At 41.3% G+C, this 66,708-nt stretch overlaps 11 protein-coding genes, 1 long non-coding RNA gene and 1 pseudogene across 23 annotated transcripts in view; 9 read left to right on the top strand and 4 right to left on the bottom strand.

Moving 5' to 3' along the window:
• Positions 1 to 659, top strand: part of LOC116214115 (LRR receptor-like serine/threonine-protein kinase FEI 2) — a 3,906-nt gene extending 3,247 nt beyond the window's left edge. Inside the window, exons 12-13 of the mRNA XM_031549416.1 lie at positions 7 to 140; positions 236 to 659. Of these exons, the coding sequence (XP_031405276.1) occupies positions 7 to 140; positions 236 to 460 (359 nt within the window). The 3' untranslated portion in view covers positions 461 to 659. The remainder of the gene's footprint in view (positions 1 to 6; positions 141 to 235) is intronic.
• Positions 660 to 2,051: 1,392 nt separating this feature from the next.
• LOC116215005 lies at positions 2,052 to 3,959 on the top strand. 3 transcript variants are annotated; one of them, XM_031550556.1, is made up of 5 exons: positions 2,053 to 2,429; positions 2,661 to 2,794; positions 2,887 to 3,034; positions 3,138 to 3,244; positions 3,518 to 3,914. In XM_031550556.1, exons 1-5 carry the CDS (start codon positions 2,135 to 2,137, stop codon positions 3,557 to 3,559), a joined length of 726 nt encoding a protein of 241 aa, XP_031406416.1. In that variant the 5' UTR covers positions 2,053 to 2,134; the 3' UTR covers positions 3,560 to 3,914. The 3 variants fall into 3 exon arrangements, with proteins under 3 accessions (XP_031406415.1, XP_031406416.1, XP_031406417.1); XM_031550557.1 differs by having other exon boundaries at positions 2,054 to 2,429; positions 3,138 to 3,195; positions 3,518 to 3,668; XM_031550555.1 differs by lacking the exon at positions 3,138 to 3,244 and having other exon boundaries at positions 2,052 to 2,429; positions 3,518 to 3,959.
• Positions 3,960 to 6,265: 2,306 nt separating this feature from the next.
• LOC116215003 lies at positions 6,266 to 13,613 on the top strand. Of its 7 annotated transcripts, XR_004158390.1 has the most exons (17): positions 6,309 to 6,972; positions 7,196 to 7,684; positions 7,830 to 7,958; positions 8,481 to 8,640; positions 8,902 to 8,980; positions 9,065 to 9,195; positions 9,323 to 9,479; positions 9,612 to 9,945; positions 10,059 to 10,168; positions 10,283 to 10,477; positions 10,739 to 10,875; positions 11,016 to 11,154; positions 11,284 to 11,617; positions 11,742 to 11,848; positions 11,966 to 12,156; positions 12,499 to 12,634; positions 13,223 to 13,613. XR_004158390.1 is itself a non-coding variant. In XM_031550549.1 (16 exons), exons 4-15 carry the CDS (start codon positions 8,577 to 8,579, stop codon positions 12,105 to 12,107), a joined length of 1,929 nt encoding a protein of 642 aa, XP_031406409.1. In that variant the 5' UTR covers positions 6,266 to 6,372; positions 7,196 to 7,684; positions 7,830 to 7,958; positions 8,481 to 8,576; the 3' UTR covers positions 12,108 to 12,156; positions 12,499 to 13,611. The 7 variants fall into 7 exon arrangements, 6 of the variants coding, with proteins under 6 accessions (XP_031406409.1, XP_031406413.1, XP_031406412.1 ...); XM_031550549.1 differs by having other exon boundaries at positions 6,266 to 6,372; positions 12,499 to 13,611; XM_031550550.1 differs by having other exon boundaries at positions 7,839 to 7,958; positions 12,499 to 13,611.
• A 2,735-nt stretch (positions 13,614 to 16,348) lies between these two features.
• Positions 16,349 to 20,446, top strand: LOC116215006. The gene is made up of 8 exons (XM_031550559.1): positions 16,349 to 16,462; positions 17,560 to 17,614; positions 17,873 to 18,172; positions 18,296 to 18,440; positions 19,101 to 19,435; positions 19,560 to 19,669; positions 19,779 to 19,952; positions 20,145 to 20,446. Exons 4-8 carry the CDS (start codon positions 18,416 to 18,418, stop codon positions 20,164 to 20,166), a joined length of 666 nt encoding a protein of 221 aa, XP_031406419.1. The 5' UTR covers positions 16,349 to 16,462; positions 17,560 to 17,614; positions 17,873 to 18,172; positions 18,296 to 18,415; the 3' UTR covers positions 20,167 to 20,446.
• A 612-nt stretch (positions 20,447 to 21,058) lies between these two features.
• Positions 21,059 to 23,058, top strand: LOC116215004. The gene is made up of 2 exons (XM_031550554.1): positions 21,059 to 21,965; positions 22,635 to 23,058. The coding sequence occupies exons 1-2, from the start codon at positions 21,225 to 21,227 to the stop codon at positions 22,788 to 22,790; spliced, it is 897 nt and encodes a 298-aa protein (XP_031406414.1). The 5' UTR covers positions 21,059 to 21,224; the 3' UTR covers positions 22,791 to 23,058.
• Positions 23,059 to 27,368: 4,310 nt separating this feature from the next.
• LOC116215225 (transcription factor bHLH79-like) lies at positions 27,369 to 30,501 on the top strand. The gene is made up of 6 exons (XM_031550860.1): positions 27,369 to 27,949; positions 28,792 to 28,995; positions 29,098 to 29,163; positions 29,296 to 29,364; positions 29,495 to 29,572; positions 30,073 to 30,501. The coding sequence occupies exons 1-6, from the start codon at positions 27,698 to 27,700 to the stop codon at positions 30,235 to 30,237; spliced, it is 834 nt and encodes a 277-aa protein (XP_031406720.1). The 5' UTR covers positions 27,369 to 27,697; the 3' UTR covers positions 30,238 to 30,501.
• LOC116215226 (germin-like protein subfamily T member 2) lies at positions 30,472 to 31,296 on the bottom strand. The gene has a single exon (XM_031550861.1). The coding sequence runs from the start codon at positions 31,265 to 31,267 to the stop codon at positions 30,611 to 30,613; it is 657 nt and encodes a 218-aa protein (XP_031406721.1). The 5' UTR covers positions 31,268 to 31,296; the 3' UTR covers positions 30,472 to 30,610.
• A 4,478-nt stretch (positions 31,297 to 35,774) lies between these two features.
• On the bottom strand, positions 35,775 to 36,603 carry LOC116213217 (germin-like protein subfamily T member 2). The gene has a single exon (XM_031548075.1). The coding sequence runs from the start codon at positions 36,573 to 36,575 to the stop codon at positions 35,919 to 35,921; it is 657 nt and encodes a 218-aa protein (XP_031403935.1). The 5' UTR covers positions 36,576 to 36,603; the 3' UTR covers positions 35,775 to 35,918.
• Positions 36,604 to 37,711: 1,108 nt separating this feature from the next.
• On the bottom strand, positions 37,712 to 40,335 carry LOC116215196 (probable myosin-binding protein 5). 2 transcript variants are annotated; one of them, XR_004158428.1, is made up of 4 exons: positions 39,165 to 40,335; positions 38,228 to 38,953; positions 38,004 to 38,154; positions 37,712 to 37,914 (listed from the first exon to the last, which is right to left on the bottom strand). XR_004158428.1 is itself a non-coding variant. In XM_031550809.1 (3 exons), the coding sequence occupies exons 1-3, from the start codon at positions 39,952 to 39,954 to the stop codon at positions 38,084 to 38,086; spliced, it is 1,587 nt and encodes a 528-aa protein (XP_031406669.1). In that variant the 5' UTR covers positions 39,955 to 40,335; the 3' UTR covers positions 37,712 to 38,083. The 2 variants fall into 2 exon arrangements, 1 of the variants encoding a protein (XP_031406669.1); XM_031550809.1 differs by having other exon boundaries at positions 37,712 to 38,154.
• Positions 40,336 to 40,492: 157 nt separating this feature from the next.
• On the bottom strand, positions 40,493 to 45,224 carry LOC116215197 (polynucleotide 5'-hydroxyl-kinase NOL9-like). 3 transcript variants are annotated; one of them, XR_004158429.1, is made up of 10 exons: positions 44,968 to 45,224; positions 44,162 to 44,259; positions 43,985 to 44,018; positions 43,294 to 43,460; positions 42,999 to 43,179; positions 41,953 to 42,133; positions 41,625 to 41,724; positions 41,404 to 41,446; positions 41,030 to 41,157; positions 40,493 to 40,804 (listed from the first exon to the last, which is right to left on the bottom strand). XR_004158429.1 is itself a non-coding variant. In XM_031550810.1 (9 exons), exons 1-9 carry the CDS (start codon positions 45,150 to 45,152, stop codon positions 40,751 to 40,753), a joined length of 1,128 nt encoding a protein of 375 aa, XP_031406670.1. In that variant the 5' UTR covers positions 45,153 to 45,223; the 3' UTR covers positions 40,493 to 40,750. The 3 variants fall into 3 exon arrangements, 1 of the variants encoding a protein (XP_031406670.1); XR_004158430.1 differs by having other exon boundaries at positions 41,404 to 41,442; XM_031550810.1 differs by lacking the exon at positions 41,404 to 41,446 and having other exon boundaries at positions 44,968 to 45,223.
• Positions 45,225 to 46,500: 1,276 nt separating this feature from the next.
• Positions 46,501 to 63,321, top strand: LOC116215404 (transportin MOS14-like). Its single transcript, XM_031551104.1, is given in 33 exon segments — positions 46,501 to 46,920; positions 47,802 to 47,879; positions 48,031 to 48,093; positions 48,729 to 48,776; positions 48,860 to 49,006; positions 50,220 to 50,351; positions 50,811 to 50,851; positions 51,304 to 51,395; positions 51,783 to 51,910; positions 52,303 to 52,378; positions 52,571 to 52,691; positions 52,796 to 52,895; positions 53,386 to 53,467; positions 54,109 to 54,138; positions 54,141 to 54,190; positions 54,409 to 54,528; positions 55,031 to 55,082; positions 55,213 to 55,368; positions 55,737 to 55,860; positions 55,945 to 56,026; positions 56,108 to 56,196; positions 56,339 to 56,413; positions 56,510 to 56,564; positions 56,970 to 57,089; positions 57,188 to 57,280; positions 57,367 to 57,512; positions 57,869 to 58,008; positions 58,011 to 58,045; positions 58,458 to 58,566; positions 58,569 to 58,685; positions 58,688 to 58,785; positions 62,681 to 62,778; positions 63,102 to 63,321. Coding segments are annotated over 33 exon segments (3,270 nt in total). The 5' UTR covers positions 46,501 to 46,767.
• Positions 63,213 to 65,472, top strand: LOC116212944 (annotated as a pseudogene).
• Positions 65,473 to 65,777: 305 nt separating this feature from the next.
• Positions 65,778 to 66,046, top strand: LOC116212943. The gene is made up of 2 exons (XR_004157970.1): positions 65,778 to 65,855; positions 65,955 to 66,046. It is a non-coding gene; the product is annotated as an uncharacterized LOC116212943 (long non-coding RNA).
• The last annotated feature ends 662 nt before the right edge of the window (positions 66,047 to 66,708 follow it).

Below are 66,708 nucleotides of genomic sequence, written 5' to 3'. Positions count from 1 at the left end.
ATGCAGAATATCTGCAAAGTGGGATAGCAACGGAGAAATCCGATGTGTACAGCTTTGGGGTCCTGTTACTGGAGATTGTTGCTGGAAAGAGGCCAACTGATCCGTGTTTTGTAAAGAAGGGCTTAAACGTTGTTGGTTGGGTATGTCTTGAGAATCTTTTTCCTCAATTTTATTAGAACGTTGCATGTAGTAAGGCTAGCAGTTCTTGAGGTCAAATTGCAATTTCCACTTGCAGATGAACACTCTGTTGCGAGAGAATCAATTGGATGACATGGTTGATGAGAGATGCACCGGCGCGGACCCAGAAACTGTGGAAGCGGTCCTCGATATAGCTGCCAGGTGCACCGACGCGAACCCAGAAGAACGGCCTTCAATGAACCAGGTGCTGCAGCTGCTCGAGCAAGAAGTCTTGTCTCCCTGCCCGAGCGACTTCTACGAGTCACATTCAGACTACAGTTGAAGTGACTCAAACTCAGGATTCTAATGACGTAATGGATCTTCCAACGTCTTTTCCATTCTACTGGAATGTAAGCGAACTGATTGTGCGATGATCTATGATTGTTCAGATCCCCTCCCCTTGGGGCATGTATATGAAATTTTTATACCCAAGTCCGGCGTGCTTTTCAGCTTTGCTATTATCAGAAGAAGGTTTCTGGTTACAACTTTGGTTTTTTTTTGCTGAGTTCTTTTTGGGTCTTTTGAAGTATTCCTGGAAGGCTTCAAGAACTCGGTGCGCCAGTACGCTTGAAAAAAGAAAAAAAACTATGAAAATGTTAAGAACTCTGCTCGATTTTACGTTGGAGACCTTGACCCTGGCTGAGGATTTCAGAATGAAGCATTTCCTCTCGAAAAGAATGAAAACCTCACCCATCCATCTTGACTGCAAGGGGATAATTACAGGACAATATCGTCGCGCATTGATTACACGGGGCTGCCATACGGGTCCGAGCAGGATCATGAATGGCGATGAGGGGTGAACCTGGTCTCTCCGACTATGAATACGGAGCAGGCCAGGTATATGTAGACCTGAAAACGATAACAGGCTTGGAGGGAAAGGAACGTTAGGATTTTCCCAAAAAGCAGTGATTGGTATTGCGGAGTTGATTCATCGATATATTGATATGCTTAGATCTAAAATACTTTCTATTCCTAAAGTTGAGTGTAAGATAGCCACTTCTTCCATAGCTCGAGCTTTAGGATTATAAGTTCTGTTAAGTTGATGTCAATTGTACTCGGATGAGTGGTTTCCCTTGTAAATGCTCGTTTCGATATTAATGAGATTCACCACTTATCCAAAAAATAAAAATAAAAATAACAGGCACTGAAGACCGGAGTTCCTGTCAGTTCGGGATCGACCGAAGCTGACTCATGCTACTTTCATCTAATCCAAGCATTGTACCCCCAGCCCATTGTAGCTGGGGGTACAATGGGCAAATTATTTAAGTCGAATAAAGAACAAATTATTTTTTACCGAGACAACACACCAAAGAAGAAGTTGGATGTCTCTCCTAATAGCAACTTGCAAGAGCCCATCGCCCAACTAATTGCTATGTATAAAAATACCAACTTTTTGTTTTTTTGAAAAGACCATCTTCAGTTTATTGGTCGAAAATAATATTCACACTAGCCGGCCGACTTGCCCATGTCCATGCGGTGGATCCAGTGAGTTTCTAGACTTGCACAACATGTAAACGTTAAACTACATAGAGCGTAATTTATCAACTATACCTATCGGATATTATATTATCTTATCGTTGAATAATGAATGGGTCTCTTTGGGCACATGAAAAGCTACCTGGGCAACGTCTTCAAATCATAACCCCTTTTTTTGTTTTGGCCTGGTCTTTGACATATTATTTTTTCTTGAATTTAGATTGGACAAACGACATAGGAAAATAATTTAGTCTGTTAATTAATTGATTGAAAATTAAATTAAATCAGAGATAATGGAATTTCTCATCCAATGACCACTGGCCCTTCGTCTCCTTCAAGGGTCTCTGTCACTCAGTCCACGGCCCCAAAAAAAAAAAAATGGCATCCTTTTCAACTCTTATCTGTCTCTGTATTCATCTCCTTGACAGTTTTCTTCCTTTCTGCGTGACTCTTGAGACTCTTCTTGGATTGAATCTTGGATATGGCAATGGCCGCCTCCATGGCTCTGTTGCCTCTGCACACGCAGCTGCCCTCCTCCCCTCCTGTGCTGTACAGCCACAGCAATGCCATCAGGAAAGGCGGGACCTTGTCGGACAGAGCTCTCCGATTGAGGTTGAGGTTAAACCCGATAACTGGAGGAGAGGGAAGAATAAGAAGAGGAGGACTGGTAGTTGTGGCTTCGGGCAATGCCGTTGGCGCTCCTTTCTGGGACAGCTTGAAACCCGAGAAGCCGGCTGCAGCACCGCTTCTTAGTGATGTTCTCTGGCCTGCTGCAGGTTTGATTATCGCTGCAGCTCTCGCTGCTTAAAAGCTTTTGGCTTTTCATCGCTTGCCAGTTGTGGAACTTGTAAATAAGTCCTTTTGGTTTCGCATTTTTAGCTTCCGTCGTGCTGCCGAATGGATCTTAAAGAGTCTTCATCGCGAGAATGTAGTGTGGCCTCTGGTCGAGGACTGTTGGAGGATATAGTTTGATTGATTTGGTTCTTTTCTTGCTGCACAAACTACAGGGGCGTTTGCTGCAATGGCCATGCTCGGGAAGATTGACCAGATATTGGCGCCGAAAGGACTTTCCATGACGATTGCCCCCCTCGGAGCTGTCTGCGCTGTCCTCTTCACTGCCCCTTCTTCCCCGGGCGCTCGGGTAATCTACACCGCCGAGTTCTATACTGAAGAGGTCGTTTTTCATTTCCCATGTTACTCCCGAACTTAATCTGCATCTTAACTCCATTGCAGAAGTATAACATATTCATGGCTCAAGTAGGGTGTGCCGCCATCGGAGTTCTCACTTTTACCATCTTCGGCTCGGGCTGGCTCGCTAGAGCCACTGCACTTGCTGCATCAATAGCTTTCATGATCTACACTCGCTCAACTCATCCACCTGGTAAACTCATTTTAATACAATTATTGATCATTGATACTACTGTCCATTTAGATTCCAATTTTATGGCCTTTAGTTTTAATATTTCTTGGTGAACCGAACACAGCTGCGAGTTTGCCGATTCTATTCATCGATGCAGCCAAGTTGCATCACTTGAATTACTGGTATGCTGTGTTCCCCGGCGCCACCAGTTGCATCCTCCTATGTTTGATTGTATGTTTCTGTGTCCTTCCAACTCCATACGCTCAATTAGATGCTGAGATATCTACTGAGAAAATAAAAACTTTGAAGATTCAAAACAATTGCCTGATGAATGCTGCCTTTAGATCAAGAATCCCTCTTTTCGAATGACAAATGAATCTCTCGCAGTCGATGCGCATGGAATGGTCTCTTTAAATTTTATGTCCTGGTCTAATGCTACAAATTGTCTCCTCATGTCGGTCTTTCAGATTAAGTTGTCTTACGATTTCACCTGTATCAATGCAGCAAGAGATTGTGTCTTACCTGAAGGAGAACGTCAAATTTTAACCCCGTCGACTCTTCGCTTGGACCAATCATCCCCTCAAGTCTTCAAATCCAGAGCAAGTCGTTCCCAAGAAACTCCTGCATTGCTCGATTCACCAATCGTGATCCACAAATCGTGATCCGTGTACATTTGATGGCAAATTTACATTGTACAGGTCACATAGCATGTCGAATGTCTAAACTGAGACCGACAAGATTAGTCGTTAATGAAGAAACCAAATACAAATCCATTTCTTGTGCCCTCCGTCATGTATCAATGCTTGTCAGCCATAATGATTCGGAAACGACAGAGATTCTGTATGGATGACAAAACTTGTTTGAATCCTCTTAGTTGGTCATCATTTTCTGTACGATGGTCTGTCTTGAAGGTCATCATGAAATATAACATCGGACTTTCTTGCAACTTTCAGAGCACTTTCATTCTCTAATTTCCCCCCAACATATCTGCAGAAACCATCTGTAGCAGAACGTGGAAACGGCTCATCTTCCGATTCATCAATCTTTTAAAACTTTAATTTTACGGATGAATTCTCATGTTGCCCCAATGATGTTTACCATATCGGGCATATGAAAGGAAAAGGAGATGGAATGGCACGCCCATGACTTGCTCAGCAAGAAACATATGGGCCAACAAGCCAAGGGAGTAGAGGGTCGTATTAAGAATCAAGTTCCTCGTCCTTTTAGCAATCTCTTCAGTGTCGAAGCCATTAAAACGAGGAACAATAAATTGCTGCTTGTTTTCTTTGCAATTGGAAACAATATGAGCATTCTGCATAGATATTAATTAAATGAGCATGTTCGTCTCGTCAAGAGAAAGGCAAGTGAAAGGAAAACTAACAATACTGAATGCTTGCATGTACATAAATTTTTTACTTCATGATATTAACTAATCTAGATAAAAGGTAAATAATCTCCTATGCAGGCAGGCAATTACCGATCATCATAATGCTTCCAATTTTTTTGTTTCATCTTCATGCCGTGATAGCATTGAGATAACAGCCTCATACAAGAGAGGAGCTGTTGCAGCCGCTTGTCATCACCGCCCAGGTCCTGAAACATCGCTCGACCATTGCTTTCGGATACTTTTTTAACTCTGTCAGTAAGACTGCAGCAGCATCTAAACTTATCTTGCAACAGGAAACCTTTCAACGGGAAGATCTCGAAACGTTTTGCTGCTTGCTTCATAAATAGCCAGCGTCCCGTCACTCTTTTCCACCAAAATCTCATCAAAGCCACATGCTAACAGCCTCTCAACCCCAACGTCGTTCGTCCAAGATTCATCCCCAGCAACACCATACATCACCCACAAATCCCAGCATTTAGACATTTCTAATAAACATCAGGAAGAGCGACTGCTAGTACCCTGAGGTTCATGGTATATCCATTCAGCCTATAATCCAGATCAGGCAAAGAAACTCGACGGAACACCTCATCCCGCAAATCAAACCACAAGACGAAATCATCTTCCTCACTATATGCAAGCCAATATAGGATTCCATTCAAAGCAACACAAACGCTTGGAAAAAAGTTGGCAAGGTAAAGCAGGCACTTCCCTCCATAAACCTTCACTCTGAGAGCGGAGTACCTTCGCCTGGAACTTGTTGTCATGGGATAATTCATATGCGATTCTCACCACCATTATGGTCATCTATAGCGCGATGGTACCCGACCCATAAGAAACACCCGACGGATTTCTCGTAGATCTTCGCATTGCGGCAGGGCCCTAGATTCTCGAGTGGCAGGGTTCCAAATGAATACAGGCGTTCGGAAGTTGCTCAGGAGGTCGCCAAGGTTGCCGGATAAGCAAGCGATGCCGTTGCAGGACCCGACAACCTCTAAGATCGGGAAATGCATCGCGTGAGGAGGGGGGTATCGACATGGGATACCAGCTCTAGGTTTTCGCCGGACAGCAGCGAGATGTCGGGCTCAACCGTTGTGGGGCACCAGTGCTTGACGAGGAGAGATCGGGCGCCAATGCGGTTCCCGCCATCGCCGCCGCGATTGACTGATCGGTTGAGGTGACGGGAGATGAAGCTGGGGGAACTCGATCAACGAGCGCCATGGCTTGCAGACTTACTTGAAGCGGAGGAGCGTCTTGACGGGGAGCCTCGACAGGATTTTGACCGTCAAATCCGAGGGAAGCTCAGAAGCAGTGTCAGGCATGGCGTTATCAATGGAGGACGGACCTGAGCAGAGCTGACTCTGACTGGGGTAGAACCAGAAGCAGCAGGGAAGTGCAAAAGAAGACGAAGATGGAGCGTGGTGCGTGCCGTGGTGGAGGGCCGACGAGTCGGGTCAAATGGTTCGGGTCAACGCATTCGTGCGTGAAGTGTTAATATGGGCCTGGAGTTTTGGGCCCAAAGTTAAGGCCATGAGAAGGTCCTTGTGCGGGATGCAGGTTGAGCTAGGGCGGGACGTGATTGCGAGCAGCGGAGTGAAGGTCGTATCGGTGGACGTGCCACCGTTCATGCAGATTCACGCCCTGGATTAATTAAACCTAAAAAATCATGACTGGACGAACATAAAAAGCCAACATTTTTGTCGGACCAAGACCCAAGATCGTCCCAAAACAAAAGAGTATAGGGACTCGAATTAAATATTCCACCACGGCCGAAGTTTCGGAGGCATAAATATCCCGTATTTCTTTTTAAAAATAAATATTATCACAAGTGGGCGTCTGTAACGCGAAAATTTACCTATAAAATAAAACCCTAGGACACACCTTTTCCAAAAAAACTTGTCTTTTCGATTCGACTCGACAATCGCCGCTACTGGAAAAGTATCGAAGGGACACAACCGTCGACCGATACGTTCTGGTAATCCCCTTCCTCCCCATCATCTGCCATCTATTTGTCGATTTGTCTTGACCAAATGCTTATGCATATCGAGCCTTCAGAAAGAGCTTGCTCGACCTATCTCTGCATCTCGATCCTTCTACGCGCTTGTCATGGAGGTTCTGGACATCACAGGGAGCGTCCATCCCACGCCGTCCCACCAACCATTTTAAGGCGATCACGCCACGTCGGGGGTCAAAATCCAGTCTCATTGTTGTCGAATTTATCTCCGTCGATGAGATATGGTATTACAAAGCTTGGATGAGCCTGAGCTCGTCCTATCTCATCAACGGAGTGAAGATCATACCGTAATGAGGCTCTATGACGCAGCGATACCGGCCGCCTCGAAATAGTTTGTGGAACGACGTGGGGATGAACGCTCATTGATGTCAACGACCTCCCAAACGAACTCGTAGAAGGCCCAAGATGCGGAGATAGGTTGAGCAAGCTCCTCCAGAAGGATCGATGTGCTCACGACCGAGCTCATGGTATTGAGTTGAGGCCAATCCCATGGTGACGGCGATCGGTGGTGTGAAGGGCTCATGGGTCTAAATTAGGGTTTGCAAAAATTGGGAAATCATGGTAAGGGCCTTTTAGTCATTGCACCTTTGAAAATTCGAATTCAGTTTAATCCTGTTCCTGATTCCCAATTCTTGATAAGCCCAACCAATAGATATACACCAGAGGGCTGAGATGGGCCCATTTCGTAAATCATCCAGCCCATGAAAACTGTAAACTACTCTAATGGGCCTTAAGACCATCGATCAATTGGGCTGTAAACTTATACTATCTTTGGCATTTGCAGTGTAGGATCTGTCGGGCAAAAGATGGCTCCCATGCATGGTTGTCAGAATCGCGATTCGAATCGTAGAATCGTATAATTCTACGATTAAAGGAGGATCACCGATTCTGATTCAGCTAGGTGAGTCGGGATTGTAGAATCAGAACCGAATCGCGTGTTGAATCGTAGAATCGCAGAATCGGGCCGATTCTGCGATTCTACGTTCAGGCTGGATTCGGCCCAAGCCCGGGCCCAATAAGCGGGCCGAAGCCTGGACTCGAAACCCCTCTCCCACCCGCCCTTCTTCCTCTTTTCCTGTCATGAAACCCTAATTTCTCCCCTGCTGAAGTCCTTCCAATTCGACCTTCGAACGTCTTCGACGAAATCTTCGATAGTTCGATCCACCTACTTGCTTCGATTGACGGTCCACCACCTTCTTCTTCCGAGAAGCTAACTTGTCCAAGCTTCGATTGCGGTTGCGGACCTTGCGGTTACTTCCTCTGCATTTTCCAGGTATGAAAAGTGTCGAGTACTTTTCCCTTTTACCCCAATTGCACAGCCCTTTCGCGGTTGAATGGATGTATCCTTCATGTTCTCTGCTATTTCCTTTCGATTGAGTTTGATGGGTTAATGTGTTTCTGATGCTTTTGCCATCGAGGTTTATCAGCATTTATGGGAATTCTCAGACTCGCGAGTCGCGTTACTGCAGCCAATCTTACCCGAAGTCTCATCTTATTCCTCTTTGCCGTTGTCTTTGCTGTCGTTGAGCTCGCTGCAAGAAATCTGGGTCAGTGCATCCTCGACTCGAACGACTCTGTTTTCCCTTCTAGAGTCCCCATATGTGTACACTGTCGATGCATCGTTCTGCCAGCCTAACTACTATTGCCATGCCGGCTTACAGTCTTGTTCGTTACTGTCTGCCCGTTCTTGTCATGTGTGGTTGTCCGATATGTGTGTTTGGATCGAACCACTTACTGTCAAGACATGATTTACAGTATCAATTTGGCCCATAATTTGATGGGAAGAAATCTAGCGGTTTTAACTAATCTCTTATGTCATTTATTTTTATGATATGAGTGCAAGGTTATTAATGGTTCCAACTGGAAATTCCAAGATTAAAATATTGAAATGCTGATCTTCATCCTGCGCTGATGTCTGAAAACTTATGTTATCGGTTTTCTCTCTGTTATTTTATGTTCCCTGTCTCTTCTTTGTAGGTTTGTGTTTTTATTTGAATGAACAAGAATTAATTTTTTTTGCTCAGAAAAGTATGTTACATATATATATATGTTATTTTTTTTAATTACAGGTAGAATCTTACGATTCACGATTCAAATTGCGATTCATGATTCTACGACCCTCGACCGATTCTAGGTAGAATCGCGATTCTGACAACCTTGCTCCCATGAGCTTCCGGTTTGGAGGAGGACCGCCGAAGATGGCTCCCATGAGCGCCATGTTTGGAGGAGGTACGTGACTACTTAGTTCGTTGATGTTTGCTGGCAATTACATATCATAATATGTTTATTTTCCTTATTATTATTATGCGTGTGTAATGTACACGAAAGGAAATGCTAATTAATTTAGTTTGATGAATATATTTCGAGAGCAAAATTATGTACATATAATAGCATTGTGTTTGGGGCAATCCACATGATGATGTTGATGGCCAGCTTAATTAATCTTTACGTCTATACGTCTTTTTGACTGTGTTTTATATTTCGCTATAGGCATTGGCTGGAAGCCTTTGAAAACTTGGTGCCAACTACATCCTTATGACGCTAAATCCCGACTCGAAGACATTACCAAGTGCAGTTTCTAACCGTTTTATAACTGTCGTTTGAATCTTTACAGTGATATTATTGTTATTAACTTCACCCTTTCTCTTATAAGAGACCTCATTGGGGCACTATCCCATAAGCATAGCCTAGGAGCATATCACCGGAATTTGTCGAAGGGGATATGGATGGATGACAAAAATCAACCGTTTATTTCGGATGATTTCATAAACCGAGAACCAAATGGTATTGGAAGAAGTAGTCATTGATTCATTAATTTCCTATCAATTTTGTATCTTGATGTATACATATATCCATTCATATGTAATCCATATATATGCACGTGCTGACATCTCCGTCCATTTGTTGATAGCTGAAGTTTCAAGATATATACGAAACAAGCAAAAACGAAACATAAGAGATCTACGGGACCTGCTGAGAGAGATACGTCGTCAACTCAAGGAGGTCCATCAGATTGACACCCAACGGCAGGACGGGTTTCTGGTTGAACTATCTCGCGCAAAGAGCAAGTACGTATATATATATACACACGTGCTTTTATTTATACTGGATGATGATCGCTGGTGGTTTAACTGTATGCAGTAGTTATACATGGATGAAATGAAAATTAAATATGTGTCCATCGTGTGCCGTTTATGCAGACCTTTTCTTTGGCGTATGATGGGATACGGTCATCACCCGTACTTTTGGTCTGAACGCGATGAGGTTGGTTTCATGCTTGCTTATCGGCGCAGCATTCAGGGACTGAGCTGGGATTCCCTTGACAAACATGAGCAGGCATGCGAGGAGGCCTTTGGACCGGATTGGACAGCCGGAATCAAGGAGGGTACAATCTTGGCGAACGCTGCTAGAACCACTGTTTATGGAAAAAAGGTCGTGCTGGAACCGGGCATGATAGCAAATAAATACCAACGCGCGAGTGGCGCCATCCCACTCTGGCTGAATGCATATGAACACTTCGGAGAGTACCACGAGGTCTCTATCTGTACAACTAATATTCTTCTCGATGTGATCACACTATATTAGATGCACGCATGATTGTACATGAATTTTGTTATGTCCACTCCTGATGTGGATCGATTATGCAGGAGCAGGGCTTGACGGAGTCACAAAAAGGGCGGTTGGTATCGGAAGGGCTAGATGACTTTATATTGAAGGCCTATCATTCCGCGGTGAACCTTCTGCCAGATTTATACAAGTGAGTCTTCATATATATATATATATATGTATGCAGTCGCCGTTGATTGTGATTGGGATCGTCTTTCGAACTTCTCTCTGTCGTTTTTTTTTTTTTAATGTCCGATCAATGCAGAGATGAGAAGAAAGATATGATTGAAACGCTAGGCTGGTCTGGGATCGCCTCAGGCCCTACCCCTTCGCTATCGATCTTAACTCCTCTGCCGCTACTCAACGGCTGCTCCATCTCCCCGGCGGCCCTGCCTTCACCTCCGCCTTTCCCGAGCCGGCCCCTGAAGCTCCTCGGATCAGAAAAAATCTCTTCATTCAGGTAAACGCCGAACTTCAATTTCTTTACCTTTGGTTCTCATTTTAGGGTTACCTTATTCACTGTGAAGCAAATTGTGCTTTAGCATCCTCAGATCACCCGCATCCCTCTGTTCATTTTGAAAACTTGGTGCCGACGGTTTTCTCATGCCACTAAATGCCGACTCAAATAAATTATCGGTTGCCGTTTCTAGCCGTTTTGTAGCTGTCCTTTTAATCTTTACAGTGATATTATTGTTATCAACCTCACCCTTTCTCTTATCAGATACCTCACGCGGACACTGTGCCGTGAGCATCGCCGAGGAGCATACCACCGGAATTTGTCGGAGGGGATATGGATGGATGACAGAAATCAACTGTTTATTACGAATGATTATATATACCCAGAAGGAATTGAAAGAGGTAGTCTTTGATTCATTAATTTCCTATCAATTTTGTATGTTGATGTATACATATATCCATTCTTATGTACTCTATATATATATATATATATATATATATGTACGTACGTACTGACATTTCCGTCCATTTGTTGATTGCAGAAGTTTCACTACGAGACAAGCAACGCGAAGACATAACAGCTCTAGGGGTACGGCTGGAAGAGATAGTTGGTCAGGCCGGTCGGATTGACACCCGACAGGAGCACGCGTTTCTGCATGATCTTTCTCGCGCACAGAGCAAGTACGTATATATACACACACGTGCTCTTTTTTACACTGATGATGATCGCTGGTGGTTTAACTGTATGCAGTAGTTATACATGCATGAAATGAAAATTAAATATGCGTCGATCGTGTGCCGTTTATGCAGCCCTCTTCTTTGGCTCTTGTTGGGATGCGGTCATCACCCGTACTTTTGGTCTGAAGCCGAAGAGTTTAATTTCATGCTTAATTATGGGGCCTTCGCTATGGATCTGGACGAGGATTCCCATAAGAAATGGAAGAAGGCATGCGAGGAGGCCTTTGGACCGAATTGGACTGCCGAAATCAAGAGGAATACAATCATGAAGGACGCTGTCAGAACCTATGTTGTTCAAAAAACGACCAAGCTGAAATTGGGCGAGATAGCAAACAAATACCGACCCGCGAGTGGCGCCATCCAACTTTGGCGTAATGCGTATAAACACTTCCGATATTACTCCCAGGTCTCTATCCGTACAACTAATATTCTTCTCGACATGATCAATACTAAGTCACACAATATTACATGCACGCATGATTGTACAGGAATTTTGTTATGTCCACTCCTGATGTGGATCGATTATGCAGAAACGGAGCTTGACGGAGGACAAAGGGCGGTTGGTATCGGAAGGGCTAAATGACTTTATATTGAAGGCCTATCATTCTGCGGTGAACCTTCTGACAGAGTTAGAGGAGTGAGAGTCTTCATATATATATATATGTATATGCAGTGGCCCTTGATTGTGATTGGGATCGTCTTTTGAACTTGTCTCATCCCTTTTTTTTTTTTTTTTAATGTCTGATCAATGCAGAGATGAGCGGAACATATTGCTTGAAAAGCTAGGCTGGGTTGGGATCACCTCCGGGGTTGGTGGAATGGTAGACGGGCCAGTACTTCCGGGGAGGCTCAGCAGTCCATTGGCGGAGGAGAGCCGGAAGAGGCGACGAGATTAGAAGTCAGTTCTTGGTCCCTTCCTCGGTGATGCTCTCTGGCCTGTGGCAGGTTCGGCTATCCCTGCAGCTTCAGTTCCTTACAGTTTTTCGCTTTGTATTGCTGCTGTCAGCATCAAACCAAGAACTGGAGAAGGCTGTCCCTAATGTGGTGACCCGGGAACCCAATACCAGAGGAGCTGCATGAGAATTTTTGTCTGTTCAGTTTCATTTTGATTTGCATTGTTGGTTTCGTGCTTTAAGTTCCTTAAACAGAAACCGAAAAAGTGCCTGCTTTCGATCCCATCGAATAGATTTTGAAGACTCCTCCTTATAAGAATGTAGCAGCTCATGAATGACTGTTGCAGGGTGTAAGTTGAATTTGAGTTGTTTCTTTTCTTGTTGTGCAAACTAGAGGGGCATTTGCTGCGATGGCCACGTTTGTGAAGACAGACGAGATGTTGGCACCAAAAGGACTTTCCATGACTATCTCACCCCTCGGATCTGTCTGTGCTGTCCTCCTCGCTACCCATTCCTCCCTGGTCACTCGGGTAATTAATGTTGTCCAGGTTGTTTAGAGATCATTTCTCATTTTCCTACTCGGCTGGAATTATCAATGGGAATTCTTGTCTGTTCAGTTTCATTTTGATTATCATTGTCGATTTTGCTCTTTAAGTTCCTTCACAGAAAATGACAAAGTGCCTGCCTTCTAAGCTTATATACATTATGGCGCAACTCCCAGAATACATTCTGCTCTGTCTTTCTCACAGTTTATGATAGAATAATCCATTGCTTTGGGGATGCATATTGATGCAGCTTACATCTTTCAGTGTGTGCTCTCAGTTACTTTCCACTAATTCACCTTCCAAGCACTCACTCTCCCCCTCTCATAAATGTCTAATGCTTGCCAATCATTTGCTTCAAATTGCCTGATTGCGTATGACTGACCAATCCGACTGTTTGTCTGAGATAAATTGCCTGCTCTTTTAATGATTTTAGTCTAGCTGCTCTTCACTAACCCTTCCTCCCCAGGAGCTCAGGTAATTATTATGCTGTCTGAGTTGTTTAGAGATCATTTCTCATTTTCCATGATGTGGCCATGAACTTAACCCGCATCTTCTTTTCTAACTGTACTGCAGGAGTATAACTTGTTCACGGCTCTCATAGGTCGTGCAGCGGCTCGCTAGATCCGCTGCACCTGCTGCATCAATAGCTTTTGTGGTCTATATTCGCAGTACTCATCTGCTTGATAAATACTCTCATAGAGCATTGGTACTGATCGTTCAGATTCCAGTTTATCACTTTCTGTCTTAACATTTCTTGGTGAACTGAACACAGCTGCGAGCTTGCCGATTCTCTTCATCTTCGTGGCCAAGTTGCATCACTTGAATTACTTGTACGCCTTTTATTCTTTTTTACTGTAAGTTTCTCCACCATTTAGAGGTTGAGATATCTCTCAGGAACTCAAAAAATTGAATATTCAATAGAATTGCCATCAAATACTAGTTTTAGATCATGATTTCCTCTTTTCGTATTACTATAAATGAATTTATTGCAGTTGATGTGCATGAACTCTCGTATCAATTGGTCTCAATATATTTTAAGTCCTGAAGGAGAATATCAAATTTTAACTGGTCGACTCTTCGCCCAGACCAATCTTCCCCTCAAGTCTTCAAATCCAGAGCAAGTCGTTCTCAAGAAGCTCCTGCATTGCTCAATTCACCAATCACGATCCACAAATCACGATCCGTGTACATTGGATGGCAAATTAACGTTGTACAGGTCACATACATTGGATGGCAAATTAACTTTGTACAGGTCACATAGCATGTCGAATGTCCAAACTGAGACCGACAAGATTAGCCGTCAATGAAGAAGCCAAATACAAATCCATTTCTTGCGCCCTCCGTCATGTATCAATGCTCGTCAGCCATAATGATTCGGAGACGAGACATAGATTCCGTATGGATGACAAAACTTGTTTGAATCCTCTTAGTTGGTCATCATTTTTCGGTTCGATGGTCTGTCTTGAACTTGAAGGTCATCGTGAAATATAACATCGGACTTTCTTGCAACTTTCAGAGCACTTTCATTCTCTAATTTCCACCCAACACATCTGCAGAAACCATCTGTAGCAGAATGTGGAAACGGCTCATCTTCCGATTCGTCAATCTTTCAAAACTTTAATTTTACGGATGAATTCTTATGTTGCCCCAATGATGTTTACCATATCGGGCATATGAAAAGGAAAAGGAGATGGAAGCAATCACTTCAGTGTCGAAGCCATGAAAACGAGGAACAATGAATTGATGCTTGTTTAAATGAGCATGTTGGTCTCGTCAAGAGAAAGGCAAGTGAAAGGTAATCTAACAAAACTGAATACTTGCATGTACATAAAGTTTTTTACTTCATGATAATAATTAATCTTGATAAAAGGTAAATAATCTCTTATGCAGGCAGGCAATTACCGATCATCATAATGCTCCCAATTTTTTTGTTTCATCTTCATGTCTTGTCAGCCTTGAGAATAACAACCTCGTACAAGAGGAGCACCTGAAACATCCCACGATTATATATGCAGCATGGCCAAAGCAACCTCATCTCCTAACAAACCAAAGAGCTCGACCATTGCCTTTGGATACTATTTTAACTCTGTTGGTAAGACTGCAGCAGCTTCTCAACTTATCTTGCAACAGGAACTAGACTTTTGACGTGGAAATCGTAATTGCGGCTATACGGAAACCTTTCAACGGGAAGATCTCAAAACGTTCATAAATAGCCAGCGTCTCGTCGCTCTTTTCCACCAAAATCTCATCAAAGCCACATGCTAACAGCCTCTCAACCCAATGTCGTTCATCCAAGATTCCTCCCCGGCAACACCATACATCACTCTCAAATCCCAGCATTTAGACCTTTCTGATAAATATCAGGCAGAGCGACTGCTAGTACACTGTGAGGTTCATGGTATATCCATTCAGCCTATAATCAAGATCAGGCAAAGAAACTCGGCGGAACACCTCATCCCGCAAATCAAACCACGAGAAGAAATCATCTTCCTCACAATAAGAAAGCCAATATAGGATTCCATTCAAAGCAACACAAACGCTTGGAAAAAAGTTGGCTAGGTCAAGCAGGCACTTCCCTCCATAAACCTTCACTCTTGAGAGCGGAGTACCTTCGCCTGGAACTTGTTGTTATGGGATAATTCATATGCGATTCTCACCACCTTATGGTCATCTATAGCGCGATGGTATCCGAACCCATAAGAAACAACCCGAAGGATTTCCCGTAGATCTTCGCATTGCGGCAGGGCCCTAGATTCTCGAGTGGCAGGGTTCCAAATGAATACGGGCGTTCGGAAGTCATTCAGCAGGTCGCCAAGGTTGCCGGATAAGCAAACGATGCCGCGACAACCTCTAAGTCAGGAAAATGCATCATGTGAGGAGGGACATCGACATGGGATACCAGCTCTAGGTTTTCGCCGGACAGCAGCGAGATGTCCGGCTGAACCGAGGTGGGGTGCCAGTGCTTGACGAGGAGAGACGGGGCGCCAGTGCGGTCCCCGCCATCGCCGCCGCGATTGACTGATCGGTTGAGGTGACGGGAGATGAAGCTGGGGGACTCGATCAAGGAGCGCCATGGCTTGCAGACTTACTTGAAGCGGAGGAGCGTCTTGACGGGGAGCCTCGACAGGATTTTGACCGTCAAATCCGGGGGCAGCTCAGAAGCAGTGTCACGCATGGCGATTATCAATGGGGGACGGAGCTGAGCAGAGCTGACTCTGACTGGGGTAGAACTAGAAGCAGCGGGGAAGAGCAAAGAAGACGGAGATGGCGCGTGGTGCGTGCCGTGGAGGGCCGACGAGTCGGGTCAAATGGTTCGGGTCAACGCTGTCGCGCGTGAAGTATCAATATGGGCCTGGAGTTTTGGGCCCAAAGTTAAAGCCCATGAGAAGGTCCTTCTGGGGGATGCAGGTTGAGATAGGGGGAAGTGATTGCGAGCAGCGGAGTGAAGGTCGTCTCGGTGGACGTGCCACCGTTCATGCAGATTCGCGCCGTGGATTAATTAAACCCAAAAAATAATGAGACGGACCTAACATGCTAACATTTTTGTCGGACCAAGACCCAAGATCGGCCCAAAACAAAAGAGTATAGGGACTCGAATTAAATGTTCCTTGAGCCCCCCGGCCGAAGCTTCGGAAGCATAAATATTCCGTACTTCTTTTTAAAATAAATATTATCACAAGTAGGGTCTACAGTAACACGGAAATTTATCATAAAAACTCTAAACCTTAATTTGATAATCATTGTCGCCACCGCCACCGCCACCGCTACCACCAGGAAAGCATCAGGGATACAACCGCTAACCGATAAGCTCCGGTAATCCTCTTCCTCCCATCATCTACCATCTATCTATCTTGACTAAATGCTTATGCATATTGAGCGTTCAAGAAGAGTCTGCTCGACCTATTTTTGCATCTCGATCCTTGTACGCGCTCGTTGCAAAGATCGCGGACATCACAAGGAGCGTTGTCACATCGTCCCACCAACCATTTTAAGGCGGTCTCGCGCGCGTCGGGGGTGTCTTATCATTGTCGAATCTATCTCCGTTGATGAGATCCGGTATCACAAAGCTTGGATGAGCCTAAGCTCGTCATATCTCATCAACCGAGTGAAGATCGGACCATGGTGAGGCTCGATTTTAGCCTCCAACGCGACGATACTGACCGTCTAGAAATAGTTTGCGGAACGGTGTGGGAATGAAAACTCATTGTGACGTCGACGACCTCCCAAGACATCACAAGGAGCGTTGTCACACCATCCCACCAACCATTTTAAGGCGGTCTTGCCGCATCGGGGGTGTCTCATCGTTGTCGAATCTATCTCCGTTGATGAGATCTGGTATCACAAAGCTTGGATGAGCTTAAGCCCCGTCGTATCTCATCAGTGGAGTGAAGATCGGACCACGGTGAGGCTCGATTTTGGCCCCCGATGCGGCGATACTGACCGTCTCGAAATAGTTAGTGGAACGGTGCGAGGATGAACTTCCATTGTGATGTCGGCGACCTCCCAAACAAGCTCGTAGAAGGCTCGAGACGCGGAAATAGGTTGAGCAAGCTCTTCCGGAAGGCTCGACGTGCTCACAACTGAGCTCACGGTATTGAGGTGAGGCCGGTCCTAGCGGCGGTGACGGTGATCGGTGGCGTGAAGGGCCATGCGTCTAAATTAGGGGTTGCAAAAATTGGGAATTCATGTTAAGGGCCTTTTGGTCATTGGACCTTTTAAAATTTGAATTCAGTTTAATCCTGTTCCTGATTCCCAATTCTTGATAAGCCCAACCAATAGATATATACCGGAGGGCTGAGATGGGCCCATTGCATAAATCATCCAGCCCATGAAAACTGTGAACAACTCTAATGGGCCTATTGGGCTGTAAACTCATATTATCTTTGGCATTTGCATTTTGGGATCTGTAGGGGCAAAAGATGGCTCACATGGACGCCCAGATTGGAGGAGGACAGCCGAATGAAGGTACGCGACTACTTAGTTCGTTGATTTGCTCGCAGTTACATATCATAATATGTTTATTTTCCTTATTATTATTATGCGTGTGTATGTACACATAAGGAAATGCTAATTAATTTAGTTTGATGCATTTAACTCGAGAGCAATATTATGTGCATATATAGCATTGTGTTTGGGGCAATCCGCATCATGATGTTGATAGCCAGCTTAATTAATCTTTAAGCCTATGCGTCTTTTCTGATTGTGTTTTGTATTTCACTTTAGGGGACGGCTCGATGCCTTTGATAGCATGGTGCCAACGGTTTCCTAAGGACGCTAAACACCGACTCAAAGAAATTTTCTAGTGTCATTTCTAACCATTTTGTAATTGTCGTTTGAATCTTTACAGTGATATTATTATTATCAACTTTACCCTCTCTTTTATCAGAAAGCTCACGAAGGCACTGTCCGACGTGCATTCCCTAGAAGCATATCATGGGAATATGTCGGAGGGGATATACATGAATGACAAAGATGGACTGATTATTTCGAATGATTTCATATACCCATTTGGAGTTGGAGGAGGTGATCTTTGATTCATTAATTTCCTATCAATTTTGTATGTTGATGTATACATATATTCATTCATATGTACTCCATATATATATGCACGTACTGACATCTCCGTCCATTTGTTGATTGCATAAGCTTCAATACGATACAAGCAAAACGAAGACAAAGCAGATCTACAGGGACTGCTGGGAAAGATAGTTGGTCATCTCAGGGAGACCCTAAAGATTGACACCCAACCGGAGGACGAGTTTCTGCATGATCTTTCTTGCGCACAGAACGAGTATGTATATATATACACACGTGCTCTTTTTTATACCGATGATGATCGCTGGCGGTTTGACTGTATGCAGTAATTATACATGCAATAATAGGACAAAAAAACTCTCTATTATATTTTGGGATTGGGACAAATCGCACAATGTTTTTTCGTTTAAGACAAATCGCATCATGTTTTTTACTTCGTCAGATATAGGGGGTTATGGCGTCAAATTATTTTTCATTTTTAGTTCTCAATCTTTAACCTTTTAATCATTTTGGTTCTAAATCTTTTTTTATCATTCCTATCCTAAACTTTCTATTTTGTTTCATTTTAGTCCTAAACGAAAATTGAAAGGGGAGGACGGGTCGGGGCCGCCAATCGGCCACCCCGACCCCTCCACCGAGGTCGCCGGACTAAAATGAAACAAAATAGAAAGTTTAGGATAGGAATGATAAAAGAAAAAGATTTAGAATCAAAATGATTAAAAGACTAAAGATTGAGGACTGAAAATGAAAAATAATTTGACGCCGTAATCCCCTATGTCTGACGGAGCAAAGAACATGGTGCGATTTGTCCCGAACGAAAGAACATGGTGCGATTTGTCCTAACCCCAAAGCACAAGGGAGATTTTTGTCTTTTTTCCAAAATTAAATATGCACCGATCGTGTGCCATTTATGCAGCCATAGGCGTTTGGAGCTGTTGGGAAACGGTCATCACCCATACTTTTTGGTCCGGAGACGAAGAGGTTGATTTCGTACTTAATTATTCGGAATGCACTAAGGAACTGAGTGAGGCTTCCCGTGAGAAATATCGGCAGGCATGCGATGAGGCCTTTGGACGGGATTGGACGGCCGGAATCAAGAAGGGTTCAATCATGCAGGACGCTGCAAGAACCAATGTTACTGTGAGACCGCACAAGCTGGAATTGGGCCGGATAGCAAAGAAATACCAACAACCGACCGGCGCCGTCCACCTCGGGCGGAATACATATGTACACTTCCCAGATTTCTCCAAGGTTTCTCTCCGTACAGCTAATATTCTTCTCGACACGATCAATACTAAGTCGCACTATATTACATGCACGCATGACTGTCCGGGAATTTTGTTATGTCCACTCCTGACGTGGATCGATTACGCAGGAGGAGCGATTGACGAAGTCGGAAAAAGGGCAGCGGATATGGGAAGGGCGAGATAACTATATATTGATGGTCTATCGTTCTGCTGTGAACCTTCTGTCGAAGTTAGACGGGTGAGAATCATCATATATATATATATATGCAATCGCCGTTGATTGTGATCGGGATCGTCTTTCAAACTTATCTCATCCCTTTTTTTTTTTTAATGTCCGATCAATGCAGAGATGAGCGGAATGCTTTGCTTGAAAAGCTAGGCTGGTCTGGGATCGCCTCCGGGGTTGGTGGAATGGTGAGCAGGGCAGTACCTACGGGGAGCTCAGCGGTCAGTTGGCAGAGGGGAGCCGGAACAAGGGACGGCCAAATCCCATTAGATCGGATTAGATCATATCAGATCAGGTTAGATTATATTAGATTAAATTGAATATTTAATAGAATTGCCATCAAATACTAGTTTTAGTCATAAATGAATTTATTGCAGTTGATGTGCATGAACTCTCGTATCAATTGGTCTCAATATAATTGAAGTCCCAGACTTATGTTTCACCTTCAGTTATCTTACAAATTAGCTTTTCACCTGTATCTTTGCAGCAAGAGATCGCGTCGTACCTGAAGGAGACCATCAAATTTTAATCTGTCGATTATTTGCACGGACCAATTGTTCCCGCAAGTCTTCAAATCCAGTGGAAGATCTCCTGAGAAACTCTTGCATTGCTCAATTCGCCCTGTACAATTGATATAAAACTTATATTGTACAGGTGACATATGACCCGAACAAGCATGCATGTCCCCTTTCGGTGGGATATCATCCATCTGGGGGTATATATTGCAGTTAATGTAGCATTCTCGTCGTCTTTCAATATAGCTAGATGAGCTTTTCAGTTATCGGAGCAGTTAACCAACTGATGTTCAACGATCCATTCTCGAAATGTTGCGATGGTTCTGAAAAAGACCTAGCTTGTATTGCACTGCACCGATGTCGGTTCGTGTACGATAAGCTGGCTCTCCTAGTTCGTAGCTAGTGTTGCACTGCATTGATCCCAATTCGCGGACGATAGCTGGGCTCTCCTTGTTCCTAGGTCATGTTTGGCATGATAGAGCATCTGAAAGAGTACGGAATGGAATTACCGGCTATCTTGCATTTTATCATACCAAACAGGACCTCAAACGTTCTCAAGTTTCATGTGTTCTGGAAGGGATGTTCAGCCTCTCTGCCTCGAAACGTAAACGATTCGAAATTTCTATGTGGAACGCGTATCGCTTCGATGCAACAGAACCCGACAGCCGCTGTGTTTCCATGTCTCGTTGGAAAACCAGCTCTGGGAGTCTGTTAATGGTCGAAAGACCCAATTTCCTGTTCGTCTGTTATTACACATAGTCACATACAGGGCATTAGGCCTTGAGTAGCGGAGAAAGTGGATGCACGCGCCTTTCTTGTAGATCTGAGCGCAGGCCATAACTCCCCCTCTAGTAGATCAAGTCAACGGTCAAAGAAATTACATGACTCTTCTTCCTCTTCCTCCTCATCTCCTCCATCTCTTCCGGCGCAAAATAGCAGAGAGCTGCGGGGCCCTGATCTCTCTCTCTCTCTCTATCTCAATATCCCATTTACTATCCCCTCATACGGAAACTCTCTCTCTTGTTCTCTCGGTGCAGCTTCTGAGCTCGGCCATGGCGCAGAACACCAAGCACCGGCGCAGTTTAGCAACCCCAGAAGCTCAATTCAATCCCAACCTCAAAATCCACCACGCCAAGCCGTCCTCCGCCGCCGCCCACGCCGGTCACCCCACGACCAAGAACATGGAGCCTTCCTTTCCCTCTAAAGCTCATTACTTGCCCAGTAACTTTTTCAGGCTTGGCACATCCCAGAAAGTCCGTACGCCCTCAGATCCCACCGGTTTGCAGCAGAAACCTCCCCCGACTTCCATAGACATCCATTTCCAAGCGAAAGCCTTGAACTTGTCCGCCGACTTCGCCTCCGCTAAGCCGACAAAGAAACTCGCTCCGGGGGCAGAGAAGCAGAGGAGGAAGGCCGAGGAGGAGCCCTGCAAGAAGCCATCCAATAACTTATATGAATCAAAGAGCAAGCCGTGCGAAGAGGAATCGGTTGTCGACATCCATAAATTCGAGTCATTAACGCTGGGGAAGGAGCTGCGGAGACAGTCAAATGAAGCGGCAGAGATGACGGCCAGAAGGAGCTCGGTTTCCTCTTCGATGGCCAGTGGAATGAGGAGAAGGTCCTTCTGCGGGATGCAGGTTGAGCTAGGGGACGTGTTTGCGAGCAGCGGAGTGAAGGTCGTGTCAGTGGACATGCCACCATTTATGCAGATTCATGCGGTCGATTGCGCGAGGAAGGCCCGCGATAGCCTCGAGAAGTTCTCTTGCAAGTCGCTGGCATTCAATCTCAAGAAGGTCTACTAATTCACTAATTCTCTTATCGAAATTAAAATCATTCGGCTTGTCAACTGTTTATGCTGCTGTGCTACTTATGCTCGGAAACTTCATTTCGGTCTTAGTAGTCATCATAGATGGATTCAACTTGATCTTGCCTTGTGGTTTGGTGAAGTTAGCATGTTGTATTAATCCGCGGTAGTTTGTTTCGGATGTTTAGTTCCTCGTTCGGATGTTCATTTGGTATGATTAGACAACTAAGGCCACGCTTTCTTCGGGGCAATGGAAATGGAAAGGAATGAAATTGCTGTACAAAATCACCCCTTTTTACATAGGATTCAATCCATTTCCGTGTTTCTGTTCCAAACAGACACTTGTGGCTCCAAAGTGAACTCCCAATTGAGGCATTTTCTCGTTTGACTCACCACAAGCATTTTGTGCTAAAACAATGCTTGAGAGTATAAGATATTGAGTTGAGTTTCTATTCTCCTGTGTTTCTTTCTTATAGCGAGTACTGATTCATTTTCTCAATTCATATTGGTCTTGAAATTTTGAATTTGTTGAGGGAGTTAATGGCAATTGCTGCCTATGGGGTCACAAATCTTTCAGGGCGTGAAACAAGTGAATGAATTTGTCGAGGGAGTTGTCTGGTGATGATGATGAACTATTGATTCTTAATAAATTCTGCAGGAATTCGATGGAGTGTATGGACCAGCATGGCACTGTATTGTGGGGACGAGCTTCGGGTCATTTGTCACGCATTCAGTGGGAGGATTTATGTACTTTTCGATGGACCATAAGATGTATATTTTGTTGTTTAAAACAACTGTACAACGGGCTGATTGACAATACTATTTATCGCGTTACATCATTAGAAGTGCCCCTTCTCTCGTCTCTTCTGCACTTGTGGTTCTGCTTCCATAACATGTAATCAGCAGAGCCCCATTTGCTTCTTTTCCCCTTTCTGTAGTACACTGGTACTCATGTTGGGACCCCCACTTTTTATGCGGGTCGCGTACAGTTCGAGTTCGTGATGTTAGTCATAGAGAGTAAAGAAGGTGTAATTACACATTTAAATCTAATGCAGTGCAGTTTATAGATTACTGCTTGGAAACTTCTTTTTCTGAGGTAGCTATCAGGATTCAGGAGGAGATATCGAGGCCCTTCCTCGGGTCGGATACTACTCGCACTTGACACGGTATGAAAGCTCGTGTCTGGACCGTTGTTTTCTCTCTATGCGGCCATTCGTATGCTCCAGAGGGTTGTTGGGAATCTCCTTGCTGTCAAACTTCTGTGCATCCTCATTCTTCTCGATGATGACAGTCATTGCAACGGTAATGGGTCATTACCGATCATATTCCGGGCTGGCCCCACTCTCATGAACTTTGCAGGTCATGTACAGCAAGAAAACTTACAGGAAACAAGTTTGCAGATGGAAAATGAAACACTGTTCCAATCTTATCTCTTTGGTGGTTTTATTTATGTTGTGGGACAGCAGCAGTCGCTTTAACGTTGCTGCGGGCACCACAACTTCACGGGCGGCTAAATTTCCTCACGTTCCTCCTCTGAATCCATGTTTCCTTCTCTGGCTGCAGAGACCATCTACGTACCCACAATTCGTGCCCACAAGTTCAGTAAACATCGGATAAGATTACGCAAGAGATAATTTCCACGTATGATTTAGAAGGTTAACAGAAGTTTCATGCAGGCTTTGTGCCCTTCTACGTGTTCCTCTTGTTTCGATCAGACCGTTATATTACTGTATAAACTTTATACGTCGGGTTTCTGGGAAAGATTCGGGAAACTGGTGGAATCGTAATGGAGATGTCTGCGGGGTTACATATGATTGAAATCAATCAAAGAAGCACAGTACTATCGAGCACTTTTTCTGGCAGTTGAAGGTCCCCTACGAAATTTTTTTCTTTCTGAACAGAGCATAGCATAATGGGACCTTGGTGCTTCAGTATATCAAGAGGTTGTGGGACAGCTTCGTTGGTCTATTCTATGTGATTCGAAACTTGAAAAGGGGGTCTTTGGTGTAGCAACTACAAAAAGTGTATGGGACGCCGAGATCGGACTCGGGACTTGACATGCCAGGAGATGATCCGAATTTCCCGTTGGCTAAATAAAAAGCGTATTAAGTACATATAAACGTCTCAAAACCCGAGGCTCAGACGACCGAGGATTCATAAATTTGCAGGTTGCTCATAGTAACGGTAAAGTATTAAACCCTAATATCAATTACCGAAAGGCTTGATTCGTAGTCTATGACTACATACTCGAATAATGTTTCTTTTTTTTTTTTCGGTCGTAAAGAATTATTCGGTTGATGTTACTAATTCGACCAACCAATTAAAATGCTTATAAAAAGAAATTTGTGAGACCCGCTACAGGCCAAGTTAGTATTTACATTCATTTTTTTCGGTGGATTTACTTATATGCATTTTTTCCAGTGCGAATCCTGATATTCAGAAACCTAATTGAGATTAATCCAGTTACTTATTCACAAATACTCGAACTCGAGATCTTACTTAAACGGAATAAGCGTAAAACTGCTTGAACCAAGGATACGTGTTACTTATATGCATTTTTATTGAGCCGTACTCAAACAGTTAGCTAAGTATCGCTGGTCCAATATTTGCTAGTTGTCTACACCTCGTCACGAATCATGGGCGTGTAACTCAATACCTTTTTTGGGCCTGAAATATGGGCCCATTTCATTCAAGATGATTTCATGTGATGGCCCTATATAGCGGTGACCCTATTAGGGCTGATTTCTAAATAGGCCACCAACTCAGCGGAGCCTGTTCTCTTTATATTGGGCCAAGGCCTGTTTTTCTCGTTTTATTATTGGGGGAAAAAAGAAAAAGAAAAAGAAACATTTTTCCACCTCCATTTATTCATTTTCTTAATTTAATTTCCAGTAGAAAAAAAAAATAGCTCGTACTGAATGGGATATTTATTTTAATTTTTTTAGATTCTTATCTACACAAAAAAGAGGAGAAATTCCTTTTAATTCGAATTTACATTGTTTCTCTATAAGTGAAGCCTTTTAATTTGGACGGACGATACAAATACATATGGTGGCATTAGCTATTATATACGTAAGGATCATATAAATCCAAGTTTGCGCACGCGGCGCAAATACATGAGGGTGAGATGGGAAGGGATGAAAAATGATTGAAAGGCAAAATTGCCAAAAGCCCTTTTCCATTTATGTAAGTTTAGAGCACGTTTTATTACCAACAACTTATAAGGCACTTAGGTAGGTAACGTGTCCTAAAGATATACTCTCAAAACTAGAATTATCTATCGACTTGTTTACTTGACGTGACTCTCCACGATGTGGTCCGGATGTGATATTACGGTGGTTGATCTGCCCACCTGATAGTCGAGGATTCATTTTTTTTTTCCAATTAGAAGGGAGACTCATGAGTCTAGTATAATAACAAGTAATAAAAGGGCACCCGCGATCTCATAACATATATCGAAACTGGAATTTTTTTTTGTTACTAGATGAAGATACTACCCTATAGTCTCTCTTTGATAGTCGAAACCCATATATTTTAGAACGATTAAAAAACTTCATAAAGAGATAACTATGTAGATAGAGCATCCAAAACACTATCTATTGATTTCTTATGGATGGATCGATCACGATATAATTCATGCGATATTTCCGAACAGTATATGTTTGTTACTTGGCAGATTCATCCTCCCGCAAGTTCGAGATTTTTGGGACACTTGTGATGGGTAAAGGAGCTCGTCGAGGCGAAGAAGTCATGGGAGAGGGTAGGGAAGTGTCGTTGTCTAGCTACTACTAGGGTTTCCCATGGAAAGGGAGGGATATGAATACGATAGAGGCACATGAAGAAGAGAAGAGGTTAGTGCTATACTAGGGAAGGTACAAGGGAGACTTTCTTGGGATTAATTACAGTTGCTCAAGTAGATGACTGATTTTTGCATAGGCAAGTTAGGCGCACCGTTTGGCTCGGAACTATGTGGGTTCATTTTCATGCTTATGATGAAAAAGAGCTAAACCTGTCCAAAATAATGGATATATTGGTTAGGTACTCGGGGTCTTAGATTAATTATTCAATACTTTCTTTCTTTCTTCCTTTCTTTTGTATTCGACGGGGTATATAGAGACTATTAGAAATAATGTCTGGCATGAGCTCGTGATGTTACGTTACATCAACCTCACAACTTTGATGGACAATTTGCTGAATCATCCTTAAATCTATAAAAATTATAATCACAGTTACGCCTCTTAGATGATAAAAAATATATATAATTGATATTATGATGATCTCGTATAAGTTTTTTTTTTTGGACATATCTAAAATAATGCATATCTTTTATCAAATTATCGTCAATATTGATGCATATCGATTTTTTGTGCATCTATTCTCCCATGCAAGAGTGAGCATGAACTGTTGTATGATGATCAAGATAATTTGGGGGAGGCGCATGATCACGGACATTTAACTCACTAATAAGCATAACCTAGTATCTAGTACGCATGATTTATACCCCAACATTTCGACGAGCATTTAAAGCTCTAGAAAACAAGTTCCTTACGATTGCTTCCGAAAGCCTAACTAATAAGCTTCTATCGAGTAATATATATATATATATATATTTGCCCTAAAAATGTACATTTCTAACAAGGAAGTCATATATAAAACAACTTTCACTCTTTTTTTTTCCCTAGAAAAACATGTTTAAACACAATTATTCATGGGAAGATATGGGCTTAAGGGGACTTCTTGTAAATGTTGCTAGACTCCGGAATACGAAAATTATACGATAATTTTAATCATGAAGCTATTTTTTCAAATTTATAAATCGAAATGTGAAATTATTGTATTTGATAAATATATTGGATTACTGAGAATAAAAATGATAATAAATAAAAAATACAATATATAATATATTTTACAGAGATAAAATATGAATTTCACAGTTATACTTTTGAATGCAAAGTATTTATCGACTGCGATCGTAAGGCTTTAACATGAAGAGACGATTACAATGATTGATTTTATAATAACATTGCTGTACAAGAAGTCAAATAGGCGGGCATCAAATCTAGTTTGAGCTAAATACACTTATGAATGGTAAAACTCTCACTTCATGAGTTTTATTCGTTCAGAAGACTTGAATCCGATATCTTATTTAAGAGAAATAAATATGATTTTTCTTGAACCATACTAGATCAGCGTAAAATCTGAACTCTACACTGAATCAAATGCCTCCACTTGAACCAAATTAAGTTGGTATAAATTCGAACTTTACATTGAACCAAAGGCCTACTAAGATCGTGTTTGTAACCGTTGATATTAGGATTTTTTTTTAATCTGGAATTTTTCCATCTAAAAAATTAGACTTTCCCACTTCACTTTCTCTCTCTGTCCGTGTCTCTTCAAGCTATACTTAATGTGTTTCTCTCTCTCGCCTCTGTTCAGCTCTCGCTCTCGCTTTTCTGAAAGTTGCCATTTTTATTTCTCGCTCTTAATCGCTACTTAAGCTCATCCATCCTCTACCTTCCCCAGAGCTCCCCACATCACTTGGACCTTCCCTCCATCTCTCCCTCTCTCTCTGCCTCCACTCCACAGCTTAAAGAAGACCAACCCAAGACTCCATTGACAAATCTCAGCTGCACTTGCCGGAGAAGAAAGCCCAAGACCCATTTCGGATCCGGACACCAGCACTCAATCCGTGCACTCCTGCATTAATCCGGGTCAGCTCAGATGGATCCTCCACTGATCAACGAGTCCTCATTCTCTCCAGCGCACCCCTCCGCCTACAGCCTAGCCGAGATTTGGCCCTTCAGCGGGGAGCCCGGGAGTGGCGGGCTGGGGCTCCGGATTGGGAATTTGGGCGGGCTCGTGGAGACCCGAGATGGGTCGTTGGAGGAATCGACGGTGACGGATCAGAGCGGTGCGAGGAAGAGGAAGGAGGAGTCTTCGGAGATGGTGTCCACCAGCAGTGCCAACGATTTGGTTGGTTTTCCTCTTTTCTCATTAAATTATTAATATCTTTGTCTCTGTTTTGCCCCTTTGATCTTCGGTTTTAGTTGGGGAAATTAAGGTTGCTGATTCTTTTCGTGAGGTGGGAAAAGATTGAATTTTTGAGTGGCTAAATGGGATGTAGACCTTGCTGCCACTTTCTTTGGATTGGTTTAGTTTCTTCTTGTGAAAGTGACTGTGGAGTTTGGGAGCTGAGGGAATCCATGGAAAAGCTATGAGGAATTCTAGGAAGTGAATGAGATTTAAAGGTTGAATTTTGATGGGGCTCCGATGATATGGTTGGTTTGGATCTTTTGGGACTCTGTTGGTGTTGGGTTTAATATAATTTAATCCTATTCTACTCGAAGTATTCTCTGTTTGGTTGCTCTGAGCATCTGGAAAAGGACAGGGAGAAAACCAAAAGCAAACGCTTTGAATTTTGTAATGAGTGGATGGATATGAGGCTGCAGTTACGGTGTATAACAAGCGTTGGGCTACGGTAATAATTGCTTAATCATCTTCGGTTTTTTATTCACCCCCGATCCATTTAGGTGGTTTTCCATTAAGTAAAGAATTATGTGTGGTCTGGTTCTGCTATTGTGGAATCTTTTGATTTTTCATCCGAATTATATGATCTTATATGACCACAGTATCTTCATTTCTACTGGGTGTAAAAATTCAAGCTTTGAGTTTTCTGGTAGCAGAGTTACGTGTCTGAGGTTTTAGCTTCAGCTATGGCGTTGCTCTGGGATGTGATCTTATGTATTCAATGATCAGAAAATTTAATAATTTTCTTTAGTTTCTGTTTAGTTACTAAAAATTTTCAATTGGAATAGAACAATTCAAATGGAAAACGTGCCAAACTAGCGGGACCCAGGGACAAGAATGGTGGTCCTAAAGCTGAAGCTGAGTCGAGCTCTGCACCTGGAAGTAAGACGACTGAACAAATTGCGAAACCTTCCGAGCCACCAAAGCAAGATTATATCCATGTGAGGGCTCGAAGGGGCCAAGCTACAGATAGTCATAGCCTAGCAGAGAGAGTAAGCTTCTTGGACTCTTTTAAACTTCAAAACACCAAACTTTAATGGCACTCGAGGTCAATTATCTTCAGAAAGTTATGCTGAAACCGATCCTTTCCCCAGGCAAGGAGAGAGAAGATTAGTGAGAGGATGAAAGTTCTCCAAGACTTAGTCCCTGGGTGCAATAAGGTATTTGCATTCGTCCATGCAATAAGTTCTCCAAGACTTAGTCCCGGATCTGCATGCAATCCTGCAGGAGTGTCAAGTGGCTTGATAAATGCCCAGCTTCTTTTAGTAAATTGTTGAGCCTTTTCTGTTCAGGTGATCGGGAAGGCCCTAGTACTTGATGAGATTATCAACTACATCCAGTCACTGCAGTGTCAGGTTGAGGTAAATTATAATTTTTACCTTCTAGGGCTCGTGCCATATCTAATCTTCCAAGCTCATATGGTCTCTACCTGTCAATAGCTCCGTATAATGTGTAATTCAGATACCCGTTCTTAATCTTGGGTATTTGCAGTTCTTGTCCTTGAAGCTGGAAGCAGTCAATTCTAGGATGAACCTGACCCCGTCGATGGAGGCATTCCCTACGAAAGATGTAAGTTTGACTGATAATATGCATTTTTTTATTTGCTGCCAATAGCCGAGAGTGTAGAATATGTTGGATCTGTCAGTTGTCATGACATAGTGATGGTTTGCATATCCTTGAAGCCTTTGGAGCAGCCACTTTTGTTGCTCTTGACTTAAGGATGATAGAAATAGAACTATAGGATTCTTGCCATATTCAGTGACAATGGATTAGATGAAATCTTCATGGCATATAAACAATCGACACGCTCCAGTAATCTTCCTGGAAATGATGGGTTAATCTCTAATTAATATCGTAATCATGTCCTTCTTGCTGGACTTGTGATCCCTTGTCCCGGGGAGATCACTATGCCCAAGTCTGTCCACTTCATTTTCCGGTTCGTTTGTCTGATTCATATTATAACTTTCCACGTTGATATTGAGCTGGGATGGTAGATGGAGATCTTTTGAAAGGTGCTGAAAAGGAGTTGCCATTGCTTCTAACCTTTTTACTCGGGTTTTTTTTTTCAGCTCGGAGCAACCTCCTTTGATGCTACAGGGATGATGTTTGCCTCCCAAGCAGCACGAGATTACATGCAAGGGTCCCATCCAGAGTGGCTTCACATGCACAGATCGGAGGGAGCTTTGAGAGAGCGGCTTGATCTCGTATGGTCAATCTCCGAGGACCGTGAATAGTTGTTCCAGGAGAAGGAATTCCACTATTAGTGTCATAGTGTTGCGCTAAAATCTACCGGTGTATTTGTAATCATTCTTGAACGTGCCATGCCATTCTTGGCAGAAAATCAGTCTAATCTATCTGTCTAATATTCGTCTATCTAACCAGAATATGTTGCCCTTCTCCATTGTATTAGCACTTTGACGAGGTTTTCTCGGTTGAATATAGTGATTCGTGGACTATCATCGGTTAATTATCAGGAGACGTATTATTGTACTGTTGTATTATATGCTGTACTTGTCAAATTCTAATGAATTTGAGCGTTATTGCTTGTTCCATGATGTACATAAATGAAACAAGAAATGAAAAATGTCTACATGTGGATCGCGTACTTCAGGAACCAAACTTTGATTTGATCTGATTTACCACATTCTCATCGACTTGGAAAGCTTGGGTCAAGACCTCATTAGGAACTGTGGGAGTTGCAGCAAACAGAGTAGAAGCAGCGAGCACAGTACCAGGAAAGTGGCTATTGAAGGCAGTGAAAGCCTGTGCCTTCCCTTCTCCGATATTCCTCTGGAAGTGAACCAGTCCTCTAGGAATCACGAACATCTCGCCGGGACCAACCTCCTTCGAGTAGAACACGTTGCTCGTCGTCACGAACCCCACAAGGAGCTTCCCCTGCACGACCACACCTGTCTCGGTGGCACGAGGATGGGAGTGAGGAGGGTTGAGCCCTCCTGGTGCAAAGTCGACTCGGTTCATTGATATCCCGAGAGTGTTTAGCCCTGGGAATGAGAGAACATTTCCTGGTGTAACACTCGCCCTGAAAATATTTCTCGTGTTTCCTTCTTTTGTGAACCCGTCAAAGAAGAAGTCGCCGGAAGTCACCTCGGAGCTGGGTTTGCAGGGAAAGCCGTTGACAGAGGCAGAGGAATTGAGGTCCGCGACACAGAAGTCCTGTAATGGATCAGGATCAGCTGCATAGCAAGGTACGACAAGGAGAAGGAACAGAATTGGGTAAAAGACCAAGCTTGGAGAAGTTGCCATGGCTTCCTGGGTTAAGGAATCCGAAGGATTCGACCTGTTAAATACTGGTTTTTTCAGAGGATTAGTTGGCCTCCTGGAAAATTAGGAAGGCCATGAAAGGGACAGGAAATCGAAAGTCTAATTTGGAAGGGGAAGTTGGTGAAGTGAAAGGACATTGATCAAGACTCAAGATTGACACAGTCAAGTCAGCAACATAACTAATCTGACTTGCAGAGGAAGTTAACTCGAACTAATCCTGGGAATCTACGAGGAAGTCCGGTTCTTTCAGCTTCTTTGGCCAGAAACACTAATGTTCTTGCGCCCCAATATAAGGGTAGACAGTAGTCCTCAACACAACCGCCCCTCATACCATTTGACTGATTTCCAGGCCGTTTGTTTGGTAAGAAATTTGATTTTAACTTTAACTTTAACTTTAACTCAACACACCACACAACAAAAATACATGTTTCCCAAGTCAAATTTATAATCACATCTCATTTGTCATTTTCCACAATCAAAATCAAAATCAAAATCAAAATCAAAATCAAAATAACTTTAACTCTGAATTCAAATGGCCCCTTAAAGTCAAGATCCGGTCTTCTACTTTAAGCTTGTTGACTTTTGGATAGCAGCTTGTGGCAGTTGATGAATCAGTCCTATCTCAGTTCTTTATTCACTGAGGCCAAGCGAAGAAGGTCTTCATAGCAATCTAACAGCACTGGGTTTTTCTTTTTTTGCCCGAATGACCAACTTGCAAGACATTAGAAGTTGCATGCAAAAACGACGTCTTCCGCTCTCAGAACTCCACAACGGCAATCTTCTCTCACTGCCGGTAACTTTTACCAGCCAATCCCAGTAATAATACTGGGAATCTACAGAAACCTGTGCTTGTGAATGACGAGATAGGTCGTGCTCTCTGGCAGGAAAGTGAGCTCCAATCCAAAGTCGGCATAATTCGACATGTTTTATGGTTGGATAATAAATAATTGCGGCGATGGAGAAACGGTCTGGAACGTGTCAGATCATTCTCTCAAGCTAATTCTGCAAGACATATTGCGAATGAAAACAAGACTAGGAACCTCTTAGGTACAAACTCGTCAGGAAGCTGTACGGATACGGATGTCTTTTTCCCATCAATAATCATGAACTACCACTACTGACAACAAAAGCAGCAGTATGCACATCTTTACATAATTCAGTCACTATCGATTCAACTAAAAATGGATCAAGAGAGTGCAAAATGAAAAAGCTGATTATGAGTATTTGCCGATACAATGGTTAAAATAACACAAAACTTTTGGTCTTTGAATCACAAATTCAAAGTTACAATGGAGCCTCGACAATGTTGGGTTTCTCTTAGACGCTTAAATGGGCGGTTCCAGACCCCAGCTTGTATCCATTTCCAAAGCACCAAAAGGAGCACAGAGCGATGAAAGAGGAAAATCTACATACATCCTAACAGAAGAAGGCAGATAAGAAAACAGGTTGAAGAAACAGATCTGTAACTTCTGATGAGAAAAGGCGATTTGGGCATGGGCAGTACCATTAGAATGAAGTATCTAGAGGCAACTCATCGTCGTCTGGTATGTTTCCATGAAGTCCTGAAGCCTCTGCGGAAGTCAAAGCATGTCAGTCCCGAAGTTCAGTCGCTTCATCTCCACTGCGATGGTTCTCATGGAGATGATCCTCGAATCCGTAATCTGCACAAGTTGATGAGCCTTTTTAATTCACTATGTTCGGTCTGTTAGTGATATGCCATAGAGCCAGTTTTTGTATTCGAATAATTATTTTTATGGCAATGAAGTTTATTCTATTATTCATATATTGTTTGTGTTTTTTAAAATAAAGTCCTTAAGATATTTTATGAATGCTTCATTCTTAAAGAGTTAAGAATATGAGTGACGGAGTATTTCGGTAAGAATATTTTTAAACTGTCACGATCGTAGGAGACTTGGCTAGACATTCTCTGTCCAGATAGATCGTCAGCTCTGTTTGTATCCATGATTATTAAATAGATACTAATGAAAATATAATAGAGAATCTCTACTATATGATAACCATTGTCAGGACAGACATGTGGATACTTATGTGATAAGTGGTCGAATGTGACGCTTAGATAATATTCACCTTGTAATTTACTAATGTCTATGAGTGTTATCTAGATCGTATTAGTGGATATAGTCCTTAGACCTGAGATGAAATGTTATCTCATGTATGGGTAATTAGGATTTGTTACTGCTACTGTATTTGTGCTTAGCATGAGTATTCGACAAATGGTGGTCCTAGTTAGTTATACTTGGAGGTAGGTGTCTGATCAAGACGAGATTCACTAACTCGAGTAAACAGGAAAAATGTCATATGGATATGAGTTTTATTATAGATTAAGAAATCCTCGGCCGTGGTAGATTGACTTGAATAGAAAAGGGTTTTTGTTTAAGTGCTACAGATCCAAGAATGAAACTAGAGGATTCATATGGTCGGGTATAGGATTTGACATTCACCGTGGCCTTGGTTAGGTCGAGATATTGTAGTGAAATGACTCAGTGCATAGATAGCATATACGATAATAGGTTCATTGAAATGTTTCAATTATACATTCGTCATTATTTGGATTGTCATGATATGCTGCTAGGCATCACTCATGAATTTTGGGAGTTGAGAGTATTTTGAGAATTATGCTTTTGGTTATGCAAAGAGTTTCCGATAATGTCAAACGAGTTGATATTATAATCCCATTGTTACTTGGTGATGAACCTAATTAGTTAAACAAATTGAGCGTGTTTAAGTCGAGAAAAGAATTAATTCTAATTAAGGAAGTTAATTCGGAATTAACTGTCGGATGAGGCTTGCAATATTGTTGCAGCGGTGCTAGCACATCCCGAAGCTGAATCCATTATCAAGGTAAATTCAACTGGGGTATTACGAGAGTTTCTTTATTTGGAAAGTTTTTATAAATAGATCGTCAATAGGTAAAAACTTGATCAAGGACAAAAGTGATCTTTCTTTTCTTACTTAGAGGACAAGTGAGATGACTTAAAAGTGCAAGAACTAATTTGTGATTAATTAATTAATAATTGCAATTAGATCCCTAGGGTAAAAGAAACTATATATAAATATAGTGTCTTACAATTGACCCTTAACTATATATAATATAGTGTCTTACAATTGACCCTTAGTGTGCCGTTTATTCTCAGGACCCGAAAAGTGAGAGAGTGAGAGAGAGAGAGAGAGAGAGAGAGAGAGAGAGAGAGAGAGAGAGGAAGAGAGGCTCGGCCAAGAACCCTAGCTCACCCGCGCCCTTAACCTCACCGATCGGAGGCCATCACGGCCTTGGTTTGGTGAACCTGTGTTGTCCGAGACTACCTTGACGTGGTCTTCTCCTTCTGTGGCGATTCCGTTCAAGTTGGTGACCTACATCGGAGTGGACGGATTGAGAGGAAGCTATCATTGGCAGTGACACGTTTATGTGGATGAGCCAATGACCGGACGATTGGATGGTTCCATTAATCGATCAAAACAAACCGAATCCGACAAGAGTAAGTACAATGATAGTAACTTTACTTGTGCATTCATAATGTCTAGATGTCTATTCATTAGAATGTGATATTCCAAACAGTGTCATACGCTTGGCATTGCCGAGTTTTTTTTCTGGTAGCAAAGTTACGTGTCTGAGGTTTTTAGCTTCGGCAATGGCGTTGCTTTAGGATGTGATCTTATGTATTCAATGATAGGAAAATTTCTTGCTTTCTTTATTGTAAGTTTGATTTTAGAATCATGATTTTGAATTTAACTCAACACACTACACAACAAAAATACACGTTTCCTAAGTCAAATTTATAATCTCATCTCATTTTTCCTTTTCCACAATCAAAATCAAACTTACTTTAACTCTAAAATAAAAAAAAACGCACAATTAGTTTCTTTCTAGTTACTGATTTTTTTTTCCAACTGGAATAAAACAATTCAAATGGAAAACACGCCAAACTAGTAGGACCCGGGGGACGAGAATGGTGGTCCTAAAGCTGAAGCCGAGTCGAGCTCTGCACCTGGAAGTAAGACGACTAAACAAATTGCGAAGCCTTCCCAGCCACCAAAGCAAGATTATATCCACGCGGAAAAAAGAGTTTCCAGATGTGGCCCCGTTTGAATTGTTAAATTAATTTTAAAATCATGATTTTGATTTTAACTCAACACACTACACAATAAAAATACACGTTTCCCAAGTCAAATTTATAATACTATCTCATTTGTCTTTTTCCACAATCAAAATCAAAATCAAAATCAAAATCATGATTTTAAAATCACACTAATAATTCAAACGCAGCCTTATATTGCTGCAGTGAAAAAAGAGTTTCCACTATGTTAGTGTCATGGTGCTGCACTAAAATCTACTCGTGTATTTATAATCGTTCTTGAACGTGCGATGCCATGTGTGGCTAATCTATCAATCTAATATTCGTGTATTTATAATCGTTCTTGCACTAAAATTTTCTCTGTTGAAATATAGCTAATCACGGACAATCATCGGTTGATTACCAGAAGAAATATTATTGCGCTGCTGTATTATTTGCTGTACTCGTTAAATTCTAATGAATTTGAACATTATTGCTTGTTCCACGTACACAAATGAAACAGATAAAAAGAAAAATTGACTTCATGCCGATCGTGTACTTCAAGTACCGAACTTCGATTTGATCTGATTTACCACATTCTCATCGACTTGGAAAGCTTGGGTTAAGACCTCATTAGGAACTGTGGGAGTTGCAGCAAACAGAGTAGGAGCAGTGAACACAGCTCCAGGCAACTGGCTATTGAAGGCAGTGAAGGACAGTGCCTTCCCTTCTCCAATATTCCTCTGGAAGTGAACCAGTCCTCTAGGAATCACGAACAACTCGCCAGGACCAACCTCCTTCGAGTAGAACACGTTGCTCGTCGTCACTAACCCCACGAGGAGCTTCCCCTGCACGACCACACCCAACTCGGTGGCACGAGGGTGGGAGTGAGGAGAGTTGAGCCCTCCTGGTGCAAATTCGACTCGGTTCATTGACATCCCTAGCGTGTTTAGCCCTGGGAACGAGAGAACATTTGCTGATGTAACCCTCAACCCAAAAACATTGCTCACGTTGCCTTCCTTTGTGAACCCGTCAAAGAAGAAGTCGCTGGAGGTTACCTCGGAGCTGGGTTTGCAGGGGAAGCCATTGACAGAGGCAGAGGAATTGAGGTCGGCGACGCAGAAGTCCTGTAATGGATCAGGGTCGGCTGCATAGCAAGGTGCGACAAGGAAAAGGAACAGAACTGGGTAAAAGACTGAGCTCGGAGAAGTTGCCATGGCTTCCAGGATTAAGGTATCCGAGGGATTCGGCCTGTTAAATACTGGTTTTTTCCAGAGGGGTAGTTAGCCGCCAGGAGAATTAGGAAAGCCATGAAAGGGACAGGAAATCAAAAAGTCCGAATGTGGAAGGGTGAGTTGGTGAGAGCGAAAGGACATCAGTAATGTTTCTTATTGTCAAGATTGACAAAGTCAAGTCAGCAACACGACTAATCTGATTTGCAGAGGAAGTTATCTCGAATAATCCCGGGAATGGATGAAGGAAATCTGGTTCTTTCAGCTCCTTCGGCCAGGAACACCAAAATTTTCTTGCGCGCGGCCAATAGAAGGATAAACAGTACTCCTTATCATGATCGGACACAACTGCCACTCATACTGTTCGATTGATTTTCAGGAACTGCAAAATCTTGGGATCCCGACTTTTGTATAGCTTCCGTCCAGGATCCTTAAACTCGGGACTCAGTCTCCTACCTTAAGCTTGTTAACTTTGGAGTAGCCACTTGTGGCGGTGGATGAATTAGTCTCATCTCAATTCTTGATTTTTGAGGCCAAGTGAAGAAAGGTCTTCATAGCAATCCAAAAGCATCGGAATTTTCTTTTTTCCTGAATGACCAACTTGCAAGAAATTAGAAGTTGCATGCAAAAACGATGACATCTTCTGCAGCGGCGATCTTATCTTATATCCAGTAACTTTTACCAGCCAATCACAGTAATAATACCAGTAAGTCTACAGCAACCTGTGCACTCGTGCAGTTATGAGATAGGTTGTGCTCTTTGTCAGGAAAGTGAGCTCCAAAGTTGGCATAACCCGACATGTTTTACCGTTGGATTACAAATAATTGCAGTAATGGAGAAAAGGAAGCCACAGGAAGCCGTGAAATATGCAATCCAGGATGGAATGGTCAGGAACATGTGAGATCATTCTCTCAAGAAAATTCTGCAGAACATATTGTGAACGGAAACAAGACTCGGAACCTCTTACATACAAACCATCAGGGTTCTCTACGAATACAACTATCTTTTTCCTATCGATAATCATGAACTACCAATACTGATAACAGAGGCGGCAGTATGAATATCTTTACATGATTCAGTCACTATCGATTCAACTAAATATGGATCAAGAGAGTGTAAAATGGAAAAACTGATTCTGAGTATTTGCTGATACAATGGTATAAATAACACAAAACTTTTAGTCTTTTAATTCACAAATTCAAAGTTACAACGGAGCCTTCGGATTTCTCTTATTCGCTTGAATGGGCGGTTCCAGACCCTTGTATGCATTTCCAGAGCACCAAAAGGAGCAGAGGGCGATGAAAGAGTAAAGTCTATATACATCCTAACGGAAGAAGGCGGACAAGAAAATGGGTCAAAGGAATAGATGTGTAACTTTAGATGAGAAAGGGGCGATTCAAGCATTGGCAGTACCATCGGAATGAAGTATCTAGAGGCAACTCATTGTCATCCGGTTATGTGTCCATGAAGGCCTCTGCGGAGATTAAAGCATGTCACTCCCGAAGTCCAGTCACTTCATCTCCACTGCAATGGTTCTCATCGGGATGATCCTTGAATCCGTTATCTGCAAAAGCTGATGAACGATTTAACTCACTTTGTTTGGTCTAACGAGGAAAGCATTTTTCTTCCTACTTTACCTATGTCCTCTTCCCGATGATTTTTGGAATGATCTGTGTGCGAGCTGTTAGGTGGGCTGTCGCATTCGGATCCTCCATTGAAGAAAGAATATGATTGAGGAGGCTCCATATCCTCATACTCCTCCTCGTCCACATTGACCTTGCAGGGCTCGTAATCTTCCTCCTGCAAGCAGCCATACTTCTTCCGGTAAGCCTCGAGCTCAGCCTCTAAAGCCTTTATCTCCTCTTCTCTCTTTGCGAGCAAATTGTTCGTCTCCTGAAGAGCTTCCTGATCATACTCCGCCTGCTCCTCCATCATCCTCTGGTACTGCAAAGCCTCCATCTGAACTGCAGCTTTCTCGGCCTGCAGCCTCGTGATCATAGCCATGGCGTTATTAGCCGCAACCGCCGATGCGCTCCTCTCTTCATCGAGCTCCATGTAGAGTGCCATGAGGGACTTACGATCCAGTCGAACTTGCCTCTTCAAGTGGTTCACGATGGAATAGTTCTCCGGATCGTTAGAAGCAGCATTTATGTCAATGGACTCTTGGGAGGCGAACTCCATCTTCTCGAGCGGGGACCTCCTCAGGGTCCGGTTGGACCACTTTGGGCTCGTATTTGCGGAGTCGCTCAGTGGAATTCCAAAAAACTTGTTCCCCCGGGAGAAGGTCGGGGTCTTTAAAGCCTCATTGATCTCATCTGCATCCGTAAGCAGAGGAACCGAAGCAGCTTTGGTGTCTTCCTTACCTGTCAAACAATCCATCGAAACAAAGTAACCATAGGTGTTTCTTCGAAGAGATTCCTCGTAAGCTTTACATTACGACTTTACGACATAACGCACTTTACAGGACATGTTGTTGGTTTGAAATTTAATATACGCATCTTTTCGCCATTTCCATAATCTTTCTGGTTTCCCAGAACAGTACATTAGTTTTTTTTCGAATACTAAACTACGTACCTTGATTTTCGGGAACTATCCCATTGAATGCACTATCGTCATCCTGAATTTCACCATCGTTGTCGGACATGAACTTGAGCTCGGTGTATCTAATATGTGGCAACATCAGATTCGGGCCATCACCATTCTTCAAAGTCGTGAGTGGTCCTCGAGGGGATGGAGCTGGAGCCTGTGAAATCGGGCTCGTGCTCTTTCCCGGTTTTTGTGAACTCCCTCCCTTTGGGTTGGAAGAAGAGAACTTCGCCTTCAATGGCTCCCCACAGCAAGAACATCTCTGGTCACTTGCCACATCCTTCTCGGAATGCACGGAAGAAGAATCCCCAGCTTTCTTCGAGGTGGGCAGCGCCAAATGAATATGGGAGTCGTCCTGAACAAAACAATCTAGATCCTTATGAAGAATCCCAACGAGAGATTTGTAAGTATCGCAGTCGGATTCCTTTTCCGTAGCGAAGGAGAGGAGGCAGCCCTCACACATCTTCTTGATATCAGAGAGCTTCTTGTGGACATGGCAGTAGGCGAGGGAGGAGACGGCCTTCTTGTGGGCCTCGCACACAGACTCGTTGTAGTAGAAGTCAGGGTTTCTTCGGACGAGGACATGGTCTATCCTCGTGCAGAGGAGGCACGGGACTCGCATATCAAAGAACTTGGAGAACTCATTGGCCACGAAGGCGAGGAACCCGTCGATGAATAAGATAACGATGAGGATCCACTCGAGGACGGCATTGATTACAAACAGGGGGAACTTCCCGAGCTCCTGCTCGACAAAGGACTTGAATGACCGCTTCGCCATCAAAGAGTTCAAAGACAACCGATCTGGCCAAGAACAAGAGGGCTAGAGAGGTTGGGAATGTGCGAGATCGGAGATCATGACCCGGACCAAGATCATGACCCTTTTCCCTGCATGTTTCTGGTTGTTTTGTCGGGCGGATTCCGTCCGAGTAAAGGAGATAGAAGAGAGGGAGAGAGAACAGAGCTGCCGCTGGAGAGATTGAGGTTGGTTTTGATTCAATTAAGGTTTCAAAGAAGTTTAGTGGGTCAACCTTTTTTTACCTATAAATAGAGATGCCTTCAACTATATTAACGGTCTGTCATGGAACGTTCATCTCCAACCCAAGACGGCACCGTTTACTTCCATCGCTTTCAAGAGTTTCAAATTCAGGACCAAAAAAAATAAAATTAAAAAAATTCTGCTTCCTATGAAAAGAAAAGGAACATCTACTCCAATTTTAATCACATCCTGACATCAAATCTTCAGCATTGAACGTGCAGATAATATCAAAGCGACCCGTCTATGAAGGCCAATGTGGATAAGGGCATAAAACTAATGGTAATTATCAAAAGTATTGATTCGAAAAGATTGTATTCGGAATTCTTAGGAATAAATTGTACTCCACTACTTGGGAGGAAGAAACTCCAGCTGGTATTATATCTTATGATTAATCTATGGCAGTTGGCAAGTATTTGTTTTCTTCAGGGAAGAGAGGCAGTGGCCAAAAAAAAAAACAAAACAAAAGAAAAGGATGAGAGGCCTTGTCTGCAGTACTTTGTCTAGTCAGTAATCAATGGACAGCAATTCTTGGCATCGGCTAACATATGGGCAGCACGTTTGTGGCCATGTAGGGAGAAATGCATCCTTGGGCCTGTAAAAGAATCACCGATAAAGTCAGAAGTCAGAGACAAACTTCAGTGGGAGCACACAAAAGACTCTTCCACACGGATGATCTCCGCTTCTAAAGCATACACTCAGATTGGATACGAATCTATTATTGCTCTAGCCAAAAGTGTACATGCTATCTATTACGAAAATATCCTGTCCGTCACGTATTCTTGTATAAACAAGTATTGAAGTCGGAAAGATTCGGTACCTGCAAGAAACCCTGAGGTATCTGGATGAAACCCTGCAGCAATATATCAACCCGCTCCAAAATCCTTGGTGGAACCGGAGTAATAACATAAAGCAATCCTTTGAATAGGTCTATGCCTCTCACAATTCCTGTTCAATAATGATGAGTTAGAGAGAAGATAAGGTAGAACAAAATCCATTTAAATTGCCATTTAAATAGATTAAAGTAGTGCAAATTGGATTAAAGTATTTGTGATCATATTGACAACACTTGATGAAGCCAGCTGTTTTGCTTGTACCCAATATAATTTCACCAAAACCATAAACAAGAAATGAGACAGTAATGGCAGGCTATAATTTCCCACAAGACCAGACAGCTTTATTTTTCAAGAATACCTTTCTGTAAACGCTTGGTTGCATTATGCGATCACAGGTCTGACTTAATGCCACCAAAAATATATCACAAGGCAAAGACATCGTTAACACACATAAAATAGTATAAAGCGACCCGTCAGGCCAATGTGGATAAGAGCATAAAACTAAATGAATCCGAGGAGCTAAAGCCTACCATGTAACTGCCTGTTCTATGCAGTAAACATGCAAATATAGTAACTTACCAAGCCCGACACACAGAGGTAAATCTGGAGACTCTTCAGAGCTGACTCCTAGGCCAACAATGCTAGCATTCAGACTATAAAATACTTCAGTAGTGGGGACCTGACAAAATTATAACCAGAAAAAGGAAAAGATATCACATCTCAATTTTTCTATGGACAGCAATAAAAGAATTGTGAAAACTTCTAATTCTATAGTTCTCTTTATTTGTTAATATTGTTCCTATGAAATGTATCTTGATCCACGATCACAAGGTGAGATAGACTGAGAAACTGGACTATGCAAAATTTTCCAATTACTTGTCCCAATCACCCCTCTTTTTCAACTGACCTGGCAATATAGATGCCTGATTTGTACACTTGATATTGGAACTTCGTAAGGAGGGAGAGCAGCTAATGCTCGGGCAAGGTCCTTGTTTCTGGTTAGGTTTGAGGAACTAGGGAAGCACTGTCGGAAATAAGCCATCACCTTCAAATCTCGCAACAGTGCAGCAGATTTCTGTAGAAGAATCCTGGGGAGAAAAGCAGACCAGATTCTATAAGCACCACAATTTCCAGAACTTTTGGCAACTTTGACTCTAACACTTGCTTGAAAAATTGGAGTAACAACAAATCTGAACCAATACATCAATAATGAGGGCATCCAACCTTCATTTTCTTAAATATAGATATATATCCATATTTATTTATGAGAACCATTCAACATGATAGATTTACAAAATCCAACTACACTTCCAAGTCACTGGAAAGCAGAACCAGAGTCTATAAGGTCTGTCAAATCAAGGGAGGAAATCCTACTTTATAAAGACAGTACAAAGAAATTTTGAAAATGATTTGCTAAGAAGTAAAGAAAAAAAAGCTCAGATTTTTTATCTTGGGAAATGCCTGTACGCATTGGTGGAATTCCCTTCGACAGGAAAAGATTATGCAGTGTGATAACGGATTTAGAGACATTGCTTCATCAGCCCAAACCAGGAATTCCTTGGATATGGATCTTTTTCTGTGGTGGATGACAGCTTTCTCTGTTAAGGATATAAATTGGTGTTTAAAGAAGGGGAAGGGAAAGGAGAAGGAACACTCCCTACATTAGATAGTTAAAACAAAGAAATATTATACACAGTCTCAGACATCAACATCATCATTATAATCCTCGCCAAAGCATGTACAGAGCCACAGGAGAAGCATAGAACAGAACTTTAATTTATAAAATTATTTTGTATCTTCTTTATTGAGATAAGTAACTCAATCATGTAAAGACGTTTGCATCAAATTGTTTCATCAGACAACACATACGTCAAAGAGTTCAAATGTGAGGGACCTGATTTGCACAACTAAACTGAAAATTCGCAACAGATGTTGATGAAGATAAGAACTTACGATCTATTCAAGGTGTCATAACGAACCGACTTGATCTCCAGTAAAGATGAATGACTGCAACCCCCTTCCAACCAGAAAGCTCCAGCTGGCAAATTCTTATTCTCTGCAGGTATCCTTATCTTAACGACATGCGTAGGAGAAACATAATTTATCATCTTCACTAACACTTCATAACCAGTGCCTGTAAAAGAAATGAATTTGGGACCATGCATTAGTGAACATGTAAAATGAGAAAAAGATAACGTGCGCTCCAAAGAAGAGCATGAGGAAATGCAAGATACATATTGAGACATGCCTTTCACCCAGCCAGGTGTGTTAACAACAAGAGGCAGCTCAATTATAGTGTTTTTGCTGCCTTTTAACTTGCGCAACTCCTCTCTGTAGTAATTGTAGAGCGCAGATATGCACTTCAAGTACTTTCTTGGGTCCCTATTTGAACTGGTATCCCCAAAGAAAAAGCATCTGAAAACAACAAAAACACACATTCCTTGAGATAGATTTCTCTTGCAATATATTATCTCTGACCAGACAAAAAGGATGGTGCCTATAAAACATATAACCTATATACAGCTATGGTATCAATTCAACATTCTGCTCATTAAAGATTCAAAATCCGTAAAAAAAAAACCTACAAAATCATTGGTTTGGATCACCCTCTTCATGCCACACAAGTTTTACTCCAGACTACTAGTTCACAAGAATTTCCATTGTGCCACACCATTACCACTCAAGCATCTTTGGTCTTTTGAATTGCCCACAAAATATAGATCACTTGACAGAGAAGCCAAACTCAATTTATGCAGAAGCAGCTCGTGCCTGATAATGCAAGGGAAAGCGTCTTCTGCTTGGAAACAAGAAAAGATAAATCTTGTCCTCAACATTGATACACTAATAAATAAATGAACAATTTCTTATGAGCTGCACTGAAAACCCTATGTCTATTTATGTAAATGCTAAGAGCAGCAACACAGTCATATGATAAGTACCTTTCTGGTGTCTTCATGCATAGAATTGTCAAATCTGTTTTTCAAAGACACAAACATAAAACGCTATTACTCATGAAGCAAGAAGAGAAACAAACTCTGCATTAAAATGCAGGCTAGGCATGCTCAAAGAAAAGAACAAGAAAAAAGATTTTGTTAACGGACTGCTAGAATATATACCTGGAATTGGCTTATCAATTATGCACAGAGATAGAATTCCTGGGGGTGTAAACTCTGTTTGCCCAACATCAGTATCCAAAAATGCCACTTTTTTATACCTGCAGCAGAAAGGGGCAAATGTTCTTTGACGCATAGAAATTATAACAGATGAGGACAGGTAAAGAAACATCGATCTTCTTCCCCAGATTAAAGAAGGAACACATCTAATGATGAGTTCGATAAGAGAGAATGCGAATATACTTCAAATTCTATGACTTCAGATTAATCCAACATCTCAGCAACAAATTCTGTAAGTTAAAAAGCCACATGTATCGGACCGAGCAGCCAAATTTAAAGAAAATATTGCTGCAGTGACTACTAAATTATTTAAACAATGAGTTGCGAAGCCAAAAAATGTGCATCACACATCTAAGCAGCAAATACCGACTGTAAATTAAGTAAAGTTATGGTTCCTCATATACAGGCTGAGCACTATATCACTCCGAATCTCTGAGTAACTTTCAGAGCAGAAATGTAGATATCAAAAAGGCTATTTTTATGATCCTACGGATTCCCAGCTATCAAAGTGAACATGTCCACTGTCTTCAAGCATGAAATTAACGAACTCAATAACAGCCAAGTTAAAAGATTGAAACTTCAGACATGATACAGATTCGAAAGCAGTGAATTGCGTACTTGACTAATAGCAATCCACAAATTATATGTGCTAAATTAAGCAGGTCGGTAAATGGAATTTACAGGATGTTCAGCATGGTGTACGCGAATAAGGACGAAGGGAGGACAGTGGAAGTTAACTAACTAATAACCTCTGAAGGAGAACGTTGACGAGGTGGCGGGAGAAGGTGGTCTTGCCGGAATTTTTGGGACCGCACACCAAGGTGATCGGCGGCGGCGAAGCGGCAGAGCCGAAAGCGATGGACTCGGCGGCCTCTGACCACTCTTCAGTTATGCAGATGTTCGGTGCATGGGATTTGGCCTCCGGAGAAGCCATGGCCGTCGGCCGCTCAGCTCAGCTCGGCGGTGTGGAGCGAAGGGAAGTATGGAAAGCTCTGCTGTGTCCGTGACTCCGTTTTGTAACTTCACGCACGTCAATGGCGTTACGTGATTTTCTTTTCCGGCCCTAAATTTTCATTATGTTGCATGGTCATCCTGAATCTTTTCTCATTACCAAATTTGTGTCCCTAAAGTTTTACACTTGATCCACAATGCTCCCCACTTTGCACCAAATTCTAGGAAATGGGCAGAACAATGGGATGCCGCGGAATGAAGGAGCTTATGGTGCTGATACATATGAACCTTATGGATAGATTACACGAGTTTCGGACTTAGAAAGAGACTTGAAAATGTAGTCACTAGATGGTTAAAGGATTGAAAGGAAAATTTCATGACACAAATTGGATATTGCACAATTTGAGGATATATCCAATCTACCTATTTGATATATGCAAAGTTTTTAATTTTCAAAATGCTATCATATTGGATCTAACTCAAAAAAAAAATATTTTAACCTAATCTAAGCAGAAAAAAATGAGCATCACAATTCATGGATCTTGTGCAGGATGCATTTACTCTTTTGAAATACTATTGGTGCGTTTGGTTTTAGAGTTAAAGTAACTTTAATTTTGATTGTGGAAAAGGACAAATGATTGTGTAGTGTGTTGAGATAAAGTTAAAGTTAAAATTCTTGATTTTGGAAATGTGTATTTTTATTGTGTAGTGTGTTGAGTTAAAGTTAAAATTAAAATTTTTATGATTTTAATTGTGAAACCAAACGGAGCGTATGAAACTTGGGGTTAGAACTAGAGTTCACTATGTGAATCGGCGAATGCATCTTAACCGAGGATGCTGAGTGAATCGAATGTGAAATGTTTAGGGTGTGATGTATAGAGAGCTAATTCATCACTAGTGAAGACCTCAGGGAGTAGAAAGCAAAATTTCTCCGTGGTCTCTCGGTGTGCTTGGGTGGGTGGGCCCGGGATCTTATGATGGGCTCAGAAGATTTCGAGGTTCGGCCCATTTCCCATGGCTTGGGCCACCAAACAAAAGGGGAGGCCCAAAGGACCGTGGCCTGCCAACCAATCAAACAAAGCGAGTATGGAAGGGTCGGCTGCAGGTGATCACAGCCCCACCCCGGAACTTCAAAAAATGGAACGCTCGTAAAAAAAAGAAAAGGGAAAACAGATCAGACGTACGATGCGTTTGATTTTTGAGCCTAAAATAATTTTAATTTTGATTATGAAAAATAATAAATAATTATGTTTAAAATAAAGTTGTAATTGAAATTTTCGGCTTGAAAAATATATATTTTTATCATGGTGTGTGTTTGCGTTAAAGTTTGAGTTAATTCAGTGTAAACCCTCAGGTCACCATTTCGTCTTCATCACCACCATCAAACGATTTGAAGGAGAAAAAGCCCCCAAAAAGCCCCCTCCCTCTCTCTCTCTATCTGCTTTCTCTCTCTACGGGGGCGCCAAAAACCCTACAATCGAATTTTGGATTGGGGGAATCGGAGATTCAGATATTGAGATACAGGCCATACCGGCGACACACAGGTGTACTGTACTATCAATCAAAGCGAGGAGATACGTACACAGGTCGATTGTTTTATGTGCGAAATCGAGTTCGGTTTGATGTCCATGGAGCTCCAGAACACTGTGAAGGAGGCCCTCAACGCGCTCTACCATCATCCTGATGACGGCACCCGGGCGCAGGCCGATCGGTGGCTCCAGGAATTCCAGCGCACTATCGACGCTTGGCAGGTAATACTATCGATTCGTGAAGTGCCCTGGAGTTGCTCCAGATTCGATGCGCTCGCTATTTGAGTTGTTGGTGGAAGCTATTTGGTGAGCTGGCTTCGGTTGCTATGAGGTTGGTGCTCGGCATTAGGCGAAATTTGAATTTCAGGCACTCCTTTGATCGGTGCGTGGAGTGCTCCGGGGTATCTGGCATTGGATGTGCTGGTCTTTTCCTATCTCAGTGGAATCGAGCTAGTTGGATTGGCTTCAGTCGGTTAGAGTCTAGTTATCGACATTGATTGAGCTATGGATCGGGTTTGGATTTTCAGCTCATCTCAGTCTGATGATGGATAACTGTCATTCACTCTCAAGCAGGTGTGCTGAGTTGGGCTTCACATGGTAGAATTGATTTTAGATGCTGGACCGATCCCTTGATTAGTCGTATGAGCCAGTAAGTAGTTCAGGGGTTAATCTATTGGTAGCGAAAATGGTGCTTGATATTCATCAGGAGACACTTGAGTTATTGTAGGCTCCAGAATACGAGTGGCTTTGAATAGGACATGGGATGGAAAACTCTGGATCTTGCTCGTATTTACAACTTGCTGAGGTTCTACTGATTTGATGGCAATACTAGCTTCATTAAGACAGCTTAGTCTGTGATTTTCAACTGGGACTTATTAGTTATCTATGTCATTGTATGTGCAACATGCATCGTGCTTTGCTATATTCGGGGGAATTTCAGATTCCATTTCTTTGTTTATGTATGTGCTGATTAACGTAGATTGTGTTTAGTTTCTTTCATGTGCTAACTTATGTTCATGATTTTGTCTTTTGTTCCTCCAGTTGATTTTTAGTAGGTTCATGTTAATTTACCTTTGGAGGTTTGACTCTGATCTTCTGCCTAGGTTGCTGATAACTTGCTCCATGATGCAACTAGCAATTTGGAGACCTTAATATTCTGTTCACAGACCCTGAGAAGCAAGGTAATATTCTTCTCTTTAAATCGATTAGTGGAGCTTGGTTCTTCCAGTTTTAAGATGCCTCTAAAATACCACATCGGTGATGCTATCTGTTATACACTGGATCGTTTCCTATACTTTTGAATTATCAGTTCCTTTTTTTATGATTTGATAGGTACAGCGAGATTTTGAAGAACTTCCTTCTGAAGCTTTTCGCCCACTGAGAGATTCATTAAATGTAAGTGATATGTACTTCATTGTGTTCTTGCCACTGTATAAATCATTTTTTGGATTTATGCTGATATAGTTAATGCTGCTATAGCAAGGTTGATTTTAATGCTTTCGGGGTTAGTGCTTGGACTTATTCCTGATTCTGGTTGACAAGCTGGCAGTGAATAGATTTTCTCCACCTTTTTGTCATCCTATATGAAAGAAAATATGCCAATTGCCATGTAGCGGTGTATTATGTCTTTCTTGAAATAGTTGTGTAGATAACAATAGATCATCCCCAAACATTTGGGTGAGTCGCCTATATTGCGTTTGGTAACGAAATTAAGTTTGATTTAATTTGATTTGAGGAGATGAAGTCAAAAGTAGTTGGGAAAAGTATGTGAGAGGATTCGAAGAACAAGATAAAAAAGTAATGATTGTGTCGTTGAACTGAGGAAAAAGTGTTGAATAGTTAAGAGAATTTAGTATTGAAAAATTAATTGTAATAATAGATAAGAAAAGGTATGAGAGAGAATTTAAAGGAAAAGATAAAAAAATAATGATTGTGTTATTGAATTGAGGGAAAAGTAAATTAAAGTTTGATTTTATAAACAAACATATTGCTAATATCTGTGTTGGATTGTGCTTATGTTTTGGATGCAGACCTTATTGAAAAAGTTTCATAAAGGCCCTCCTAAAGTCAGAACTCAGGTACTTCATTTAATTATTTTCTTCTCATATAATTTCATGTCGTAAAGAAAATATTGAAGTCGAATATCTGGCTGGCCTTGTAGATTAGCATTGCGGTGGCTGCCTTGGCTGTACATGTTCCTGCAGATGATTGGGGAGATGGTGGTATTGTGAATTGGCTACGGGATGAAATGAATTCACATCCTGAATTCGTGCCGGGATTTTTGGAACTACTTACAGTATTGCCAGAGGTACAACTGTGCTTTCCTTGAGATATCTCAGTGATGCCCTCCATTTTTGGATAACATGGGGACGCTGTTCAATTATTTAGTTAGTGCATCTTAGTGATTCTCGAGTGGAGGCAATATGAACTTGTGCATACTCAAGAGAGATTGAGTGTGGTTGAGAATAGTAATCAATCTATTGCTGCTATACATTTCCAACAATTTTGTTCTCGGTTTATTAAAAACTAGGGAAAAATACAAAAACCCCCTTTGTGGTTTGGGGTCGGGACAAATCGCACAATGTTCTTTTGTTTGGGACAATTAGTCCCCTTCTGGTTTGCACCGTTAGACATAGGGGGTTACGGCATTAATTTTTTTTTCATTTTCAGTCCTCAATCTTTAGCCTTTTAATTATTTTGGTTCTAAATCTTTTTCTTTTATCATTCCTATTCTCAACTTTCCATTTTATTTTATTTAGTCCTATAAAGAAAATCGAAAGAGAAGGAGAGGTTGGGGCCGCCAATCGGTGATCCCGACCCCTCCACCGAGGTCGCCGGTGTCCTCCGTGGGTACCGGCGACCTCGGTGGAGGGGTCAGGGTAGCCGATTGGCGGCTCCAACCCCGAATCGACCGGGGACCTCCGAGTCGCGACTCCGACCCGACTCGGAGTCCCCGGTCAATTTGGGGTTGGGGCTGCCAATCGGCAACCACAACGCCTCCACTGAGGTCGCCGGCGTCCTCTGTGGGTAACCGGCGACCTCAGTGGAGGGGTCGAGGTCGCCGATTGGTTGCCCTGACCCCTCCTTCCCTTTCGATTTTCTTTATAGAAATAAAATGAAACAAAATGAAAAGTTGAGGATATGAATGATAAAAGAAAAAGATTTAGAACCAAAATGATAAAGACATTGAGAACCGAAAATGGAAAAAAAATTAACGTCGTAACCCGCTATGTCTAACGGAGCAAACCACAGAGGGGCTAATTGTCCCAAACAAAAGAACATAGTGAGATTCGTCCTGACCCCAAACCACAAGGGGGTTTTGTCTTTTTCCCTAAAAACTAATTGTGAACCATGTGGTTATCAATATTAAATCGCATGTCTTGGACGCTTTTTCTCCGTAAAGTTTATCTGCTCTTGCTTCTACGTCAAAGCTTTTGCTGGATTCTCATATCGGGGCAAGCAATTATCACCCATATGTACGTCGACATGGAAGATCTTAGTGGCTTATTTTACTGTTTTAGGAAGTTTTCAACTACAAAATATCTGCTCGTCCGGAAAGACGCAGGCAATTTGAAAAGGAGCTGACTTCTCAGATGGAAGTTGCATTGAGTATCTTAACAGCTTGTCTGAATATTGGTGAACTTAAAGAGCCGGTGAGATACTTTATTGTTTATTGTTCGATATCTGCTTCTGATTGACTAATGTCTAATACATCTGCTACGTCAATTTAACTTAAAGTCTGGTTTATTGGTTATCTTATATTTGTTTTGTATTCTAAAAAGAGGTTATATTTGGCATGATAGTTGATGATAATATTGAAGTCCTTTAGATGGAATTTAGCCTAAGAACAATATAGGGGCTTAAAATAAATTTGTCAGAACAATCTTTCTTTCTATGTGGAATGATCTTCGTGACGGCTGAAACCTGGATGCCTTAATCATTAGATGGATGAAAGCTTTTGTCTTTGGATTAAAAGAAAATGTGCACAAGCTTTAAGTGTTTTTTTACGAGAAACTTTTGTATGCTCCTCCCCCCGGTTATGAAGAAATTTTTGTTGTGCATTCTCGTGTCTTGATCATGCTCAATAAAAATCTACATCATTAATATTTCAGGTGCTTGAGGCTTTTGCATCTTGGCTTCGACTGAGGCATGGGTATGCATACCTGCTCTGTCTTTGACTTTCACACTCCCTTCCATCCTGACCACTGAACTGCGCCTAGAAAAACATTTGGTTCCTAGATCCACACACTTGCTGCACTACAAATCCAGTCCTTTTACAAGGAGCTAACTCCTAAACTTCGCTAGGCCCCATCCGTAGAATGGCTTGATAGATTAGTATTTTATTTTCCATCTCATTATGTCGGTAGTCTTTAGTATATTTTCTATGAATAAGCTGTTAAATTGATAATTTACAAGTGTGTTTGACCAGTATAGGTTTCTCTTCAGGTAGCGCAATCTTTCAATGAGCTGCTTGGCATGTTGACGAAATTATGACTCAAAACTCTTACACTTTCTCAGGATTTGTCAATAGTTCTTGTTTAATTCTCTTGCCAAAATCAGAAGATACATCAACTATGGAGTTAATATGAGCTGTCTCTCTTTCAGGCTCCCTGGATCGGTCCTTGCTTCTCACCCTTTGGTGCTTACAGCACTATCTAGCTTGAATTCTGAGCTTCTATCTGAGGCAGCTGTGAATGGTATTGTAAATAAGACAAGTTGCTATCTAAAAGTTCTTTTCTATTTATACAACTGTACTTCATTTTTTATTGGTTTTTTTGGTTTTAGATTAATCGTTGAATCATTTTATCTATTGATGATTTCTAGCATACCAGTGATCATATGTTCAATGTGATATTGTTGATATTTCCTTGGTAATATGTTACATGTGATCACTGTTAATATTTCCTTCTGGACTTGAATATAACTTTGTGAAATTGCTTAGGGCATATTCTTAATGCTCGCAAAATTAGGTGCAGATTCTGCTTGATCTTTCTTTTCTAAAAGTATTACTGTGATTATCTGAGCATTGTTAAATAATCTTTATAAATGTTTGTTTCTTAACTAATATTTTCTTGTGTATGCAGTTGTTTCGGAATTGATACACTACACCACAGCAGGAAGCTCTGGCGGTGTTCCGGTTCATATGCCTCTAATTCAAGTCATTGTGCCCCAAGTAATGAGTTTAAAAGCACAGCTGAGAGATCCTTCGAAGGTAATTGATTGTTAAAATTCCAACCTTTTCCTTCCAGATTTCAGTCTGGCAGCCTAAGGAACTAGTCGGAATTAGAATTGTTGGCTAGTCACATGATATATGCTGAATTTGTTGATGGATAGGTTAGCCTGTAGATTACAGCTGATACTAGTGAAGCAATCCCTGATGGTTTCTTATAATGATGTTCAATAATGTTCTCTGATGAATGTGCAGAGACTTCTCATAATATTTAAGAAATATTACACAATTTTTTGGATTGTTTAACGAACATTTTCTTTTTTGTCCCCTTAGCTCATACTGAAGTACCTGAAACAGTTGTAAAAGTAGATTTTGTACTATATTTGCAAAGAACATTGCTCTGAAGCTTTTGGTTTACTTCAATGTGCTTTCAGGATGAGGAAGATGTGAAAGCCATTGCTCGCTTATTTGCCGACATGGGAGATTCGTATGTCGAGTTGATTGCAACTGGTACGTATATATTCCCATTTAATCTATGCATTAAATTGTTGCATCTCTTCTGGCAGTATGTGGTACAGGTTCTCAAATTGTTAAGTCTTCCTGATGATCCATTTGAGTGGCCTTTATCTTCTTTTACTCTACGACTGGCTTCTGAATTGCTAATTTGTAGTTTTTGGTTTGGTTTTACTCTTCGAATTTCAGGCTCCGATGAATCAATGATTATAGTGCATGCTCTGTTGGAAGTTGCTTCACACCCTGAATATTATATAGCTTCAATGACATTCAATTTTTGGCACAATCTTCAGGTTAAGTTGACCAGAAGGTGAGCATTTTTTTTTTTTGTGGGTATATCTGTTCTTTTTATTTGATTATTAGTTCATGAGCTAGGTGAATTCTCATGGACAATCTTTTTTTATTTAAAATTAGGGATTCCTATGTTTCATTTGGGAGTGAAACATCAATTGAAGCTGAAAGGAACCGCAGGTTGCATATTTTTCGGCCAGCGTATGAGTCACTCGTTTCTTTGGTGAGCCTTCTTGATTGGAAGTATGATAAAGTGCGGCCTGAAATGTCAAATATCCTGCACATTGAGCATGCTTTCACTCTCAGAGATGTCTTAGTTCAAATGTATTTAGGCTGCATGATTTAATAGTGTCACATTATTACTTCTTACTGATGAAGTTACTGTGTATACTACTTCAGGTTGCCATGAAGTTCAGATTTTATATTAATTTTCAGTTGTTTGTCTAATGTTATCATGAGCCCTAGGATTTGTGGTGGGTTTGGTCATTTGCCTGAAGTAATTGTCTTTTCATAAGGGATGATTTTGCAGAAGAATATTGTAACAGATTTTATGTATGATTACTGTCTTAAGGGGAAAAAGTCAGCTTAGATTATAATGATTTAGGCATTATTCGTTGCTGCAGTAGCGCTGGTATATTATAATGATTTTTCAGAAAAACTCGGTATTGTGTTTGATATTAGCCAATTTCTTTAGAGAGTGCTCCTGTCTGCAGGTCAGTTTTCGTGTTCAATATCCCCAGGATTATCAAGACCTTTCCCATGAAGACCTCAAGGAATTTAAACAGACTAGATATGGTAATGATGTTTGGAGACTCGTGCTTATGTCATTATTAGTTACTACCATGACTATATTATCTTTGTTCTGTCCATTAGGGTATTTCTATAATCTTTCAATCATAATTGGAACACATATGATTTACGTTATTATGTGGATTGTCTTGCACTGAAGCCAAAAAGTGAGGCCTTGTTGCATGATTGTTTTATCTTTACTAATTGCAATATTATCTAACACGTCACATTATTGGTCTTTGCAAAATGTTCCCGATGGACTAGACTTGTGTTGTTTCTGAGGCATTGAATTGGTTTCGAATGAAAGAATGCTTCCCCAAATATACATGCTCAATTTAAAATTTCAAATAGTGTTAAAATTGGTTGACATTCTTAATTCTTAGCATTATCTATTCAATGCTAGAATAAATGCAGTTATATCAAAGCCATGAACCTTATAATTTTCTTGTTGGAACCTTTGGCATAATAAAATCTTTGTATGTATGTTGAAGTGGCCAGTGTGGTAGTTGATTTGATCTTTTCCATGTGGCCTCATAATTAACGAGCTATATATATCCAACTATATATATATATTTTTTCCCCCAATATAATATAACTTATGCTATTTGGTGTTGAGCTGTTTCTTATCCAATCTATATTGTTGGTAGCTGTTGCGGATGTTTTAATAGATGCTGCATCGGTTTGGGTGGTGACACTGCGCTTAAGATTCTTTACGTGAAGCTTATGGAGGTACTCAGTTGAAACATTTGCCTTGGTTTTTATTTTCTTTTCTGTTGATAAAAACCATAGATGCTCATGGTTTTTATTTTCTTTTCTATTGAGAATTTGTGGCAATGTAGGAATTTGATCCCTCTTTAAGAGTTTTCTTGAAATTTGTTGTTTTAAATACATTGTATGATAATCTTTAAAAAGAAAGTGAATAACCTTTTCTTCTTTCTAACTTGAAGGCTGTTGCAAGTTATGGAAATGGTGAACAAAGTGAGTGGCGTCCAGCTGAGGCAGCATTATTTTGCATCCGCGCAATATCGAATTATGTTTCCGTTGCTGAATCTGAAGTTATGCCTCAGGTATTAATGGCCTTTCAGAATTTTCTTATATGCACCGTGTTCACAACATTTTCCTTGGGTTGGATAGTTTTCTTTTCTTAAGGTATTAGGAGGCAAGGTTGTTGGCCCACTTTTTGTCAGTGTCTTCATTTACACACAATTTAGCATGCACATGATGTACTAATAAGGATATGATTCTTCCCACATGCTTGAACTTGCAAGGATGCACATGCACACAGCTTGTAATTCTTTTGCTGGGGAGAACGTATGCAATTTTATTTAGCTCTTGGCTTAAATATAGCATACTTTTGACATTACCTCTTCAAACAAAAGATGGGAAAGAGCCAACTTTAACGCTAACTATGCTGCCGGTGCTTTGAGCTCCTATATCATGATATGAGAAGATTTATCATTATAGCATTGTCTGTCAGATTATTTTTTTTTAATAAAAAAAAAGTGATCTTGGCCGGTGTTGTTTAATCGAGTGTATGATTTCTAACGTGATCCTGTTTGTCATGCTCAGATTATGGCAATGCTTCCAAAACTTCCTCAGCAACCTCAACTACTTCAAACAGGCTAGTGTTCTTTAGTATATACCCAGTTGTGGTTTCTCTTCTATCTGAGAAGCGGATAGGTGTCCCAGGATATTCTACAGCTGATTCCCTTTCCATTGGTTGCCTCTCTGTCCTTGCTATGACATTTCAGTGTGCTTAACAATTGGAGCATATTCAAAATGGCTGGATGCTGCATCAAGTGAACTCTCTATTTTGCCTTCACTTATAGACATTCTCATGAGTGGGATGGGAAAATGTGAAGATTCCGCAGCAGCTGCAGCTCTAGCATTCAGACATATCTGTGATGGTACCATATATTCTTTTTCTTGTCATCTGATTTTCATTTAGATTTATCCGTCATTAGGGGCTAAACAGTAGAATATAAGTGGCTCACTTCATACCATGTCTGCTCATTAATTAATGCATAGCCAGATACTGGATGTTATAGCAACTGTCATTAATATAGTCCCTTATTACATGGAGGGAGACGAATATTTCCTTTTCTCATGTTGAGGCTGCTTCCCTACCTCCCATAAACTTGAATCTAGCTCTTGAAATGTCCACCTCTTCTTTCTTGTCCTCCCTGTTTCTGCTGTGATGGTTTTCTTGTACTTTATAATTTATTTTTCACTATGTTTCAAGGAATTAGATTCTATATATTTATACTGGTTGCAGATTGTCGGAAGAAGCTCTGTGGATGTTTAGATGGTCTGTTTCATATATATCATAGAGCAGTGAGCGGGGAAGGGCTATTCAAGGTCTCCGCTGAGGATTCATTGCATCTAGTTGAGGCACTAAGGTATACTACCAGCTATTGCATTGATTTCTTTTCCTTTTAAATAATCTTGTCGTCTGTGATTTATTCATATGTTTACTCTTGCAGCATGGTCATAACAGAGCTTCCTCCTGATCATGCAAAGAAAGCCCTAGAGGCATTGTGCTTGCCTGTTGTGGCGCCTTTACAGGTTTGATTGTAATTCTGGTTTCCTCTCTGAGTTATCGCTCCTTTACTTCAGCTCTCCTTACTTCGTATGTTGAACAAACAGGAAGTTATAAATCAAGGTCCAGAAACTTTGGAGAAGAAACCTGCACGAGAGTTAACAGTTCATATCGACCGGATAGCCTATATATTTAGGTTAGCTCAAGATATTGTCTCTCCTTTCTCCCCACTTTCCTGCCCCACCTTATTATTATTACTATTATTAGTTTTTTGTCTTTATGGCTAGTGATACAGTAAAGTGCCCTACTCCTAACCTTGCTTTATTGACAATTCCTAGATACGTTAATCATCCTGAAGCCGTGGCCGACGCTATTCATAGACTGTGGCCCGTTTTCAAAGCCATTTTTGATCTGTGAGTATTCACAAATTTCTCACGTTTTGAACTATTTCTCTCTTTGAGCTTAATTTTTCCACCATCATCTTAAGTTTTCCAATAAATCTGATGTAGTCGTGCTTGGGACATGCGGACGATGGAGTCTCTTTGTCGAGCTTGCAAATATGCTGTGAGTTCACTGAGCCATGCTTGTCTACAATTTGCTTCCTAAGTGCCACTATAATAGACTTGTTTTGCCCTTGCCTTTTGTCCTGTTTGTATGCATGTGCCTATCTCTTTTTGCATTAAAGTCGGTTATCCCCATGGCCCAAGCTTGTACCACCTGTGATCTGCCAGTTATGTAGATTTCTTGAAAATATTTGACATCCCAACCCTCGAAACTGGAGGATTGAATTTTGTTTTGGCAGCATATACATTTTGATTTTGTGATACATAATGACTATGTGCATTGGCACCCAACTTGCTGTTTGATGGAAATCCATCTCTTCAATGAATCAAGAGCGGCCATTTAACTTGCAAACCGAAGCTTACATTTGCTACTGAATCTTTTAGCAAAATCATATTTTCTCTCTAGGTAAGAACTTCTAAGAGGTTTATGGGGATTACAATTGGAGCAATGCTGGAAGAAATCCAATGCCTATATCAGCAGCACCACCAACCTTGTTTTCTATATCTATCCAGTGAAGTAATTAAGGTAAATTGGCCCTTCTTCTGCACTTGAAACTTTTCTTGGTATTTACTTAAAATGTTTGTAGCTCATTGGAGGTGGAAAAATGCATATTTTGCTCGCAGATTTTTGGTTCCGACCCTTCTTGTTCAAGCTATTTGAAAAACTTGATTGAAGTGCTATTTAAGCAGACCACCTGCCTCCTTACGAATATTAAGGTATGAGCTTGAGCGCGGAATTTGTTCTCCTACTGATTCCATTTTTATTTTTACTGGCATGACTTTTTTCTGTTTCTCTTTTACAGGAATTTACTGCAAGACCAGATATAGCAGATGATTGTTTTTTGTTAGCTTCTCGGTGCATTAGATATTGTCCTCGACTGTTTATACCATCTGAAGTATTCCCATTTCTTGTTGATTGCTCTCTTATTGGGATCACCGTACAACACAGGTTTGTCTTCTCTTTCACCCTCTTGCACTCACACTTGACTTCTTAAAGGGATGAGTTGCACTTAGCTTTTACCGTAACAGTTAAACATAAAGGTAAATCTTGAAATCGTCATGACACCTCAAGGTCATTTATATTGTATTAGAAAGAAAAATTAAAATAATAAGACAAAAAAGTCCTGAACTATGCAAACTTTTCATGCCCAAAAGAGATGGATATAGCCTTTCACTTGGGATGGATCTATATAATCAAGTTTGTTCATCGAGACAATATAAATGCAGAAGCTATCCCTTATAGCTGATTTCTTTTATCTAATGATCAGTTCGCATCATGAACATACATCTACTTTCCGCTTGCAGAGAGGCCTCAAATTCCATATTGACCTTCCTATCAGACATATTTGATCTCGCAAAATCGGGTAAAGCAGAACATTATTTGTCCATCAGAGACAGTATTATTATTCCACGAGGAGCTTGCATCACCAGAATTTTGATCGCTTCATAGCTGGAGCACTCCCCAGCTCGAGATTAGAGACAGTAAGATCTAGTCCTCACATAAGATTACGACAAAGCTTTCCTTGCACATAAATAGTATTTGAAAAATAAATTTGTGATAACATTCAAGAGCTATAGTATGGCTTAGATTATTGTGAAAGTTCGATCGCCTTTGGGGCTGCTTAGGCTATGTTGCTCAGCCAGAACTATGCATTGTATTTTCACCTTCCTTTTTCCTTTTCTTGAAGAACAGGGAATGAGTTGGGAGTTGCACTCCGAAATGTATTTTCATTAGAAGCATGAAAAACTGGAAACAAGTTTCCAAAACTTGAACAGGTGGATGCAAGAAAATAGAAAACTGGAACTGTTTCTCAAAACTAAACAGAGGACTTGAAAAGGTTACGACAGTCGGGGTTCGATTTTGTGTTTTCACCCTGAGGCCTTCTTATTTCAGGTGACTTACGCTCTACTGGCATTGACTCGAGCATACGGGGCCCAAGCGCTGGAATGGGCCAAGGGTTGTGTCTCATTGATTCCGTTAACAGCGGTGACGGAGGTGGAGCGCTCAGATTCCTTCAGGCCTTGTCTGAAGCAGCCTCTGGGGCTGATGTTAACTCCCTGATGGTCCCTATAGAGGAGATGTCAGACGTGTGCAGGAGAAACCGGAACGTCCAAGAAATCGTCCAGGATGCCTGAGACCGCTCGAGTTGAACGTGGTCCTGGGATTTCCCAGTGAAAGAGGAAGAGCGATTGCCAATCACGGGATCGGCCATTTTGCTCAGGTCTCTTCCCGTTGTTTCTGAGTCTGTGGAATTCACTCGTCTACTTTTGTGTATAATCAATCCCTTTGTAATTCATTTGCCATGTGTTCTTCTATTGTTAGCACATTCTCCGATTTTTAGGAGAATCTTTCGAGCCCTTTCATTCATATCCGAGTCGGGAGAGGATGTGATGCTCGGCTCTTTACTTTTATCCCTGTATATTTAGGACGGAAGATGTGAGGTTTGATTCTACGCTTCCGATGGTGTGAGTTTTCTCGGTTTCTTTCGTTTTCTCACCCCAATTTTCTGGGGCCAAAAACTATGGGTATAGAGGTGTAACTACTTCCCTTTCCTTCCATATAATGGAAAAAGAAAATTCAAGCATTGGATCCGTGGTGGTGTTCTTCTCTATTCATATCGTTCGGTCACTGGTGTGAGTATGACTTAGTTGTTGATAACAGTAAAGCTGTTGATTGAAATGGGAAATTGAAGATCTTGGTGTACCGTTAGTCAATCCTATCGAATTAGCATCGTTGTGTTTCGACCCTAGAGGTAATCGGGGGAAGCGGTGCAGCACTCCTCTCACCCGCTGCTAGCCCTCCCCCTCCCATCTCCTGCTGCTGAAGCCTCGATATCCTGCTCCCGGTATGGCTGATGCCTCCATCTCCTACTTCTGTCTGTGGGTGCTCGCTTGCATTGCAGTTACTTCCCCCTCTCATAAACGGTTAATCCTTTGCATTCTCTTCAGATGAACTGCTTGCTATTAATTAGTTTTGTCTACGTGGTCTCTTTTACGAGTTGATTGGAGTTCCACGACTGAATTTCGAACTATAACCTATTATGGATTAGTGAATGGGGCTGCTCGGATGCGTAATTAAACATCACATCATTGGCAAACTTTTGAACCCTATATCTGAGTCTCAGTGCCTGAAGAATAACTAACGATTTACAGAGTGATTTGGCATTCCCGTTCTATTGCTAAAAGTCTTCATTGTTTTATTGTTATTGCACGTATTAACTTCACTATGTTGTACTTAATCTGTAATTTTTTTGTAATTTTTGCATTTTTAACATCTACTTTGAAACTGGTCAGTTCAAAGAAGAGAATGGAATGAATGCTATTAAACTGTGGAGAGGATAAAGGTATTTGGGGATTTTTTTTACTGTATTTTGCAAGGTAATTTGTCGATTTTTTTTTATGTGCTAAAGTTTAACATTTATTCGTTCCAGGTAGTAATTAGTGTCTAGAATTTTTGAGATCCCATCGCTCACAGCAGCCGCTGGCCTCCTCCGATAGGCGATAGTACAGAACTTCACATCTTTGGCCTCCTCCAGCAGCCTTCCACTGCCCATACAACACCACCTGCATCTTCAACACCAGCAAGACACCGTTGCTTCAGTACACTACCTTTCGGTAAATATTCTTCCATTTCTTTCTGAAGTTCTATGTGCTAAAAAACATTTTCACTCATATTGCATATGATCCCTTTTGCCTTTTTTCCTATCAAAGGCAAGTAGTCTTTTCTGCATAAGTTCAACTTTGATAGCCTTTAACAACGTTCTTATGCTTCATCAATCAGCAGATACATATTTTAGTCCATATTGTTTTGTCTTAGCATAACTCTGAACTTTCTTCATGGAATGAGAGCACAAAAAATAGTGGAAAGACCTGCACGCACTGCTTTTCTACTAATAAAGTTGCGCTCATCCAATGGGCTTATACGTATTTTTTTTTTCCTATTTCTGCACCTTACGTGTTAAAAGGTCTCTTACGCAGTACTACGAGAAATGAAGTGATGATGAGCTGTGTCACGAAGAACGCTGCGTGTCCAATGTCGATGATATGATGTGCCATCTCAAAGGATAGGAGCACTGCAAAAATATTCAGTTTCAATGATCACAGGTCATTTCGGGGGGAAAAGATCAATATTTTTTTTTTTTTTTTTTTTGCTGAATAAGATTAATATGATTTTGCATGTAGGTGATTATTACATTTAACCTTTGTTCCTGTAGAAGAAAACCGAGAAAAGAAAGCGGAAGAAAAAGATTTCAAAGGGGCATATACATGGGAAATGGGAAGATTTCCATGTATCCTTTTCATCTCGCCACTGATAGAACCTTGCTGGAATTATAACTGTATTTATATGGATGATGTTTCAAGTTGCTTCATTTTTTGTTGTTGTTGGGTTTGGATTTTATGTGTCTTAATGCCCTTAAAAAATGTTTCTCTTTTGTTTACAGTGGAATGGAAGTAGGATGAGTTTAGCTCATCCGAGATGATTTCTGCGCATAGACATGAATTTTGCTTATTTGAGATGATTCCGAAATCATGTATGGAAGTTCTTATCCATTCATGACTCAATAATCATCATGGGTGTATCTGATCAAGTACTCAAATACTACTAATATAGTTCATTATTCCGTTCAAAACGATAAAAGAGTTCACAGTGTGCTCAATTGAACTATTAAACTCATACTCTAAATTATGCCCTGCACGAAACATTTCTACAAAACAGTGAAAAAATCACATCAACGAGAGGCTTACAGTAATAGGTCCAAGCGTGGCTTTATGATTATTTCATACATGAATGTTAATATAGGTCAATACTTTAAAACATTATATCAACACTTGAGCTTTTTAATCTAATGCGTAAGTAATTGTGCACGAGCAAAGTGTCAATATTCCGCAGCGGATCAATTTCGCCCAAGCATATTTTATTATACAAATATAATATATATATATATATATCTCTTTCCCAGCTGATCAACTTCGGCAATGGGCACGAATGACAAAGAAAAAAACATGAGGAGGATGGGTTTATTTTATTGTCACTGGAGACTAATTCTTTTTTTTTCAATAATACTAGCCGTCACGCACGCGCTTCACACTGCGTGCGATTGCTTTTGGATGTTTGAGCAAACTCGGATATTGATTTAACAGTCCAAATCATTTCTATCAGGCCTACGAACAACTCGACCGTAAGATTAAAGGTCCAAATCATTGCATTATTGAATTCCACGTATTAATAACCAAACCATATGAATTGAACAAACTAAAGAAATTGCTAGACAACAATGTGGCCATCTTAATGGTAATGAATAACTCGTGATGGTCGCGTTGCTGTCTAGCAAGTTCTTAGTTTGTTCAATTCATATGAGTTTGGTATTACTATGTGGAATTCAATGATGCAATGATTTGAACTTTAATGTTATAATCAAGTTTGTTCCTAGGCTTGATAGAAAATGACTCGGACTGTTAAATCAATATTTGGCTCAAACACCTGAAAGTAATCGTGCACGTGCGAAGCACGTGCCTGAGGGCTAGTGTAATGTAGATGAAATTCTCAAGAGTCAAAAGGGGCAATCCTAGACAGAAAGAAAAGTTCATGGACCATCCAGACAAGTTCGAAAGTATAGGGGTGAAACCGCACAAAGAGGTTATGTTGTTTTTGATTTCAAGGTAAAATTTTAAAATCAGATTTTGATTTTGAAAAATAGTGGTATAAATGAAACTCACTCTTTAATTTTGTATGAATTATTTTGTTTTGTTATGAAAAAAAATATAAATGAGATCTATCATTTGACTTTGTATAAATTATTTTATTTTATCATAAATAAAATTAAATTAAAATAGAATTTTTAAAATTTTAATTTGAAATCGAGCTCTAAATGATTGAAGCGTAATGCCACCCGCCACATGAGCGCGTGAAAATCAGTCAACGATTCGTCCTCTTCTGAGCTCTAAGGCGTCGCTTTCCTCCTTCCACTGTCAGCCCTCTCGCACCGGCGATCGCCACGGGCGCCGTCTCTCTCTCTCTCTCTCTTCCGCTTCAAATCGAGGAAAGTTCATCCCCCCCTTCTCTCTTATCTTCAACCGCAACAAGTCAGGCAACTCTCCCCTCTCTCTTTTTTCCAGTTCCGGAAAGATGTGATCTTTTCATGGCAAAGCCCGCCGGCTCAGAGGCAAGGAGGCAGTGAACAGCTTCCCCGAGCTCAAAAATCGCAGCAACAATGGTGTCCTCCGCGTCCCAGAAGAAACCCCTTCTCTCCCTGCTGACCCACAACCTCACGAAGCTCACCATCCCCTCTACATCATCTTCTTCCCCTCCCACCCCCCCTACCCAAAGGACTTCGATTCTCCGACGTCTTTGGCCCCTTAACCCGCATAACCCACCTAACCCCTCTCCTCTTCTTCTTCGACTAGCTCCTTGCTCCCGAAGGACCCACAAGTAATCCAAACCGGTCCCACTCCTTCGTGGCCCCTCCCTCGGTACCCCCACTCGGCCTCCCTCCCTTCGCCAAGGTAGAAGCTTTGACAGAGTCTGATGCTGAGCCAGGAAGAAGAAGATAAAAAGAAGAGAGATCTTGAACCAAGCTGCTGACAATGGAGATTGTGAAGGGCGTCAAGAAGAAGCAGCTGCAGCAGTGGTGGTTATGGTTAATGGTGTTGGGGATTTTGAGATATTGATGGTCGTGGGGAAGGGAGCTTTCGGGAAGGTGTTCATGGTGAGGAAGAAGGAGTACAGTAATGGTGATGGGATCTATGCGATGAAATGAGATGAGGAAAGACACCATCATAAAGAAGAATCATGTGGACTACATGAGAGCTGAGCGGGATATTCTTGCCAAAGTTGTGCATCCCTTTATTGTCCCTCTCCGCTTCTCTTTTCAGGTGATGACCTCCATGCTTTAGTAAGGAGCTGTGTGGATGTGGAAAAATAAGTTCTTGATTTTGGTTGGGTTGATAGTCAAACTTCCGCATTCGCCGGTCTTCGATATTACTGCTCATCTGTAGGCCTTACTTGTAGAAGCTAAGGTCTATTGATACTCCGTATATTAGCCTTTTCAAATTTAGCTTTTGTGTGTGAATATATGAATTATGATGATGTTGGGCAAGTCAACTTCTGAATGTACTTGACCAGTCATCCGATGAATGAACTTGCCCTTATATGTACTGATAAATATACTTGCATGATAGCTTCTGCATAAGAACGAGTCTAAATGTTTGGGAGTTAATCTTATGAAATAAGATGTAAGATTTTTTCCTTCCTCACCCTGCTTCACTGGAATTTGGTGGTCCTGACATAGTTTGTCCTATCCATGGGAACCTTAAACTCTGACATCACCTGATCTAATGTTTTCGTCAGTTCAGTTCTGCTAAATGTGTGGAAATGGAAAGTAATGGAACTGAAAAGTTTTATGAACTGATGATTACTGCGAATAGCTTCTGTACTGATATGTTGGGTTTATTGTGATCTTTCCTGATTCTTCTTGCATATTTGGCAGACCAAGTCTAAGCTTTACTTGATTCTGGATTTCATAAATGGTGGGCACCTGTTTTTTCATCTGTACCGCCAAGGAATCTTTAGGTATCCATTTTCAAATCTTCAAGGTATTACTTATGATCATATTATCACCTTTTCTAATTAGAATCTTGTGACTCATGTCTTCCATATTCAGTGAGGATCAGGCAAGGTTTTATACTGCTGAGATAATATCTGTGTTTCTCATCTACACAAGTGTGGGATTGCGCACCGTGATCTTAAGCCCGAGAATATCCTAATGGACGCTGATGGCCATGTAAGGGTCAAAAGTCAATATATTTCCGCCATATTATGTTTTTGGGCAAGGATAATTCTTTAATAGGTATCTCATGCAGGTTATGCTTACTGACTTTGGATTGGCGAAGGAGATCGATGGATCAAGCAGATCGAATTCAATGTGTGGGACCACTGAGTACATGGCTCCAGAAATTTTACTATCCAAAGGCCATAACAAAGATGCTGATTGGTGGAGTGTGTGGGATACTTCTTTACGAAATGTTGAATGGGCAGGTAGTTTGTATGAGCATGAATCGCATTAAGTAGCAAATTTTTTCCTCATAGAATTTGGCAGGTGGTAATATCGCCAGTGTCAATGGCTGAGTTACCAGTTTTTCTAATTTATGCAATTTAATTATTTTTATTTTTTTTTGGGTGGAACAATTAAGATATTTTTTAATTTCTTGTGGTAGCCACCATTTACACATACAAACAGGCAAAAGCTTCAGCAGAGAATCATCAATGAGAAAGTCAAATTGCCCCCACGCCTTACGAGTGAAGCCCACTCGTTGCTCAAAGGAGTAAGTTCATACTCTGAAAACTACAATTCCACTCCTTTCTCAGATCAATAGCTAGTGATGATGGACATACTTCTCATTAATTTGGCAGCTACTGCAAAAGAGCCATCAAAAAGAATGGGTAGCGTAGGGACCTAGTGGAGGGGATGAGATCAAGGGCCATAAATGGTTCCGATCAATCAACTGGAAGAAGTTGGAGGCGAGAGAGATGCAGCCCAAGTTCAAGCCTGACGTTAGTGGAAGAGATTGTATAGCAAATTTCGATCGGTGCTGGACCACAATGCCTCCAGATGACTCTCCAGCTCCAACGCCGACTGCAGGTGAACATTTTCAAGGCTTCACGTATATAGCCCCAATCCCTGGCTTTCTTCTGGTTCAGTTGAAGAATAGTTCTCTCAAACAATAGTGAGAATTGTGAAAAATTACATTCTGTTCTGTAAGTGTGAATAGTTATTATGACTTCTGTCATATGTAACATACGAATAAGCACTCTGTCTATTTCTGAATTGCAATCTTATGGTTCATTGTTTGTACTATAGTACATTTGATTTGCCACCTGAAAATAAGATTTCGCTTTTCATTTATTGTCACCTTTTTGAAAGCCTACTGTGCAATTTCTGTTGTTTGTACTAATGAGAAAATTACTCTGCTGTTAGCATGGCACCATTGTTTTTTATTGGAACCTTGAGTAGCTGGTACTTTGACTATGAATGAAAATCTGTGTAGAAACTTCAATCCTCCATATGTCTGAGGGTGAAGCATATTAGAAGTCATTTGCAGGGGAGGAACTTTCCCCCTTGTGGAGGGTTTGGTATCTTATTCCCAACTTTTTTGTATAATCATATGTGTATATGAGAGGGAAGCGAGAGAGAAAGATGACTTTTGGTGAAGGAGGCAAAAAGCCAAAATAAATGGGTGCGGAGAAGCATTCAGAAGTATAATGATAAAGGAGATACTGAGGAATCTAGTTCCGGTAAGATTTACTCTATAAACAAGACATATTTAGCCTGATAATTCAAATGGATTAGATTGGATTAAGAATCTGATGACTTTCTTTTTCTTCTGTCGCAAGTTATTATCGAGAAAAAGAGCAAGAGGCAGGGAGTCATCTCATACTTCTTGATGAAGGCGACACAAAGCAAGTGGTGGAAGAAGCTTTCAGAAGAAAAGCAGGTATTTTGTCGAAGAATCCTTCCTTTTAATTTTTTTGTTGTGTAAATAATTGTCGCATTATGCTACTACCTATGAATAAGCAACCATGATATACGAAGTAGAAATAATATCGATACCCCCAGACCACGTGTTTCATGTTGGGGGATTACTGTATCAGCATTATTCTTATTTCGACATCTCCTTGACCAAAATCCATTACATTAAGTGATATGGATTCCTGATCATATTTTATTTGCTTTATTGCGACTTTGGAATGGCAGTAGTATTAGATTCAGTCGATATATAGTAACCCCTACATAGCATCTTGTTGCCATGCCACCTATATGAGCTTTCCGGAGGCATGCCTTGTGTTTCGCTTTAGATCATTAGGAGGGAACATTGTGCCATGAGTTAAAATATTACTGCAGAGCAAATGAATAAGGATACGTACGTGTAGAGAAATCCGTATCTTTATGCTGCTGTAGGTCTCCTTTACCATTATCCGAAACGACTGGCCCGCTAAGTATTATGCTTCTCTTACTAATGTGTGTGCGATGTGTATATATATGCCTAAATAACTCTTGTGCTGTGGTACTGTGATACAAGCAGTCAGCTAGCAATGAACAGCAATGATAGAAGCAGCGAGTCTCTGTGCGAGAGATCGATGAAGATGG

This window comes from Punica granatum, chromosome 7 (assembly GCF_007655135.1).
Source record: "Punica granatum isolate Tunisia-2019 chromosome 7, ASM765513v2, whole genome shotgun sequence".
NCBI lineage: Eukaryota > Viridiplantae > Streptophyta > Magnoliopsida > Myrtales > Lythraceae > Punica > Punica granatum.
This window is presented reverse-complemented; position numbering and strand designations above follow the sequence as displayed.

Excerpts from the sequence above, each read along its gene's own strand:
- LOC116215004 (XM_031550554.1), top strand. The coding sequence starts at position 21,225 with ATGGCGCAGAACACCAAGCACCGGCGCAGTTTAGCAACCCCAGAAGCT. Across the intron at positions 21,966-22,634 it reads TGGCATTCAATCTCAAGAAG|GAATTCGATGGAGTGTATGG; the intron begins GTCTACTAATTC and ends TAAATTCTGCAG.
- LOC116215197 (XM_031550810.1), bottom strand. The coding sequence starts at position 45,152 with ATGGCTTCTCCGGAGGCCAAATCCCATGCACCGAACATCTGCATAACT. Across the intron at positions 43,461-43,984 it reads TGCATGAAGACACCAGAAAG|ATGCTTTTTCTTTGGGGATA; the intron begins GTACTTATCATA and ends TGTTGTTTTCAG. Across the intron at positions 40,805-41,029 it reads TACCTCAGGGTTTCTTGCAG|GCCCAAGGATGCATTTCTCC; the intron begins GTACCGAATCTT and ends ATTCTTTTACAG.
- LOC116215003 (XM_031550549.1), top strand. The coding sequence starts at position 8,577 with ATGAGCTTCCGGTTTGGAGGAGGACCGCCGAAGATGGCTCCCATGAGC. Across the intron at positions 8,641-8,901 it reads GAGCGCCATGTTTGGAGGAG|GCATTGGCTGGAAGCCTTTG; the intron begins GTACGTGACTAC and ends ATTTCGCTATAG. Across the intron at positions 9,946-10,058 it reads ACTTCGGAGAGTACCACGAG|GAGCAGGGCTTGACGGAGTC; the intron begins GTCTCTATCTGT and ends TCGATTATGCAG.
- LOC116215006 (XM_031550559.1), top strand. The coding sequence starts at position 18,416 with ATGATCTTTCTTGCGCACAGAACGA. Across the intron at positions 18,441-19,100 it reads CTTTCTTGCGCACAGAACGA|CCATAGGCGTTTGGAGCTGT; the intron begins GTATGTATATAT and ends CCATTTATGCAG. Across the intron at positions 19,953-20,144 it reads ATTAGATCATATCAGATCAG|CAAGAGATCGCGTCGTACCT; the intron begins GTTAGATTATAT and ends GTATCTTTGCAG.
- LOC116213217 (XM_031548075.1), bottom strand. The coding sequence starts at position 36,575 with ATGGCAACTTCTCCGAGCTCAGTCTTTTACCCAGTTCTGTTCCTTTTC.
- LOC116215226 (XM_031550861.1), bottom strand. The coding sequence starts at position 31,267 with ATGGCAACTTCTCCAAGCTTGGTCTTTTACCCAATTCTGTTCCTTCTC.
- LOC116215225 (XM_031550860.1), top strand. The coding sequence starts at position 27,698 with ATGGATCCTCCACTGATCAACGAGTCCTCATTCTCTCCAGCGCACCCC. Across the intron at positions 28,996-29,097 it reads GTCATAGCCTAGCAGAGAGA|GCAAGGAGAGAGAAGATTAG; the intron begins GTAAGCTTCTTG and ends TCCTTTCCCCAG. Across the intron at positions 29,164-29,295 it reads TAGTCCCTGGGTGCAATAAG|GTGATCGGGAAGGCCCTAGT; the intron begins GTATTTGCATTC and ends TTTTCTGTTCAG.
- LOC116215005 (XM_031550555.1), top strand. The coding sequence starts at position 2,135 with ATGGCAATGGCCGCCTCCATGGCTCTGTTGCCTCTGCACACGCAGCTG. Across the intron at positions 2,430-2,660 it reads TGTTCTCTGGCCTGCTGCAG|GGGCGTTTGCTGCAATGGCC; the intron begins GTTTGATTATCG and ends CACAAACTACAG. Across the intron at positions 3,035-3,517 it reads TCGCTCAACTCATCCACCTG|CAAGAGATTGTGTCTTACCT; the intron begins GTAAACTCATTT and ends GTATCAATGCAG.
- LOC116215196 (XM_031550809.1), bottom strand. The coding sequence starts at position 39,954 with ATGGCGAAGCGGTCATTCAAGTCCTTTGTCGAGCAGGAGCTCGGGAAG. Across the intron at positions 38,954-39,164 it reads GATAGTTCCCGAAAATCAAG|GTAAGGAAGACACCAAAGCT; the intron begins GTACGTAGTTTA and ends ATTGTTTGACAG. Across the intron at positions 38,155-38,227 it reads TCATCGGGAAGAGGACATAG|ATAACGGATTCAAGGATCAT; the intron begins GTAAAGTAGGAA and ends CAGCTTTTGCAG.